This window comes from Chelmon rostratus, chromosome 14, assembly GCF_017976325.1.
Source record: "Chelmon rostratus isolate fCheRos1 chromosome 14, fCheRos1.pri, whole genome shotgun sequence".
NCBI classification, from domain to species: domain Eukaryota; kingdom Metazoa; phylum Chordata; class Actinopteri; order Chaetodontiformes; family Chaetodontidae; genus Chelmon; species Chelmon rostratus.
The window spans coordinates 16024802-16096890 of NC_055671.1; the positions used below are offsets into that span (position 1 = coordinate 16024802).

General features: G+C 41.9%; 1 protein-coding gene across 1 annotated transcript; it reads left to right on the forward strand.

Annotated features, from left to right (window-relative positions):
• The first annotated feature begins 1806 nt into the window (after positions 1 to 1806).
• On the forward strand, positions 1807 to 38465 carry nsg2 (neuronal vesicle trafficking associated 2). Its single transcript, XM_041952965.1, has 5 exons — positions 1807 to 1932; positions 2331 to 2504; positions 13147 to 13257; positions 35811 to 35921; positions 38268 to 38465. The coding sequence occupies exons 2-5, from the start codon at positions 2376 to 2378 to the stop codon at positions 38463 to 38465; spliced, it is 549 nt and encodes a 182-aa protein (XP_041808899.1). The 5' UTR covers positions 1807 to 1932; positions 2331 to 2375.
• Positions 38466 to 72089: the final 33624 nt, after the last annotated feature.

Below are 72089 nucleotides of genomic sequence, written 5' to 3' on the forward strand. Positions count from 1 at the left end.
ATGTGAAATGCAGGCTACATGACACAATGTTGAGATATTAATAAAGCACTAAAATAATAAAGAACTGAGAGTACCCAGAGTTTCCTTTAAATGAAGCACAGGAATGAATGGGTATTTCTCAGGGATATGGATGCTAGATTAACAGGATATAGATCCTCTCCTCGTTAACCACCAGCGCAGATTGGGCTGCCAGGAGGAAGTTGTTTGGCTTACTTGTGCTTGTGTTTCCTGCTTTCAGACAGATCAAAGGAAGAGGTGGATGGCCATCATGCTGTGATCTGGAAGGATGCTATGGCGGACTGTAGTCTGTCAGTCTTGCAGAGACTAACCTGCATGGGCTGCATCATCTTTACAAACCATAACTGACCAACTCAAGGAGAGTCAGGATGGCCTTCTCTGGGACCACCATTCTGTAGTCTCTGTTAAAAAGCTGGTTGGTTCAGGACTTTAGAACCTCCAGGAAGTCCTGCATGGACACAGATGGAATGGGAGGCCGGGGAGGAGCATGATACCGCTCTTGTGGAACACATGCCCTCATCGTCCCTGCACGCAAATATCCTTGATGTCCAACAGGGCAGGCAGAAGCGGTGGTGGTTCAGGCACAGGGAAGAGGAGATGGGAGCTTATAAGCACATGACGCATTGCTAGCAAGCAGGTCCACCAAAGCAAGCAGGGGTTGGAAGGGCTTTGATTGTACATACCCTTCAAATATATCACAGAGCTTATGTTAAACATCTGATTAAGAAAGATCTAGTCAGACGAAGGAGGGCGTGAACACCTGGTGAGTGTAAACACATCTTGCAGAGAGCATCTTGACATTGTGCAGAGACACTTTTCAGGATGTTTCACAGAGGATCGTGGCGACCCAGTCGTCTGACCCGATGAAATTATTCATGCTTCTATTATCATCTTATTTCAATTTCCTTTTGATGCATATCTTTTATATTTTCTCTTTTTTTTGGTGGTGCAACACCAGAATCATACCATATAAACCTGTCTTTGTTTCTCATGCACACAAACACGTAAACATCTTAGCATCTCTATTTTAAGTGCTTTCACACACTGACACTCGTGTTATTGCCAGTGCTCTCAAATCCGACTGTGTGTCAGTAATTAAACCGCCAGATGGCGCTGTACGACAAAAAGCTCCAATTTGGCTGACACATTGTTTGTGCTGCTTTCAAGTACTGTAGGAAATGTTGACTTCTCACTAATATCCCAATTTTTCCTCCCCTTCAAATTTACAGGCAAAGTGTGGATATTCTGTTGGGATGTGACATTTAGGAAGCGCAAATGATTGATTTTGAATCATTGATCTAATCGTTCAGAGATAAAGTAGTTTAATGTCATTTTGTAAGAATTCTGCTGAAGTTTGCCATTACCTATTTTTATTTTGGTTGCATGCATAGTCACCCACGACAAGACAATTTATAAAAACAGAAGAAGGATAAAAAAAATGCTCTTGCAGCGGGAGCTTAGCTGTGATTTACCTTCACATAAATAATTTTAAGTAATTTTAAGTTCAGATGCACGCATGATGTGCTTCCACCTTCTCGGCTCGGATTTCGTGTTTACAAGCAGCCATGAAAGGCAACATTAATTCGGCTTCCACTTTGGCCAAACAAACGAGACTCCCAAAAGGAGAAAAAAAATCCCCCTAGTGGCAGCTCCAGCGGCTGGGTGCAGCAGAGCGCTGGAGAAGAGGCTGTGTTTGGATTAGGGGGTTGGGCTGCCTGCTGGTAGGAAAACCTGCCGCCAGACATCCAGTTCGTCTCCGGCGGTGCAGCGTCGCTTTCCCGCAGCATCAGCAGCAGCGACACCGCAGCGCAGCCTCCAGCCTCACCTGCTCCTCATCTGCGCTTCCCTCCGCCTCTGTCCGCACACAGACGCTGCCGCAGCACAGAGGGAGCGGACGGACGAGGACGATCAGCTGTAAGTAGCTGCTTCCACTGCTTTTCTCGGGCTTACATGTGTGTTGTGTGTTTTTTGTGATGGAGAGGGGATGATGCCATTGGCCGCTTTGTTTTATTCTTCTTTGGTTTCCTCTAAATAGAACCCGAATTTCGTTCATATTGCAGATAAGATGAGCTTTTTATGAGTGTTTTGCTTTGTTTAGCATTCACTAATTGATTACAAGCGGTTTTAATTCTCATATCTCTCAAGAAAAAGTCATCATATAACATGCATTTATATTTATGGTGTACTTTAAGGCTACAATCAAGTTAAAATCATCAATACTTAATCCTCCTCATCAAACGGTCTGGCAGGTTTCATTGAGCTGAAACGCTGTGAGGTAAAAACCATCCTTTTCCAACACCTCCTCTATTCAGGAGCAGTCTTCAGGGAAATAAGGGAATATATAAGGGCGGTGAAAGATGGTGAAACTAGGGAGTAATCTTCAAGACAAAGGGGCCAAACCTGTGAGCGTGGAGGACGGCTTTCAGAATGTGCCCCTCATCACTCCGCTGGATGTTGGCAGCCTCCAGAGCCAAGCACCGGACAAGGTGAGAGACTGCAGCCCGGGTGTGTGTTTGTGCCTGTGTGTGTGTGTGTGTGTGTGTGTCAAGGAGAGAGTTGTCCTGCTTGTTTGGCCGTCTATCTGCTTTCCTGAATCTCCTTCTGTTTCTGTTAACCCAATGCTGTTGACCTACGTTGTCCTCAAACCCTCATGTGCTGAATAAACCTCCCAACACACACATTTCCACACACACACACCAACACACACACATGCCCTTTCATTCATTCACACGTTCATTCGTCTCAGCTGTCTCCCAGCCATGTCCTTTGTTTTCCAGCTGAGATTAGGATACAGATTTGGTGCCAGACAGACTGTCATTTATCATCTCGACATCCCATAGTAACTGCACCGCCGCTCGTTAATCCAGTTACCATGGTGGCAGTGCAACATGGAGAGCTGATTGGTGCTTCTATGGGGTCGGGACAGAGAGCTGCACTGATTGCATATTATGAAAATTAATGGAATTAGACAATAGGCAAGCTCATAGACGCTCCTTGCACATATGAGAGCTTTGGTACGCATCGATTGAGGCACGGCAGCTACTGTGTGATGATTTCATTTTGCAGCTCTGTGAATCCAAACTTCTGTCCTGAGCTACTGATCAATGACTTATTGCAGAGCTCTGAGATGAAAGACAAACTACATCAGAAAATCATTGCACCAGTGAGTAAGCATGAAGGATTACTGTCATACAACATTATTAGAACATATACTGTGCCTGACTGGAGTCTGACAGGACAATCAGGTCTATTTTAAACAGGAATACTGTTAAACAGCTTTACCCTCGCAATTAGCCTGACCTGGTTAACAATCAGCCCTCTATCTAATATCATGGGAAAAGCTCTTCATGTCCACACAGGATCAAGTATACGGTGATAACCTGAGAGCTGACATTTGGTATCTGTAGCATGAAACAGAGACTGTTAACTTCCTGGAAAACTAATGACATCATCATCCTACACAAGGACGCATGAACAAAGCTGCAACAATAGTGATGAAATTATTAGCCAATTAATTGAATATTTGGACTATTTTCCAAGCAAAAATGCCCAAAATTCTCTGATTCCGGTTCCTGGATTGGGAGGGTATTTTTAAAAAATAATTTTGCCAATTATGTTTGCTTTCTTTTTGAGAGCCAGAAAGCCACCAATCTCACACAGTAAGGCTACAAGCAGCTGGCGGCTATGTTAGCGCACAGCAGGTTGAAATAGCTAGCACCAGCACCTCTAAACCTCAATAATTACGATTGTAATTATCACAAACCTCCAGGAAGTTACTGCCACGAAACAGCACAGAACTGCCTGTGAAACCAGAAAACTTTGTTTTCACACTTTGTAGATTAAACAAACAGATGTAACATCAGAGGTGCCGGAAAGTGGACTAGCTGTTTCTCTTGGCTTCCAGCCGTTATGCTAAGCTAACCGCTCCTTTCACTGTGCAGACATGAATGGTATCAGTCTCTTCGTCTACCTCTCAGCAAGAATAAGCGTATTTTTCCAATGAAAAATTGCATGAATTGCAACACTACTACTACATGAATTTGTGTTTAAACAAATCCCAGCCCTCTGATCCATGAAAACAGGAATACAATCACATGAAGGATGTAAAAATGCCGTTGTTTGGGGCCTATTATTGTGTCCAAGGTGCAAGAACTGATGGACTGTGTCTGGCCTTTGCAAAGTATGAATCAATTTACTGTATGCCATTTAATGATATAATCATTAATAATTAAGAGCAGGTGTCACATGACTCACATGATGGATGTCTCATTTTGGGATGAATCTTCTCAAGCTGTTTTATTGTCGATGGGTTACAAAAATGAGCGTCCATATGCGCTGCAGCAGACGGAAACGCACAACGCAGCCTGATCCCTCGCTGTGCATTCTGCTGAGTGAGGCACAATCTCTTTCCATTTCATATACCTGCTAACTGGAGAGACTTGCCATTCACAGCATCGCTCACACACAGCAGAACACACAGGGGGGCATGCGTGCACTTTCATTCACAACAGGGCTTGCGTGCGTTATGCAGGAGCGTGTGCATGTGACCGAACATGACATAGAGCTGTCAGTCATTCTGCGCCGATTCAGTCAGTCCCAGTAGGCCCGAGGACATGGCTGCACACTGTGGTCAAAGCTGCTGTTGTGTTATGATTGTAGCACGCACACACACGCGTCGGCATCACACGGTGTGATTGGTCAAGTGGGTTTGCTGATCACCTCAACAGATTAGAGGGACAGAGAGAATAACCTGGCCGGTGAGTTATTGTAGCTGACATTTGAAAGGAGAGGAGGTCAGAGAAGAAAGCTGCTGTTTGGTCGACTCTCAGTGAATTTTTACACGCCTCGGGAGATCGCTGTTGCTCGTTGCTTTCGGGTACACCGGCTGACAGCTGATGCAGATTTTGCATGCTGCTCACTTGCACGCAGCGCTGAGAAATTGTTAGTTCAGCCGCAACGTAAGATGGTTTAAGTTGTGCACACTTAGAGGCATTAAGCAAAAATATCTTTTTTTAATATATATATCATTATGCAAATGTAGATGGGTCCATTTGTTTTTACATGGGACAGTGTGGGAGTTTTAAAGGTCAATTTGCCGCTAAATCTTTGAATGTGTCTCCAGCTGTAAGTGTGAGAATTTGTCTTCCTGGCAAGTGATGCATGAACACAAGAGAGGCCACGAGAAATAATAATGAAATCTGTAATTAGATGTCAGAGCGTGGGAAGTGTTGATGATGGCTATCACAGTTCATTTAATGGAAATTCTGCACGGCGTACTTTATCCTGCGCTGTACGATCGCACGCTCCTGTCCTTTAAAAGTGCCATGGAGCTGTAGTTTTCAGTCATGCTTCATAATTCTGCTTTAAAGTTAAGCAAACTGCTGCTTATTTATAAAGAAGCAACTGTAGTGTCTTCACTATAGCTATAGATGTTAATTTTCTCTACACAACCCATAACATAAACATTTTTGTAATGCCTTAATTATTGCTTTTATTTGTTTTTTACAATTGAAATCTATACATTTACTACACTTGACATGGATGTGTGTGAAAATATATGAACATGTCAACATTGGCCAATATATTGGGTGATTAAATGGCGAATATTCTCTCTCTTTTAGCTCTGTTTTTGGTCTCTACCGGCTCCTGATTGAAATATCTGTCTCTTCAGCTGCTAAATGTCCCTCTATGTTCGCTGTCTCGTACTGTCTTTGTCCGCTGTGTGGTGCTGAGCTGTGTGGTGCTGTACAGTAGATTTTTTTTAGAGCTTTCTTGCTGAAAACGGCTGCCTGCTGTAGGTGAAAACGACGCCATGAGGGCTGTGAGAGTGAACCAGATCAGTGAGGTTGCACTCGGAGAGCCGAAAAATGAGCCAAAGCTCACTGTAAAGCTCCTTAAAGCCGAGATGGGCTGCAGAATCAGGCGATAATTGTCATTGTTGTCACATTGTTTTCACACTGTCATTTGAAAAATTGCTTTTTAAAAACTTCAGTTACTTTAGCTTTAAGGACAGGCCGTGTTGCAGGAGGCCATACCTTTGTGTGGATATCTATCTCTAAGCCTAAAAATATGGTACACCAATAATACCTTTGTGATGAAAATCTCTATAATCTCGCTCAGTTTAAGGTTGTTGTTTTTGCCACCCGCCCCGCCCAGAAGGAGTTCGCTGTTAATCAGCTTTCATCAGCCTTTCAGAATCTGATCTGAGAGCAGTTTTGCTCTCCGTGTCGTTTAAAGCTAAAAGCAAGGTTTATTGGGTCACCTGACCTGACTGGCGCCCCGGATCAGCGGCGCGGTCCTGAGCAGCTTTACAAAGCCGACCCCAGCTGTTTTCGCCCTGATCCTGCCTGATGACTGCGCGACCTCCCCGATTGCAGGGTTACCCAGGGATATTTGCAGGGGCGGGGTGCAGTCACAGTAAAGTTCATGCACGTACGAACACACGCACACACACACATACAGGCAACGCACACATAACAATGCTGCTGTGGTCAACAGAGACTGAGGCATTAGAGGGGTATTAGATTTGATTCCATCGAGGCAGGGACGCGTCACAGCCACCGCAGGGTCACCAATATCTTGATTGGATTGCTGGTAGTTTGAAAAAACAACAACCAGAGGAGGGTGAGCAGACAGTGTGACTCAGACAGAAACACAGACGGATCTTTTCTTCCCGTTTGTTGTTTCTCTGTGATCAAAGCTCAGGTACGAAGACCTGCATCAAAGGCTACGACACCTGTCCAACACGTCTCCTTACGCACCCTCATCCTTTTCTTGTTCCTCTCCTCAGCTCCTGTGGAGGAGCTTTTTAAGTCTCATTCAGTCTTTACTCGTGAATTAAGGAGGAATTCCTGGGAGCAGGAGTCCTCAGTCAGCATGTTAAAGCAGCCATGGATCGATGATTGAGTTCTTCTGTGACGACTGGGAGGCCTCACGACTACCTGTGATCTAAGTTTAATTTGACAAATGATCGCCAACTATACATAACCTGTTTTCTGATTTATCTGCCTGGCTGTGCACAGAGGCTGTGTGAGTAGCTGTGACCTCTGAAGGCGAATAAATGTGTTATAATGATGAGTCAATACCAAGTTGTTTATGAAGAAGAGCCTGCACACTGGTTACACTGAGCCTGTTAGCCCTGGGGTGTCAATTTTCAAAGGGTTATTTTTATATGCAATCCATTTTCATCTTACATTTGATATTTAATCATCAAATCTACACTTTATATCAAGGGTTGCCCAAACCTTTTCCCTTGGAGGGCCAAAAGCAAACACCTGTTGTATTGCCAATACATAAAATGGCACTAGGATCGCAAGTTCCCTTAATTGACTGACTTCCTGTGCAGTGTGTTACCCTGCCTGCCCTGCTCAGATTATGAAAAAATAAAAAATAATAATAATTAGGGATCTTACATATTTAATTTTTCCTCACACAAAATAAAACAGCATGAATGCCAATTTGTATTATAATCTTTTTTAATTGATTTTTAATGGCTTTTGCTAGAAACATCTGTTGGGCCAAATCGAACCTTATGGCAGGCCGACATTGGACATTCTTTATTTGCGGCCAGTTGTTTGGCCCTGGAAATGACAGAAAATGGTAAAAAATATACATCAAGGATCCCAAGGTGGTGTCACATAAAAGAGAGGAATGCAGCCGAGCGTCACACTGGAGTGACTAGCTGGATTCAGACAGTGTTGGAACGCTTGAATAGTGACTTAAACAAATACCAATATAGTGGCTGAATAATTTTCTGCTGATTGATTAATCGTTTCAGCTCTAATTATCATGGTTAATTAAAGTGGATTTTCAAAGTTAAAGTTTGATCAAATAAGTAATAAGTCAGTTTAAATAACAAATACTGCATCATGCATGGAAATGAGTTTCCAGCTAAATTAAGCATTCTCTCCATAAATTTGAAAGAACTACGACGGCAACATTTATACATTTTGTATTTAAATGAAATGTAATAAAAAGCTATACTGTATAATTCATACTCTTAGAGCCACTTGGAGGCCGGTTTCACAAAGTGTTCCTGAGCCCATTTAGTAACATCATTTATCCAATCATGCGTTTACAAAGTGGTGAACCTCGCTCCATCCTCGCTTGTGAACGACTGAGCCTTTCCAGGATGCTCCTTTCATACCCAATCATGATACTATCACCTGTTACCAATCAACATGTGGAATGATCCAAACAGGTGTTTTTTGGAACGTTCCACAACTTTCCCAGTCATTTGTTGCTCCTGTCCCAACTTGTTTGAAATGCTGCATCAAATTCAGAATCAATCAATCATTAAATATAAATTTCCAAGCAGTGCATATCTTGCTTCAGAATCACTTTTCATTTTGTGTCTGCAGGGTTGTCTAATTCAAATCAACCAAATGAAAATAAAGAGTTGATATTAACATTAATCACCTTTGATCGTCGCTTCATCCTGGTAGGACTCATGTAGTACAAATAGAGCTGCCACGAGGATGGATCCCCCCCGCGTTTTTATGTGGATTTCATTCACTGTTTTATTCACAAGGAAAGACTAGAATCAAACATGTCAAAAAAAATGTCTGCGACTGCCTTTGACACTGAAACTTCACCAAAGAGCGATTCTCCCGCAGCTCAGTCTTTGGGGATGAAAAATGAAACAGCAATCAGAGTGATAACAGGTCTGAGGAATAACATACTGAGAAAGGCGGCGAGAAATGAAAAGTTTTGACAGCTTTTCCACAGGGAATATCAAATCTAAAAAAATACTGAGACAGAGAGAGAGACAGCGAGGCTGGCTGAGTTGACGAACTAAAACTGTCTTTTCTGAAATGTACTTTTCTGTACTTCTGCGTGTTCCATTCAAAGTCTCGTTCGTTCACTCAAATATGAAAGCGACACCTTAAAAAGCTCTGAAGTGCTTTTAAATAAAACAGAACATATACCAAAACCTGACTGCTGACTTCAAAAACACCCAGCGCCAGTTTGTGTGGCGGCAGTCGTTTCACCACACGGAAATAAACGGCCGAGCTCGATTACGGCTCTGAGAGTGACTCTGTGTCAGTCACGGAGATATTAAAAGGTCACAGTGAATAAAGACGTTTGGATAAAACACACACGACTAATTGAATATCTGTGTATAGATTCTCACAGGAAATCGCAGCAGTGGTTGTGTTTGTGTACGCGCTGGAATCATTTAGCTTCCTGTTACTGATGTAGAAATCCCTGTCAGTCTTATTGACTGATTAAAAGGTCACAGTATAACTGAAGAGATTTAAATTAGAACAAGTCTAAAGTCATGATAGGAGGCTGTTACGCTCGTGTTAACGGAAAATAAATTGCAAGGTGGATAAGAGTTGAAATGTGTGCCAGGGGATCACCAAATTTATTACAGCTCATGGTAACACTTCATAGCAATCTACTTTTGATGTATCAATCAGGTACCAATAGAAAACTTGGTTATATGGTTTGTTGATCTGATTGGTTCATGTTAGGCTTGATGGACGGTGATAACAGATGGTTCATCCAATCACCTGCCAAGTATTTTTTGAAAGTGTCTGCCTTTTTCCAAACGGTGTCCATGTTGGACTTCCCAGATGGTTCTGTGTAACAAACCATCTGGTGCGTCGGGTTCGGGTACAGAAGCCGGAAACAAAACTGAGGTTTGGGTAAAATGGTGTTAACAACGCTGATATTCTGCAAAAGTAATAATGGTTTAACATATTTCTACTGACACCACGAAGACACAGTAAGTTCACAAAAGGGGCTTTGGGAAAACGTGTCGAAACGCTGGAGTTTTGGGGAAGCTTGAAGAAAAAAGGGTACAAATCTTGACAAAATAAGGGACTTGTCAATGGAGTACAGCTGTGTAATTATAGGATGTTTGACATATTAAACGCTATCCCACTTCTTAGGTGATCCCCCTTTCTTTGGATTGACAAGTGCAGGTGCTGTTTCTCATTGTAATAGATGAAATCACAATAAACGTTAATGCTTTTGCCCTTTGCTCATGGCATTTAAGAGATAAGCTTTCCCCAACAGCAAATCAGATAGCTGCTCGTTGTTCTAGAGGACATTTAAGCGCCATTTGGAACTGGTGGTCTAATTATGAAATCACAATCACAAATCGCCGGCTTTATTACAAAGTCTGACACAATTCATCCTGTGGGGGACATGAACGTCTGTGCCAATTTTCATGACGATCCTTCTAATAGTTGCCAAGAGTCACTCTGAGCCAACACTGTCAATCTGCTGGTGGTGCCGGAGGCAAAGTCAGGGGATCACCAACGTCACTGGGCTCTTGGTTCTGTGAGGATCTACTGGGAATTAGGAATGTCTGCGCAAAATTTCATGGTAATGCGCTTGATAGTCAGTAAGATATTCAACTTAAAACCAGAAATGTCAACCACTCACACCAAATTAGCTTGGATTTATCCCCCAGGGGACCGTGACTGTCTATACCGCATTTCAAGCGATGTGGCAAAAAAAAAAAACAACAACACATGTGCACTTAAATAAACATTAATAGATTCTCATGAGAAATCACGAGTGAAAAAAGATTGTTATTCCACCCCTGTGGAATAATAAGAAAGCAAGCTGTAATTATATTTTCATTGATTCTGTCACGTCTGTTCATGGCTGCATCATTTATAGGTTGTTTTTTTTTTTTTTTTACATCAAGCTTTTTAAACAACATTTAATTGTTCATGTATTAATGGGTTCCCAGAAATTATGTGGACCTGTCTAATCAGAGAAGGTGGCAGTTTGTTTAGTAGATTTTGTATGAGCTGCTGATAGCTAAGGGGCTGTGCAAATGAGGCAATGTTGATTGATCGCCACTTCATCGGGTAATATGAAATAAAGGAGCGGGCGGTGCAGGAGGGGTGAGAGTAATGAAGCAACATAAAGCGCTGCTGTGTTCGAACCGAGAGGCCCCTCAGCACGTTATTGTGAAATGAGTCAGAGAATGAGAAAGTTGAGGCAAAATTAAGACATTAGTTACGACTGTGACAAGCCTGACGTCGGGCGTTGCCGCGCCGCACGCCACGGGGCTCCGGAGCCTCAGGGGTCCAATCAAATGCACTGTAGTCTGTACAGCAACTGCGGCCTCCACCTCTTAGATAAGAGCTTTCTGCAGCCGAGTGACAGTGTTGTTATTCAGATAGTGGAGCCAGTTTGTGTGCACAGCGGTTTCTGGCTTTGTCTCAAAGTGTCGGAGAGCAGCTCAGAAGCGGCACAATTAGCCACAAGGACACGGAGACATTGTTCTCTTTCTGTCCGTCCTGCCGCTCCTCTGCCTTGTCATTCGTACACGTTTCTCTGCGTCTGCCCCGTCCTCTGCTGCACATTGATATACAGCGAATGCACAAAGCAGCGGGGACACTTTCTCTGCGCAGTGATGAGGTGAGACCTGGTAAAAACTATTCGTTTGTTCAGCTAAGTCAGTGCCACGAAAGAGGAGATGATGCTAAAGATGAGAAGACATGCTAATAAAGTTTTTTTAGGGTTTTTAATGTGGATTGTCAGTGAAGTCAGTGGCATATTTAATATTAGACGTGATAGCTATGGAAAAGCTCCTGGTTAGTTTATTCTCTTGTTGAAGTGAATGAGTAGTTCTGCTGTGCAACACGCTAGCTGACGTTCATCACTCTGTCATGTGCTAAACAGGACTTCGCTTTATTTTCATACAACATGTGTTTACAGACTTGCCCATTGCAGCAGAACTAGTGTGTGTAAGGAAAAAGGATAATCTCATTTATTGCGTTGCAGTTTGCAGATCCACCTCCTGGCCAACTTTGACCCAAGGAATGAACCATCGTTGTGCAAACAGGACGGATTATTATCGACATTTTTTTGTTTTTTACTTTCAAAACATTCTGTTTAGGTAATTTGGCTAAACTGCTGGCATGTTTGCAACATGTTGGCTCATCTGGAGACTTCACTGTGGTGACGTCGCTGCCACCCGGATCCACATATAGAAGCATTTTTCCATTCCTTCCAAAACCCTTAAAAACTACTGTTGGAAAAATAGATCCACTGTATGATCTGACAACATTATGGTTGAGGTTTGGTTAGGTTTTATGCACAAAAATCATATGGTGATGTTAAGGGAAAGATTATAGTTTGGGTTAGAAATACTACTTCATAAAGGTTAGGGAACAATCATTGACTATCGGCAATATTCCATCCACCTTCCCCACCTACAGCTTTTCTACCAATACACAACTGAAAGTAAACAGTAGACAACTGTAAGAGTTTGGGAGTCTCACTGTCTCTTTTCCCCGTGTTCCTCTTAGCCCTCCAAACCTGTTTGCTTGAGGAGTATTAGACTGACAGTACTGGGGCAGAGCTGCGCTGCCCTGCCTCTGTTTTTCCATCCAGCTGCCGGCACAAAGCACAGTGTTTTCCCTTCAGATTGGGGGTCTTGGATTCTGGGCACCAGACCTTATTAACTTACAGTTGAGCTCTAACAGATGCCCGGGACCGGTGTTTCCTGCAGGAAGGTTTCTAGCTGTGTTGGCTGTTGGGTGTGATTTATCTTTGTTTGATCCCATGCCAGAATAAAAGGGGAGCCCATGAATTCAGTGCTCTTATATCTGTGCATGTTATTTCAGACTCAGTATCCAATAGAAACCTGCATTTTCCTCTATCCCTCTATCCTTACTTACACCTTGGTGTATTGAGGTCTCATCTCAACCTTTCTTTTCAAAATTACTTTTTTATGGCCTTTCTGCTTTATCAGAATATAATACTGTGGAGAGATGGCTGACCTCCTCATGTGCTGTCAGTATCCCAGATGGCTCAGGATCTCATTGGCTGCGCATATCAAATTTTTAGAGGAAGCAGTAAACACATTTTTGTTCCATATTTTTAAAAAGAAATGCACAGTGGAGTATCTGCAAATATAAACCTATTGCACTAAAGAAGCCTGTGTGTCTATATTGCTGTCAGATACCTCAGAAGACATGCAGAGATTTTCTCTGAGCTCATGGTGCAGTAAAGGAGAGCATGTGTGTGTTTTATCATCGATGTGCATCAGCATCTTGTTTTCTGCATCTCTAGCATTGTTGTCTGTTGTTGTGAGGTGTGTTTTTCTTCAGCATCCCCCCAGTATATAATTGCTTTATTGGCTTCTCTGTCCTCCAGGTGGTGGTGAAAACTCGCACGGAGTACCAGACAGAGAAGAAGAGGCTGAAGGTTCCCAAGGTGGAGGAGTTCACCATCAGCTTCACTGATGGGGTGTCTGAGAGACTTAAGGTAAGAATTTGTGATGAAAACAACTGATCCAATACGCTGGATCAGCACTGATCCTGACTTTATTTCTGTTTCTTCTCTGTCATTTAAATTCATTCAGCACTAGTATCAGCTTGGAACTTGACACCTTTAGTTTCGGTACTGGGAGAGGTAAAAAGTTGCACTTTCCTAAAGAAAACATACTGTATTTGATCTGTGGTTCAAAAGTAAAACGGCAGTCCAAGTGGAGCATTTCCTGTGTGTGGGTTGAGGAAATATTTGGCTCTAATTAGAAGCAGGATATTTATTCATCTGACATTTCCCCCTCGGCTTACCAAAATGAAATCAGTGTGACCAGGTTGAACTGCCAGTTTGGCTTAGAAATACACCTGCAATTGACTCTGACAGCTTGCTATGCAAAAACATAGAGATGCAGGCAGAGTTGCAGGCAAACAAATGGAAGAATTGATAATACGATCGTATCATGCAGACATGAACATCAGGCAGTTTCTCCTCTACACCTCTCACACACATACATGCAAGCAGGTTCAGTCGAGAGCTGCACTTAAAGAAATGAAAACACATTTGTGTAGCAGAACTCTCATGACCCCTCAGATTTATCAAGTGACCCTTAGGTATGGTCTGACCCCTCGCCACACATTACAACTGATCGGACCAAGTTGTACTGGGTCTGTCCCAAATTACATAGAGAGTGATGCATAAAGATTATCATCTTAAGACTTCAGGTCTGGTTGCTGCCCCGAGTCGTGCTAGAGAAGGTGGCCCCAAGCGGCACCACATTATATGAAGGCATGATTGGTTATCTGCTCAATGAGAGGCGCCACTTTAGGTTGAACCAACTGTCTGATGAGTATTATTGAAGCCTACTTTTAGAGGTGTAATTATATTTGTATGCTGCCACTCTTCCGTGTTGTGATTGGTCCGACTATTGATACAAACACACACACAACACGTTTGATATTTACATTAGCGACTGATGATGTCACCTGTGTGTCGTCAGAGGAAGACATACCAGTAACCTGAGGTAACCTTCGCTGAACAAAACTCACTCACCTTCGGTTCCCTCTGTAGGCTGCACAGACCACGTTGCCCACGTCTCTCAATCCAGGATCTCGCCAAAACTGCACTGTTCAGCGCAAATTGCGCTGAGCATAATCATTGCAAGCCATGGTTGCTGTCTATGTTTGGTACATGTTTGGTTATGGTACATGAACACATTGTCTCGTTCACTTCTATACTTTTTCTTCAGTAGGATCTTGAATGTGGGACTTTTACTTAGAGTATTTTTATGTTGCTGCATTGCTACTTTTACTAAAGTTGTTATCATTCATTCATTTGCAATACAAGGTACCTGCTAACTATCTGCCTCTAGTGTCCTTATTGATTGCTGACCACCAGCTCCCACAGACGTATCTAGACTTCTGATTAGATCTAGCCCATAGCCACAGTCTTGGTTAATATTAACAGTGTACTGATATTCGGCTAACGAGTGTAAATACCCGTTACACGCGTCTTCCACCACTAATCTTCTCTGGTACAGATTAGGACGGGCGACTTCAGCTGTGTGTGTGAGAATCACTGTTACCTTTCCAAAAACATCGACATCACCCAGGCGCTGTCTGTTCCTTTCTTCTGTCGTTAGGGGAGACCAAAGACAAGTCACGTTGTCATGGCAGCAAAGAAAACCTCCCTCCATGGCAACCCTGACGGAGAGAGAGAGGAGAGAAAGTGCTAAAGCAGACGTGTGCAGATGTGTGTGTGTGCGTGTGTGTGTGTGTAAATGAGAGGTGTAGCTCTGGCCTGAAAGATCCTTCAAAGCGAAGGAGAACTGAATTAGATATCAGACACCAAAAAAGGCTGTGAAATCTGTCTGGATGAGGCTGGATGTGTTTACACGCACACACACACACTCTCACACACTCTCTCTCTCACACATACACACACGCACACACACACAGCCGTATATTCACACACTGCTACACTGAAGCCGTGTCAGAGCCTGTCGCCAAGGTTAAGTAGAAAACTGCATCACTTGGGCCTCTCGGCACTCCAAAGCGCCACGATGAGCTCGGTGTCTTGGAAAGGGAAACATAGTGGGCAAGCATGTTAGGAATCCTCTATGGAGAGAAACTACCTGTTTTGTCCATGCATTCCAGGAATCTCTTATTGATTTCAAATACAGCCTGATAAAGGGGAGGAAGTCCCCCAGCCTTTTATGAGCTATATTTGACATTGCACAGGTTTAAGCATTGATAGGAGTGAGTGATATTCGCAATATCGATTCGTACAGCAACCAGTGCAGCTGCACCGGGGGCCCGTTCCCTGCACGAGGACCGAGAACAGTAGATTTAAACTCCCTTCACTTTTTCCATTCATGCTCCATGATGGGTCTCATCAGTAGCACTGTAGTGTATTTTTAGCTACAAGCGGGATTTTGGTGGCGCTGTTTCCCCCTTTTGGATGAACATAAGTCAGGCTATTAAGTAGTATTCACAAGTAGTGAATTCGCCCGCTTCTCAGTCGTGTTTGAGCAAACGGTTGATGAAAGTTGTGTTGTCTTAGCATCGACCGCTTCTAGCTCTGTTTGCAATGGTGAGCCTCTCCATAGTGACATAGCAATTGTCTGACTCTGCAATTATCTGGAGTGGCTGAGCAGCTGAGTGTGTGTGTGTATGTGTGTGTGTGTGCGTGTGCACAGATATACAGTCTTGTGATAGGGTAAATGTTCTAGAAATTTAATTGAGAATTGTTTGTTTTGACCAGGTGATATGAAAGGGGCAACCATGTTAGTATAAACTGTATTATAAAATCTGTAAACTCTATCATCTCATGGTGTATTTTGTCTGTATTTCAATGCTAAGAGGACTGAGAGGGGAGATGTTCTGTGTAAGTTTTATTGATCTTAATAGGCTACATACAGTAGAAAAGGCTACATTAGCGGTTACTAGCATAACGCACCTGAACCTTTGACTGAACTTTCTGCTGGTGAGTTGCATTGTGGGTGTTGTAGGCAACAGTTGTAGAAAGAAAGAAGAATAGAATAAAAAAATAAAAAAGACGATATCTTTGGTTGTGCTGCATTTCCTTAAACAGTCCATCATGAGTAACAGTGTTAAACAGGGTTGAATGGAAAATCGGTGGCGCTCTCTTTTAGCATACGCTCGACAGGCTGACGCTTGCAGCAGGGCAAACAAATCAGGACGCAGCCTCAAAAATGCGCACAATGCCACGCGGCAACGCCGAGCCAACTTTTTAGAGAGATTGCTGCTCGTCAGAGTTGGCCCAAAATGTTGCCGCAGACTTCGCTGTCATCTCTGGCTCGCCACACAACGTCAGCTTTTGTTAGGGAGAAATACATTTCAGCCTGTGTGATTTTGTGCAGTGTCGGTTAGTTTGGGGTGCTCGACTGAAGCGCTCGCTTTGCCTGACTGACAGAGCTGATTCTGCAGGCACGCAGGCATGTCCACGTGCGCACACACACACACACACACACATACAAACACAGCGTGCAATGCAGTACAGAGCAAACATTTCTGGATGAAAAGCTTGCACATCTCCTCTCTCTTCAAAGCTTCGCAGATTGTGTTGATGGATGAAGAGCTCAGAGTGTAAAATGCTCTCTAATCTGCCCTCCCTCACCGCCTTGCTCCTGCTTATCACTCTCCATCCTTTTCTCCACTTCCCTCTCCTTCCCTGCTGCTGCTTTCTTCTTCCCTTTCCTTGCATATTTTTGCTTACTACATTGCACCCCCGCCTTTTGATTCAACCTGCTTTATTTCGAAATGCAGTGCAGCTTGTTTTACAAAAGACAGGCATTTAGTCGCGGCTTTTAATCCACAGTGACACACGTGGCCACGATAGTGTTACTGTGAGCACAGAACGATCCTTCTGCAGTGAAGAAGCAGACAAAATTAGGTGCAAATGGGGGAAAATCGCAAAATGGGTGATTTTTTTGGAGACATTTTAATATTCACACTGCGTTATTCAGAAAAAATAAAGCATAAAGAATAAAAAATGCAGTTATAATGTGGTGGAAGTAGGGCGTGAGAGCAGATATATGATGATTGTTTCTCACGAGAGCTCCCTCCTCCCTCGCTGTCTCTCCTCGCCTCTCTCATCCATTCCCTCTCTGTTTCCCAAAGATTCCTCCCTTTAGACCTGGTTCATGTGCCATCGCTTCCCGTGTCCCAGCCCCCTCCCTCTTCCCTCGCTCCTGCTCTTGTTCTGTCCCCCGCCGCCTGCCTGTTACCCCCCTCCCGCCCTCTCTTTCTCCGTCTTTCTGATTACTCCCAGCGGACCTGAGATGCAGCGTATTCCCTGTAGTTGTTTTGTTCCATGAACGAGCCGAGGAGGGCACGTTTCCCTCCTCATTAACTCGCTAAAACAAAGCCAGACTGAAGGCTCCTGAACTTCTCTGCATGTCGAGCAAACTGAAGTGAACTTGAAAGGTCTCAGTGAGGATGTTGACGTATATAGTGTTTGCAAAAGCCCTCCTGTAGCGAGCCTCACATAGAAAACAAGGTGAATTAAAGATTAATTAATGATAGTTAAGTGTATATGTTATATTTTTAAAAAGGCCCCGGATGCATTTCATTTTCGCTGAAAAAAATAATGATGAGTTTTGGTCACGTCGATGCTAAACGAGCATGTTTTGTTATGTCTGGAGATATGGTTTGTAGGCTGGGACAGGCTTCATTTATAATGGTGTGTGACGCATTTTACCTTTATTAAAAAAAAAAAAAATGGACCTCCTGCGATTTGGATATTGTATCTGGCCATATTGTGATTTCAATATTATTATATAATTATTCAGCCCTAGGTATTATGATTACGTTTAGGCAACCCAAAGGACAAAAAAATCTCCTGCTTAAATGTAAGAAAAAGTCAACTGCAAGACAGGAAATGTTTTTAAAATTAAATCAACCATTATCTTTCCCAAGTCAGTGTTTTATTTAGCACAACCCAAACCACATTTGGTTAGTAGGACCGACTTCGGTCTCTGGTGTCACAGTCCTACGCTTTGTATGGCCACCGTCCAGCCTGACTACCTCCCTGTTACCTCTGTGTGCTGGAAGATGGTACAACCCTGCCTCCTATGTTTATGTCTTACTAAACTGGTGTCCCCATTAGCATTGTGGTGGCAAACCATTACATTCAGAGGCAGTGCTTTTTTTTGTAGTGAATGAAGCATTACATGTACAGTATCTACTGCACAGGATCACAGGGAGGTATATATTACTTCTATATAAGTCATAGTACACAGAATTGGAACGTAGCACCTGTGAAACTATGCAGTGTGATACTGATATACTGTAAAGGTTTTTTTTTTAGATGTTTCCATGTTAATGTTGTGCGTTCTGTCAAAAAAAAAACAAATATGGCCATAGTGTTTTTATCATATTCAAATATCAGACTCCAATACTGGTTGGGAAAGATGAAAGGTATTTGCAGTGTTTTTGATTTAAATTCAGCTCATGACCTTTGCTGCAAAAGATCTATTCCCCATCTCTTCCATTCCTGCCACCACTCTCAACTGCAGACTTTCCTATGAAAAGAAAAAGCCACAAAGAGCATCTCTGAAAATGAAGACGTGGAAGAGAAAGGATTAGCGTGGAAAGGAATGGATTAGTCTGGTGCAGCAGGGCAGGGATTGAGAGATGCAGGTGTAGAGATTGATGAAAGGGAGATTTAATTCATGTTGTCCTGCTTGGTTTCTGGCACGCTCGCTGTCCAGAAAACATGGTGTACTTGGCCGGCCCCCCCCCCCACGCACACACTCCAAGCCCACGTGCACACACCCACTCCTGCAGGACTGACACTCTCACACACCCAGACAAATGCCAAAACAAACCTCATCATGCACACACACACACACAGACACTTACTATATGACAGCACCGTGACTGCCAAGCCGAACCCGCTCAGTGCCAGCAGAAGTTAGCAGGCCTGTGCAGGTAACGACGGGAGAGGCAGCCATCGTCCAAAACAATTATCCCATTATTACCTCCACTTCGCCTTCCGATAAAAGCTTTGCTGCAATCTGCCGCCTCCACAGAAGGCCTTCTCTGTTTGTCAGGTTGGAGGTAATTACTGCTGTGGTTCGAAACCTTGCACAGCCTCCTGTTCCACGTATTGTTCTTCCTCGTTTTGTATGGATGACTAATAGTATGCTGATTGTGGGGAGTGTTCATCGCCGTCGTCTGCACTCAAACACCCACACTGATGCACACACACACACACACACACACACACACACACACACACACACACACACACACACACACACACACACACACACACATTCAAGTGAGCAACGGGGGAACAATTGATTTACCTTCAGCACTAGTATTATACTCTGAACCATGGGTGCTGTTGAAGGCGGGAGAACTTCAGAGGGAGGGGGAGCTCATGTGGGAGCATCCAAACTGCTTTGCTGCACTTGGAGTGATGCAGGTATTATTAAAACAGAGATGGTAATGTGTTTTTGTAAGGCAGCAACAACTCTGGCTATGGTCATCTATTTCTAAAGCTCTATAAATCTTGAAACTATGGTTTATTTAATTGTTTTAGGTTATTTATCGGGCAGTATACCATATTTTGCACAGATTTTCAGCTGAATTTGATGTCTCAATGCATCCAAACCTTGATGTGTTTCCTGCTGCATGAAGACACTGTTGATGAAGGCAGGTAATGGAAAGTGAAGAGGAAAATGTGGTGGGATGAATGTGAATATGCTGCTGATGTAGCACAGGGGTCCCTCTAAAGAAGTAAAGAAACAATATACAATTAAACTACAGTACAGTATATAGAGTATTTGCACTTTAAATGGTATCTTTAAAACCTGATTTTCACTCTGATTCTTATACTATTGATTTTATCAGATTTCCACTTGTTCATTCATCATCCGATGGTAGTTAGCTAAGTGAGCATGCTAACATGTGCACAGCAACAATGCTAACATGCTGATTAATAGCACGTATAATGTTTACTGTGTTCACCATTTTAGTTTAGCATGCTATCATTTGCTTATTAGTTCGGCTGAGGCTGATGGGAATCTCATTAGTTTTGCAGGTATTTGCGACCAAACAACGCACATTTTCACCCAATAACAGTGCAAGAAGAAAAGTTAAGGGATCACTGAAGTTATAAACGTTCCTCCTGAGGGGAACATGTCTGAACCAAATTTCACGGCAGTCCGTCCAGTAGCTGTTGAGACATTTCACTCGCAACCACAAATGTCTGCCTCATGGTGGCGCTAGAGGGAAAGTCAGGGCTTCAGCAAAGTCATTAGGATTCACCCTGCGGGGACCGTGAATGCCTGTACAGATTTCATGGCAATTCATCAAACAGGTGTTGAGATGGTTTTTACTTTAGAGTGAGCACTTTCATCCAGAGTGACAGTAGATACGTATGTGCTGCATTCAAAAAAACTCAGAAAATTCAGCCAAGAAATTTTTAGCAGTAAAAAACAAACAAACAAAACTATGCCTACAAGAAACCTCTGTGTTTACCTTATGGGAGAATATGAAAAGTGTATACACCGCTATGTACTTCTTGCAGATCCTTGAGTAGCACAATGTAGAAGATGCATTACATGACTACATTTACAGACAGACAACGCCTAAGGGCTGTCTTGTTATACTTTCAGTTTTCTTTTCTCACATGCTGGAGCTCATTTTTAACAAGTCCTGAGCTGACTTGAATGTAGCAATCGTCTTGCAGTGTTATTATCTGCACCTCAGCAGCTGCAGTTTTGCCCAAAGGCACCTTGAAAGTAATTGGTAACAGAAGGGAGGGTTTCTTAACCTGTTCTTGGATTCAGCCCGGCAACCTTACCGGCTACTTATCGTCGTTTGGCACATTTTCCTTCCCTCCTGCCATCCTTCCTCCTTCACCTTCCCTCCCGCTCGTCATCTGCCCAGCTCGCACGTTTGTTCGCTGTTTTGCTTCCTTTCACCCTCTTCTTCTCTCCTTTCCTCTCTATCGTGTCATAACAAGCCAACGATCGGTGGCAGCGCGCTCACGCTCTCATCAAACTCGCTTCTGGGGAGCGTTTTACAACACTTCTAACACACACTCACAGTTCCTGTTATAACCGTGCCAGCTCCTATTGGCAGATATTCACAGGCGCCTTATTGTTCAAAACTGGCTTCAGACAAAATGAACTAGCCAGATGTGATCCCAAGATCCTAGAGCCTCGCCATGCTCACACACACACTCGATGTACACACACATTGAGTTGTCATTGTGAAATTATGACTTGGTTAAGGCTGCTCAGGATGCTCAGTATAGGCCGAGTTGAATATGATGTACCGGTAAGTAACCGGAAAATCAAACCCGGCATGCAGCTGGATGGTGCCGTACGTGTGTCTTCACGCTCCACTGGACCACAAACACAGTCCCGGTTAGGTCAGTCCCCCGTCCCAAAAGCCTCAAAGTCGACTCCAGTTTGAGTCATTTGTCACCGCGAAGAGGTCCCGCTGTGTCAGCTGCCATACGAGACGCACAGACAGGCTTCGGGCAGGCTGGGCGGACAGACAGCTCGCCATCTTCGGGCCCCGCCGGAAAGACAGACAGACATATGACGACAGAGACAGACATCGCCGCTGTGCGAGTGATATTTGGGATGATTTACAAGTCCAGATGGCTTCTGCTCTGCTCTATTTCTACTTTCAGATCCCGTATCAAGCAGCACCTCAAAGGACAGCAGACTTCAATCACTGTCTGCCTGTCAGTATCAGCAGATGTGAATACATATACATAAATCACCTCTCTCGCCCATTCACCCTATGAGTAACACTTGAATAAAATTCTGACGGCACGTTACTGTTTATCTCAAAGATCCCTTCAGACACGTTTTAAGATAAAATACTCTGCTTTGAATAATAATTCGTGTCTAATTTGTTTTTTTTTCCCCCACAAAAAATTCAATTATTTTGCTAAAATCCTTAAAATGACATCTATTCCTTCTCCCTCATTTAAAACTGTTGGACGCACACTGCCTCCGCTTTCTGCAGGATGTGAAAACTGCCTTCCAGTGTCAAACTCTGCATGTGCATCATCCTGCGCAGCGAAGCTCAAACTGCAACTGCAGGAGGAGGAAGAAGAATATTTTTTATGAGTGCACGGGGACTTTAAGGCAAAGATAAAATCCAGTTTGTGATCATGGACTGGAAGGCTGTGTTGTTTTTATACAAACTCCACTGTCGGACTTACAACCTCAGTTTTCAGGCATTGCCAAGGCTAGAAAGGATTTCTGAGTCTGATAGATGGCCAACGAGTCAATACAGTCTGACAGCATGAAATCTCTTGCCATTTTTTTTTTCAGTCTGTTTTCATGATTTTGCTCCACAGCTCTGGATAGGAATGGTAGGAATGGATGTTTAGCGAATACCTGCACTTATACATGCATCTATTTGACCAGTTAGTTAGTGAGAGGATCGAATCAAGACGCCCTTTCTTTTGGTTGGAAGCTGCCTGTGACTTTGTGTCTTCATAGCTAGCAGGACGTCTCTAAAGCTTCTAAGCTTATTTCAATACAAATATGGCGGGAAAATTAGGCCAGTGCCTGAGGAAAAAGTAATTAGTGTCTGGTGCTGATGCAGCTATATTCAAAGGATTCCATGAAATTGCAAGATAGGGATTTTTTTTTAAATGTATACATGTCTCATTAAATTAATGGATTTTTAAGATGAGAGATGAATGCAGACTGTTGCTTAGCTGAGTTGTGTAGTCTCTTTCCAGCGTGTCAAAACGTCATCAAAAGCATATGGAGCCGATCAGGTTTGTGAAAGTTCTTTTGATTAAGACGAACAGAGAAACAAGGTCGCGCTGACGATAATGCCGGCTGGGTTTGCGAGCTATAAACCACGTTTGGCTGTCTGTCATGTCTGTAGCTGTGTGGGAAGACAGCTGTTTTTGTTTACCATCTTTGAATCATGTGTCATTATTATCACCTGTGAGACTGCCCCCCCCCCCCGAGACAAAGGACAGACGTTTCAGTAAGTGCCCCAAAACGGCCGATGTGTCCCTCTAAGTGACAAAGCCCTCTAGCTGTTGTAGCAGTTATTAATTTGGTCCTTCGGGAGTGAAGGAGGACGCAGCGTGATGTTTTTCATACAGCAGCAGAGGGAGGAGGCGAGCGCGGATGGATGTTCCAACAAAACGTTGGACTTTTATTGATTATTCTTATTGCTTTTCTTGTTCTTCTAACTAAGGAGCCATCAGTTTCTCTGCTGTTACGATGCCTCAACTCAAGGTATCCTCCCAAACCTAGCACTGACCCCATACAGCTAGTTTTTTTTTTAAAAAAGAAGTGAAATCGGTGAACTGTGGCACTAAAACTGAATCAATGTTACTAATAGAAGATGCACTGAAGTTGTATAATGGCAAAGACAAAGAAACTGTATTTAAGGTGGATCTGTCACGCCTGGCTGACACCTGATCTGCTTAATGAGGTCAGCTAATCGTTGTTTGATAATGATCGGATCGGATCGGATGAGTGCATCCCAAACCACCATCTTTAATGAACCAAGTTGTTTTTGTGCTTAAACCTAACCAAACCTGAACCGTTGTCGGATCAGAAAACACTCTTAGTGTTTCCCATGAAATGTGGGACTGTAATCCTTTAATGAACGATTTTTTTTAAGGCAGATGTGTGGCCGGTCAGTATCATCACAGGACTGGAACCATGAGCCGGCTCTGAAGTGTCCACGTTGAAAATGATGAAGTGAAGGAAGGAAGGGAGCGGCCATCGCGCTCCCTGTCCTCGGCCGGAGCTCATCACTTCGCCGCTGTTCTTCTGACAGGCTGAGCCATGGGAGCAATTAGGAGACAGGCAGACTGAGGAAGACCAGTCTGACCCTCCACTTCTCTGTTGCTTCCTCTCACTTTAACATCTGTCCTCGCGATCGATCCCCTCATCTCCAGCACATATGTTACTTGCGCTGCATTCACAGTCCAAGTGTCGGCAGTGTCACTGTCTTTATTTATTATTAGTATCATTAATCATCTTCCCCAGCTGAGTGTCCTCGATTTTAACTGATTGTGATTGGTAAAAACGGTGAAGCGATCTTTCAACAAGGACGAGGGCAGCAGGCAGCGGAGAGTCTCTCCCCATCATCTGTTTTACCCCTAAAGCTCCTCTCTTCAAGACAAATCCTCACACTCCCGCCTCCCCACTGAATCGTATCTCTCTCCCAAATCTCCCCATCTACCCACTCACTCAAGTCCAAAAATCCTTTTTATCTGTCACTTCAACTTTTAGTCCTCGTATTTTTTCTGTCTGAGCAGCTTTCTCTTGTGATTGCTCTGTTGCCGCAGCAGGGCCGTCAGGGCGTCACATGGCTCTCAAGGCATTTCCATTGTTTGCTGGCTGATCCACAAGCTGAAGCTAATTTAGTTTTGAATTTGCTGTATTCACTTTGTATTCGTGGGATAAATCACCACATACATTTTTAAAATATTCAAATAATCTATGTTTAAAAATGCATAAGTAATGTACAGCCATTAGCCACAAGAATAGCACTAGCTAATAATTATCCTGCTAGTACTACTACTTTTATAGAGCAACTGAGAAATAAAACTGATAAGTTTGTAAGTGCTTTAACGGGCAACAACAAGACAAACCAGTCAAATTAAAAACAATATTAAAAATTAAATGAAAGTACCAAAGATAAGAGGTAGATATGTTAAAAACAGCATGTCGTAGAAGATTTTCTTTTATAGTTGTAAAATAAACTTGGGGTCTCTTCAAAATCAGTATTTCAGGTTGTTGCAACAGTTCTCAGGACAATTTTTGGGGATTAAATGTAGTTAAAAAAAAAAACACAGACAAAAAAGAAAAGAAAGAGTGGAGAAGAGTTGAATTTCAAGCCACCTGTCAGCGTGATTTGCAAACTGATTTGCCCATTAAGAGCGACGAAGTAGCAACCCGGCACATTTATGCATGTACACAGGCACACGCACACACACACACACTGGAGCATATGCAGAACATAAAAAATGCCCAGGAGACTGAGAGCTGGGGATACATTAGAGTAATGAACCTTGTCTTGTGATGTAAACAACTGTTTGGAGGTGTGCTCTCTGTCTCTCTGTCTGTGTGTGTGTGTGTGTGTGTGTGTGTGTGTGTGTGTGTGTGTGTGCTGAGAGGCGGGTCCCATCATAAACAATATCCCCTCTCTTGCAACGTCTTCATTTAGCAGAGTAGGAGCTGATTAGCAAATCTTATCCAGATGTTTAGTGTCTCCTCAGAGACTCATTACTGATTCGTAATGAGTGCCTGTTTGTGTGTGTGTTCGTGTGCGCAGACTCGTGTGTCCACGTCATGACACGTTCGACTCTGTTGTCATTATCGATTAGTATTGCCTGTTTCCTCGGTGCACGTGTTTCTTAGGTGCGAGGGAACGGTGGGTCCAGATCATATTTTAGGAGCAAGTGAGTGTCATGTCGAGGTTTTGCGGGGTTGCAGCACGTGTCTTGTTTATTCATGGTGCTCTTGTTTATGCATTTTCTGACCCTGTTCTGTTTCCTGCTTCTGTCATTTTAAGCCCACCTGCTATTTGAATTGGAGTCTGCACCCCAAGAGCACATTCTCCTCTGGGCGACATCTCTAACCAGTGCGACGGCGTGCTCCAACAAAACCTTTGAAGTTTTGTCTCCATAGAGACCTTGGTTAATTGGGATACATTAGCATAATTAGCATCTATCTCCTGCTGAACATGCAGTGTCTCACTCGGTGCTGCTACAGTCTGTGTGCATGTGCGAGGGAAAGACTTTTGATGTTCTTGAATGACACATCTTTCTACAAAACAGTGGAGGAAGTAAAAAGTCACAATAAGGCTATCTACACACACACACACACACACACACACACACACACACACACACACACACACACACACACAGAAGGCAGTGTTAGTATTCCAGTAGAGTCAGACCATCTCGTTGTACATTTGTAGCCACCCAGACGTTTCTAAAAAGCATTATCCCTGAGAAAAGGTTTGATCTTCACTAACGCTGGGAACACAAAACATGATATGAAGGCTGATTGTCTCATGAAAAATGTTTTTTTTTTTTTTAAGATTGTAAAGAGTCGCCCTCTGGAAAATAGGCTAAGTCAGTCGGACAGTCAGCACGTTATCTCATAGCGTGCAGGATTTAAATCTCTCGTCTCCCGGCTAATCATCAGAGCAGTCGGATCCTTCGCAATTGCGTCGGAAACGTTTGATTTTTATGAGTGGAACTGACGAACATGGATGTGATCCTGTGGTTTAAGATGATTAAAAAAAAAAAAAAACAGTAAATTTGAAATGAGAAGGCTGTAATCTGCACAAATCAGTTGTTACTGGTGTTATTTTTGGACTTTTCACGGGTGGTTGGGAGTTTAGAAGTCCTCTAATTTGCTTCTGGCTGGTATATCTCCTATTTAGTTTGAACACACTGTAGTTTAGAGGCCTCACTTTGTTCCTGCAAGTCAGTGGAATGGCCAAGCTGATCCAGTTAAAAAGAAAATTCAGCAACTCTCACTCCGCTTTTATGGAGGAGGCTGCAAGTACAAAGTTTTTGCAACCGATTCACCCCTGGATGTGCTCAGAGAGGGAGATTATGTTGTTCATACCAGGCAGAATTTAGTTTTTAACTTGTGCATTTCTGTAATTTCTTTCTGTGTGTACAGCAAAGAGGCTTTAACATGATCAAATCTGTCTTAATCCTTAAATTCTGTGATCCAAGACTGCTCTCACCGACACACACACCCTGCTGTAGCTTCACCGAATGAGTTGTTTTCTTCATTGTATCACAGTGACCTTTATATAAAATGGTAGATCTATAATAAAATCCCCTCACAGACCCAGAAAAACAGCATGGGCGCTTCATAAGACTCCACTAAGCCCATGTTGCATTCGTTGTTTTTTTGAAAATATTGAACAATGCAGCTTGATGACCTCACTAGACGAAACCTCACAAAGCCTCCTGCTAAACTCTGAGGGAGACGAGCGCCTGTGTGCAGACTCCATCTGACCTGAGATCAGAGGAAAAGCTCGCGTTTTGTCAGTCTGGCACTTTTGCGTTTCCATCCGAGACGCGGTGAATCTTTGCAGCCGAGTGTTTGTGCTTTGTTGCCACACTACTGCAGCAGCGCTCGTCTCAACCGGATAGCCAGTCCTCGAGAGCCCAAATCCCCCGTACACAGTCTCCTTGACATCCCTCTGCCCCGTCTCAGATACTCCGCTCTGAGGTAGCTGGCTCCCCAAAGATCCATGCTCTGAGAGTTGTTCTTTGTTCCACTAAAAACAAAAGGGAAACTTTCCACGGAGATGCTTCGGGAGGAAAAAGTCACCGCAGCAAAAAGTAGAACGTCAGTGGAAAAACAATGTGCTCTTCTCACATCCAGCAGAAGTGGCTCTAAAAATACCAATTTAGAAAAACATGTTTTTCTCTTGAACTGTGGCATCATGCTGGTATCTGAACATAAGTCTCAAAACCACAATGACGGAAAGTAAGTACACTCATTCAAGTACTGTACAGTGCTATTTTATTTTCATGTACTGTCACATTTTATGCTTCTTTTTACTGCTACTCCACTACATTTGGCACTTTTTACATCACTACAGCTACAGTTACTTTTCATGTTTAGGTTTTACACAAACAAAAATATCATAAATTAAAAAATGCATGGCGTTGTTAAAGATTAAACCAGCGCTTTCAGACCTTTTCGGCTTGTGCCCCCTTGACAAAACTAAACTAAACTAATAATAATGACTATACAAGACTCAAAGAGGCCAAATTATCCAATGTGTCACAATAAAAGCAAATTTTAGAGAAACATCCAGGATGGGAGTACAAAGCTATGTAGCAGAACTTCTTTCCTCTCATCTCATTAATCATCTCTTGACCCCTCAGATTTATCGTGTGAACCTTTGAATGGGGCCTTACCCCGACAGGAGGCTGTGAACCACCAACTGTAAAACAAGCTGCACCTGAAGCAGTTACAACAGTAAAATACTTTCATGCATCAGTATTTATCTTATAATGTGATTTATATAAATATATCAGTCACAGGCGGCATTTTTCTGCAGAACGACTGCTTTTACTTTAGATACTCTGTCCTAAACTGATTTTTTTCTTCATTTGAAAATTGTCCACAACCTGCACATTTATATTCCACATACAGTGATGGAGTAGGTACGAGCTACGTGTTTTGCTCAAGGACACGCAGGGGTCAAACCTGTGACATTTCAGTTATTGGTCGTAGTTTCCAACCACTTGCCCTAACAGGTTCGCCATCACCCACCCCATTGATTCCATCGCTCCGAAAGGGCCTGAGGAGGATGCGGGAATATTTCATTTACATTTTTATGTAGCTGATCCCTGACTTAAGGGCTTGTACATTTGATGAACAGGCTCAGACGCTTCAGCGGGAGACGTTTCCATCCAGACTTGAGGCTAGATGATGAGGTCCCACAGCCAATGAATGGAGAGCATTTTTCACTGCATTGTAGTTCTGAACCGAGCATGAAGAGATTCATGTCTGACGTCATATTTAAGATTACGGCTGCAACATTTGTATTCATCATCTGCTGTTTACTCTGTAAAATGTAGGAAAATAGTCAAAAGAAGAGTGCCCATCACAAGTCACAAGTTCCCAGAAGCACATGGAGATGTATTCAAATGACTTGTTTTGTCTGGTCCAGCAGTCTGAACCCTGCGGATATGCAATTTAAAATTGTATAAAAAAAAAGAAGAAGAAGGAGAAAAGCTGTTTTTCTTTTTTCTTTTTTTTTTACAGGGGACATTTTGACATGTTCCACAGTCGGATCAGCACAGCTGTAAATAACAAAATGAATGACTAATGAATTCCATTGAGCTGCTTCAGGATCAGGTCCTGGTATTGTGCATGCTGGCTCACTGTCACGGCTCACCGGGACACCTGAATATTGTTAACGTAATTAGTAACACCTGTGCGTTAACTATGACAAGACAAAATGCTGTGGAAAAGGCCTTGAAAACACTTGAATGACTAAAGAGTATATGCATGTACATACAGATAGTTTGTTTGTTGTTTTTTCACCTCCTACATTTAGATGCAAATGCATTGAGAGCCAAACACTCTTGTCCAATAAAGCTGATTCTGATTTTAATCTGCTGCCATATAACGAACAGTTAAAGGATAATTCCAGACAAATTCAACTCATGTCCTTTTTTTTGAAGTTTTTGCTGTAACCACCTCACTCGTTTCTTGCCTCTTCTGACTTCTTCTGCTTTTTAATGATGCTTTCTGAGATCTCGGCAATTAACTACAGTTGTAATAACGTGGAATTATCCTTCATGAGAGGGTTTTCCTCTCTTGTCCTATCCTTTACTGCTGGATGTCGAGTCTGGTGGACATTTTCTGACCTTTCAGCTTTTTACATTTTTTTTTTTTTAGGCGAGACTCTCTCTGCTCTGGCTCATTCTGTCACCAAGTCCATTAATTTCATTACTGGGAAACTTCCCTAAAGGCATTAGAGATTATTACAGCCAAGATAAAATGTATTTAATATTAGACCTTTTCTCGTTTGATATTAATAGCGCTTTTTAATGCATGTAGCTCGACATGTCAGCGCAAGGCTTCGCTGCCGACGGAGAAAGAAAATAATCCATAGAAACCTGGAGGATTGAGCTTCCTTTGTGCTGCTATTGAGGAGGTGGTGGAGGGGCAATGAGAAAATGAATGAAAAATAGTTGTTTATGCCACCTTCAGTGGTGTATTGATCGATGCATCAACAGAAATCCCATTGTGTTTGCTGCCTGCCTGCCTGCCTGCCTGCCTGTCTGTCTGTCTGTCTCTGCCACCTGCTACCAAGAGGGGGAACGAGATTCTCCATCTGCCCCTTGATCTCCGTCACTCGCTCTGTGGCTGCCTCTCGCTCGCTGCTTTATTGTCTCCGTCATCGCCTCCTTTATTTCTCACTTTGCTTCCTTCTGTCACTCTCTTATCTGTTTTTATCAGCATCATTTTTCTCTCCTGTCACACCCCCACCTTCCCTCTCTCCCCCGCTCAGACACACACACACACACACACACACACACGCTTACATATTCTCCTCCTTTTCCTCGAGTGAATGTGAGGAGGTGTCTGCTCCCCCATATGGCTTGTCAAGTTCCAGCAGTGAGAGTGTGGGTGGTGTGTTGCCTTCTAACATAGCGTGGCGTTAAAAAAAAAAAAGAAAGAGAGAGAGCGAGAGAGAGAAAGTCATATGTGGAATGGTGGTGAGGTGGGCCGTGAAGAAGCAGATCCATTTAGGAAACTGCCTTTGAACTTAGGATGCACTGCACAGCCGTAAATAATTAAAGGGAAGTGGATTTTGTGGAAAATATCAGACTTATAAATCAATTATTTTCTACCACACAGTCAGTGTTAGAGAAAATAAGGAGGTGTGTGTGTGTGTGTGTGTGTGTGTGTGTGTGTGTGTGTGTGTGTTATGAAAGATGTGAGTAAACATCAACAATAGGTAGACTGTGGATGCTTAATGTGCAGCCAGAGATGTGGAAGATGGAGAACAGATGAACAATCCTTCTGGATCTTTTGTAATCTGGTCTGATTGTTTGTCTTTCTCCATAATACACAACAGTCATATAGCGCTGCAGCCACCTGTTGTTTCCCTGATGGGACGCTGCGATGCAGAAAAACAAAGCGGACAGGGTAAATATGTGCATCAAAACATGCAGAATGACAAATTAAATGTAAACAAAGTAAATGTTCACCAGTTCCAGCTCCTCAGCTGTAAATATGAACTTGCTTTTGTTGTCAGTGAATGGAATTGGTTAGATATTCAATGAGGGCCACTCAAGGCTCAACACTTGGAAGTCTGCCTTTTGTGAAAATGAGCATTTTCAGCTTTTTGACTGTTGATTAGACAAAACAAGCAATTAGATAAGATCAGCTTGGGCTTCAGGAAATTGTGATAAGCATTTTTGAGATTTTAAGTCTTTGATAGCCACTTAAGGCTGTTTCTAGCACCTGATCTCTTTGTCTTCTATTATGTGAACAATTTTATTCGTCATTTCAGTCAAATCGTGCGACAAATTTGTAGTATTTTTTTATGTTGCCTGTCAGTATTATTAATCTTCAAAACGTGGATTTTCCAGCTCAGTTTGGTTTCCTTTGCTTTTAAATGAAAGAAGTACCTAAATCTTCAAATGTGATGCAGCACAAAGACCAGTGAACCCGTGTGTGATCACTTTACAGCATCAGGATGAAAGAGGTAAGAGATGAGTCTGATTTGTTTACTTTTGTGGGTGTTTAGCTTTTACTTTGCTCTTAAGCTTTCATTTGTCAGTTCCAGTTTCATGTGGGCAAACAGTGTGAGTGCACAGGAGGACCTGGATGCTGGTAAAATCATTGTTTTGCATAAAAGCTTCACTCAGTGCAGATTTGAATACAATCAGAATGTTTTTTTTGTATCTGTTTGAATAGAAACACGCGGTTTCTACTGGCCCTGGGTGGACTCAGTGAAACGATGAAAGCCCATGCAGTCGATGCAGCCTTTGCTGATGGAGCCAATACTTGTTAAGGACACGTTGCTTTTAGCCCAAATTACAGCAGCACGCTGTGCTTCCACCTGCGTCCAAGGACAACAAACGTCTGTCTGTTATCGGCGCTGCACAGCTAACAGGATGATGGTTGTGGTGGTGCTGATAGTGGCGTAGGATGGCACGTACTGGAGCGCTAATGACAAAACAGCCATATCAACTGTATTCCACAGAAAATTGGATGATGTTGATGTGGGTGGGAGAGGCTGCCATGCTGCGAGATATCATGACCTTGCATTGACCAAAAAAAAACCCAAAACCTCTCTTCTCTCTTAACTCTCATTTTGTCTACTGTATTTTGCTGTATTATGTTTATTTGCTTATGCTCAATATGACCACACCCCTGGCACAGATTCAGCCAATATCCGATAAATAAGAGCTTTGTCTCGTCATAGAGGAATATTACGTCAGGCCAGTTGACACCGGCATATAAAAGTATGAATCCACCCCACGCATTCGGGTGGGGGGGGGGGGTCTTCATCCGTGGGCTGTATGACGACCTCCTAAGGTTTACTGCGGAGTTCAGCCAGATTATGAATAATGGAGAAAGGTCAGGATAGATTTTTAATGGATTTATACGCCACATGGTCGCGGCTGCATCAACAGGGATTTTGGAGCAATCATTTCTATTAAAAGGGCGGGGTATCTTCTTACCTCCCACTGCTGCTGCTGTGTCGAATCGATAACGACAGTGTCATCGAACGCTACAGTCTCCACGCCAGGGTTAGTACCACTAATCTGTAATCGTAAGCGTCAGTAAAGAGTGGGCGGATGATGTATTTTGTTGGAGACAGCTTCATTCAATCAATAATCTGCTAAATTTCATATGTAGTATCGTAAAAATGTAATGATTGTTTCATTTAAAGTGCATTTCAGTCACAAATATTGACAGCTCAATAATGTCTTGTACTCATTTTGCATTGGATTGTGAAGCAAATTGAATATCCTACATTTCAAGCAGTCCTTGAACCTGTCATGGCCAACTTCTCTGGTGTATATTAGCGAGGTGCCAGTCTTCTGTATTAGCTAATCGTGCTGCAACCTCCTGACTTCCTGGATGGGTGGGAGGTGAGTGAGGGGACAGAATGAGGAAAATATAGACTGAGATACAAAAATCTCTGGTATAATCACAAGGGGAATTTAAATGCATGAACCACCTGTTTTATGCAGCGTCATAAATATTTCATCCTGTTATTGTTATTATATAGTAAAGCTATAAGCTAACCAAGCCGCTCTGCACCCTCAGCCAGAGTTATATGTTCTGTTGGTCGTATTGTAGACCCCTCATCAATTCACCTCCCATGCAAAACATATTTACAGTTAATGTTATGAGCCATGCCACAGCATAATGTAAAAGAAGACATGAGTGAGCGGGCTACACAGACAAATAATTCAAACCCATGCAGTTTAGTTGCACAGAAGAGCAAATCTCTTCAGTCATTAGCGATTTAAGCCTTCGTTTCATGTTTCAAAGTGTCTAAGCAAAGTTGGGTCTCCACATGCATAAAACACTCATTGCACGCTCCATGATATGAGGAGCTTTATAGTAATCCCTCTTCTTAATAAGCCGTTTCATGTGCATTACTATTCAAAAAAGGGGGTAAAAGGGGGTCAGGGTGGTTCTTAATCAGTCATTTTACGTCTGTTTCCGCTCCGAAAGGCGGGTCGCCATGACTTTAAATACGTCCTTTTAGTGTGTGATGCAGGAGATGTAATTTACTGAGAGTGTCAGCAGCGACCAAGGCTGAGAGTCGTGTCCCCCAGTTGACACCGAGTAAACAGTCACTTAGCTTGCGTGTCCCTGTCCACCCCCACAACACTGATGGAGACTAATGATCACACCCATGTGTAATTGCCCTGACATCGCTGTGACAGATCACATGGGGAGCAGTAAATCAGGAACGGCTTTAATGTCATTCTAGAAATGGAAACAGGACATGAGAAATATTCGTCCATTATGAAAGATTCTGTTGTGTTCAACGGGCTCACTGGGATAGATCGGACTTTTCAGCATTAGTTGCGAGTGTGTGGGGAAAGCAGATGTTTGCACAAATGCAGGTATGCATGCGCCACACACATACCTACGCTGGCATTCATGACTTGGCAGACAGGACCATTTTTAAACACAGCTATCCTTTGAACTTGATTTGCATAATTCTAATTAAATGCTTGCTCAGAAGCACCCAATCAGGGTGTCAAGTAGAAAGTAGAAGGAAACAAATCCTTTTATATGTTAATCTGCTTTACTACGACATTGTCTAGCCTGCCAGGGAAATGAATATTTCACACCTCAAACTGCACAGAGGCGGTCTTGTTTGCATCAGTACGCCGAAATAAATTTATTTCCATCATTTTAGATTAGCTCTGCTTTTGGCTGCTATTAAGCATTTTTCACATTTCAGTTGCATTTTGATTCTGTCCAAGCAAATCCTGATAACATTTCACAGTCCCTTGTTGTGAAAACTGACCAGAACATTTTAGTTTGTTCCAGTTGTATTTAATAATAGATGTTGGTTAGACCAGCGACTGCGAGGTTTAATTTGCACACTTGAACACCCTAGAGCTGCTCGAGATTTCAGGAAATGCATCTCGCAAATCTGTGTGTCACCTTCACAGTAAGAAGAGGAAGAGCTTATTTCTGTCGTGGGCGCCGAGCAGTGAACGGCTGGAAACATTCAGAAAGTAGATGAAGCCCTAATTGATTTCTCTTGCTTTCTTGAGTGCACCGACAATCAGCACAGGTTTGGTACCAGGAAGGATGCTGATTGATTCATGAGGCTGATTCAAAAACAAGATACCCAACAATTGAAATCCATTAAATTTTCAGATACACATCATCAGTACCAGAGTCGGTGGCGGCTGTCATTGACATCTGGGCTGAATCGACATCGCTTTATATATACTAATGTGGAAAAATGTATGCAAATCAGATAAAATAATCATACTGATGTTCAATATAATTACATTTACAGTTTGCTTGCAATCATTTGGATATAACAATACAATCATGTCCTCACTAAGTGCACTAACAGTTAAGTTTCTTTAATGGCCCAGTCCTAATGCTCCTGGTCGTTATAGAAACACAGCTTTTTGTAAGGAAGTCCTGTCTATTAAGCTCAATTTACGCTTCACCTTCTGCGTAACAGGATTTGATATCTTTGAGGACGACAAGAAGATTTTGTGCAAGCCGAGACAAGTCAGCAGCAGCTTTACTGAGCTTCGAACTTTCACTTCTGCGAGGCGTTTGTAATTTCATGTGGACGTCACGTTTGTTTGCATATTAATTCCGCCATTATTTATTGAAGAAGCCTAATTAGAAGTTCATAACGACATATTTCATTTTGACGTGTCACAATAGGGAAAGCGCAGGTGTAAATAATGGGTTTAATGACGGCTGAATTCCATTTCGCTGCCTCAGTTTCAGGGTTTTGTTCATGCTGGCTTCCTGTCACACTGTCAGGGCTTGGAATTGAGTCGTTTTTACTGTTATTAGTAGCGCCCATGCTTTTCCTGTTATGACAAATCTGCTGTGTAAAGGGTCTGCTATGCTGAAAACTGAGGGTCTTGGTGCCGAGAGAAGAGAGAAATCCTGCATCAACGCATAGAAACAGAACAGACGAAGAAGGAGAACACAGCAGGATCGTCAAACAGCTGAGAAATCACCCTCATGTGCCACTAATTTACGCCACTGACTTCATGTCTTATATTTGTCCATACATGGTGTCACAACCTGAGTCATTCATCACAAAGCTCAACAGGAACACCTTGCCTTGAGGAGGCATTGACCTCAGTCAGCAGCATCTTACTGTACCATTCATTATGACTACACACACACACACACAAGTGCACACACTCCATCTTTCTCGCTGTGTAACCCTAACCCTGTCGCACGTAACCACATACTCGCAAGCCTCCTTTATTGATCTTGCGGACACACAAACACACACACACACAGTGACCAGCGTTTGTCCTTCCTCCAGGTGACGATTCTGATCATCCTGGCCCTGGCCTTCCTCGCCTGCATCGTGTTCCTGGTGGTTTATAAAGCCTTCACCTACGACCACGCCTGCCCGGATGGATTCATTTATAAGGTGAGATCAATAATTGGCCTGTATTTCATTTTACAGCGTTACAACACGCCTACAGCATCTACAGCCCGGAAGCAGTCAGGTGGTTAACAGGGCAGCTGGAATGTGAAGTGGGTACTGGAACTGCCTTCACAGGATGTGTTTTCATTATTGACAATTTTATCATATTTTTGATTTGATAATTCAGTTGAATATCCAAAAAATAGGTAAAAATGCCCGGCACAAGGCTGCACCATCAGACCACTTGTTCTGTCCAGCCAACAGTCTAAAACCAAAAAACATTCAATTTACAATGTTAGAAAAGTGGAGAAAAGCAGCAAATTGGAGACACTAGTTGCATTTTTAAAGGGTCAATTTATTTAAATTTGTCACCTTTTTATTTTCTGTCAGTTAAAGCAAAAGCAACAATTTGGGATACACACCATCAGGTGGAGCATCAGTCCAGCATATATGATCTATATATACTAAATATGCAGTGCTAACTAGAGGTGCTGGAAGGAAGCTTTTGTTACCTTTGCAGAGAGCCAGGCTAGCTGTTTCCCCGTTTCCAGGTCTTTATGCTGTGCTAAGCTAACCGACAGATATGAGAGTGGTATTTCCCAAAATGTCCAACTATTCCTTTAGATAACTGACCAATCAGCTGTTCATACCAGAGTTATTCAGTATATTCTCCCTATAAGTTCTCGTGCAAGGTGCCTCGTCCTCTCTGCTCTTCACCGTCTGCCTCTCTACCTCCCCTCCGATCTAAATAAAGAATTAAAGGTGAGTCCGCCGCCCAGTCTCCTGTGGGAGGAGAGAAAAAAAATGAAATACTCCTGCCCTACTTTTACTAATTTCTGAGGTCATGTTACAGAAAGAGGCTAATGAGGCGTATCAGACCGGCAATCATCAATCAATGATATCAGTGATTTTTTTTTACCCGTGTAATCAAGTGTAATTTTATGCTTTCTTCAAGCCAAAGAAAGACACTGTGCGGAGGCCGCTCTCATGCTGTATGTCATTAGCTGTGTCGACTATTAAATGAAAATTAGACTTTCTGTCTATTTGACAATAATTACCACATTATGATCACTAACCAAAGATCCATATGGCTAATGTCGGCCATTCTTATCCAACAATCTGCTCTCCAGATATAGACAGTATTACCGTTGGATTTTTTGGTGTTTTGCAGTATGTGGGTGCAGACATCCTCTCCTCACTGGTACTTTCCACTGCGCTGCACTTCTAAGTTTCACAGTAGTCTGTGAGGGGTCACTTCGGAAGTCCGTGTCTCTGGACAAATCTGGTCTTTTAGGTGGAATAAATCTAGTTTCAGGCCCACAGCCTCTGCAGGGGCTCAGACTGCAGTCTGCAGGGGTATTATTAGAAGTGTCACATGCGCGTGCACCAGGTGCATAAGTGTCGATAGAGAAATGTGCACGCATGCACACACACGATACAGGAAACGCACTACACAACTGCACACAAGGTTGTTAATGTATTCACACTCAAGCACATTCCAATGCTGTACGGACTCAAGATACGCTCACATACACATGCCCTTCACGACATTATTATGAGCCCCCTTCCCCCCTATATGCTCCAACATATTATTAGCTCCAGTATTGTAAATGGATTCTCCGATCTTGTCCCTGTTCGCTTTAATGAAATTTATAATGAATGTAAGGGATGTGTAAGGAATATATAGAAATGTATAAAAATATAGGTTATTGGTTCAGGGGAAGCAAATTTGACGTTGATGTTTCTGGTTTGCCATCAGTTTTTCATAAACGTTAAAAACAAATTATTATATTTTCTTTCTCTGCTGCTGGAGAACGTTATTTTTATATTGATCAATAGCGTTTTTGTTTTTTTTTTTAACACAAGAAGCAACACAATCTGTGTTGCTTCTCCCCTTGGTGAATGAAGCTAATTTTAACTTTGACATGCCACTAACGTGTCACATTTGAATGTATTTGACTATTATTGAGTAATTTCAAGTATATAAAACAATATCATAATAATGAAAGCTCAACAGGTCAGTTTTCTACAGAAGAGAACACAATTTTACTTAAGAGTTTGGCTTTTTTCTGACCTCGGCACCAAGCATCTGCATTATTTTATTTGTCCTAATCATGTTGAAACAAGCAAACATGTCTCATTTAAAACTTTGTCCACCACAACAACAGACTTGTAATTTAAATTACATTAAATTCGAAAAAAATTGCATTAGATATTTTTCTCAAATCTTTCAAACCTCAGAAAGAAACCTCAAAATGGCTCAGTGAATTTTATTTTATCCCACCTTGGCAAGGTAATGAATTAACTGCTAAATGTTCTGAACCTCTCTGTTCTCTTTCTCCCTCACAGCACAAGCGGTGCATCCCGGCCTCTCTGGAGGCCTACTACGCCGCCCAGGATGCCAACTCGAGGGGCCGTTTCTACACAGTGATCAGCCACTACAGCATGGCCAAGCAGACCACCTCGCACTCCGTCTCCCCCTGGCTGCCCGGAGGGGCGGGGGGACAGCAGCACGACGCCAAACCCCCGAGTGGCGAGGGCCACTGAGTCGGCTGAGCGGTCAAAGGGTGTTTTGAACACACACAGACACGTGCAGACATGAAGAAACACAGACACGGGCAGATAAAGACACAGACACACACAAACATGTAGGCGAGTATTTAGAAATCTAGACATAAAGAGACGCACATAAACACGACAGCTACATATATAAAGCCAATATAGAGTAAAAACATGCATGCAGACATAAATCCACACATGCTAGGTCTTATTCTGATTTACCTTGACCGCCCATTTGTGTGCTCTCTCTCTAATGAGGGGCATCCCCCATTGAACCCTTGCTCTCTTGGGATTATCATCGTCTGCTGATACACACTCACATACACACGAACACACACAGTCTGCTCTCTCGCTACCACGTTTACTCCCCTCCTCTAATTTATTATTTATTGACGGTCATGATATGTTCGTTTTTTACTGTAACGTGTGGATGGTTTGTATGTGATTACCAGGCCACTCTTTGTACAAAGGCACGAGTCGGTGCTGAATTTCAAGCTTCCTGTTTGTGAGAGTCTTTTTTTTTTTTTCTTCGAGTGTGTATACTGTATTTTCATTCAAAGCCCCTTTTCTTTCCTGCCTTTCTTGTCCAAACTGTGTAACCTCAGGCACGTCCGTCAAACACTACACTACACACACACACACACACAGATCACTTCATATTCCAATCCAAAAAATGTCAGTATGGTCTTGTATTGCTGTAACACACTTCCAAACACAGAATTTCAGATGTACTGTCTGAGGAAGGTTTGGCACCATTGTCCACATCCACGACACGTCCTGAATTGAATGAATGAATTTTTCCATCATGGCTGTTTGATAGCTCATATACAGTGACATTTCAATGTGCTGTGCTTTACATTTTAAATCCTGAACCCTCCCCAGTGACCTAAGCTGTACATACAACTGTGCGTTCAGGCTAGTTTTTTGTGTGTGTATGCATTGTAGTAGCTTTTATTCAGAGATTTCTTCTATTTTTCTTTGTATTACAGACTTTCAATTTCTTCTTGCAAGTTAGTTACATATTGCTTCAGCGGCCAGTCTTGTAGCTCCATTAAACACGATGTTGCAGATGGGAAAGGAAATACCGTGCATATCACCGTCTCTTGCCAAAACTCTTTATTTTCCGCTGTGTTTTTGTTATCGATGGGCTTTAACCGCAGCCAAGTTTTGTTTCTCTACTGTTATTTTTTCATTTTGTAATGTTGGATCTGTTGTCAAGAGCGCTTTTATGAGATATTGTGATGTTGTTAGTTGATATGTAGCGATACTTGATGTAATTTATCAGTGTGCATCCTTGTCCCTCTTCTCTTGGTTTGAATTCAAAATAAAACAAGCTGTGACCTGTGCTGAGTGTGTCTGTCAGTGCCGCTTACCGCTGTGTCTCTTTAGCGCTCACACAGCGTATAATGCAGCCCCGAGGCAGAGCAGCGGGAATGACAGTGACGGCTTTTCATTCAGCACGTTATATTATTCAGATGTTCATGCTCCTACCCAAATTCATGCTGCAGTGGATATGTATTCTGCTGTCTGTGTGTAGAACTTTCCAGAGCTGCAGAGAGCAGATTTGTTGCCTGTAATGATGAGAACCTGTGATTGACAGCAAAAAAAAAACGGACCAGAACAATACCTGTATCTGTAATGGCTACTGGATATATTATTTATCTCCAGAGTCCTTTGTGAATGGCAGATAAGGCCCCTGTTTTTCTTATGTGAAGCACTAATAACCGTGTCTTCAGTGAGTGACAAGAATAGCTGGCTTTTCTAATTAGAGGCTTGTATTCTAATGAATCTGTCAGCTACCGAGGAGTGAAACACCTGCTGAATGCAGCAGCTTTCATAGAAAGAGGAAAGAAAGCACAGCACGAAGAAAATCAACCGGGTGTATATAAACATAGAAATTCCTAATTAAATTCAGCAATTAAAATGTCCATAAAGTTGAGGTTTCGACCTTGTCTTGATGCATTTCAGTCCCGTCGGAAAATAGAAATACATTACCAGCGTCTGCCACGCAAATAAAAGGCAAGTGTGTCTGATTTAGAAGTGGCGTAGTAGCAGCAATAAAAGAAAGCTTTGGTTCCTGTTTTATTACTTTTATTGTAGTCCTCCTATTTCAGTAATAGATAATGCTTTATATCTCTATGGTTCCACCCCAACCAGTATTTTCCATAATAGACAACTACACCTATTGAGGTTTATGAGATATTTATGGACGACACATTTATGTTGTTTATATTGTCTCATCAGGGAGTCCTATGTTGCTTATTCAAAGGTATTCAAAAAGGATAACACACTGGTAAAATAGTTAAATTTACAGGAAAGTATTAAAGTAGAACTAGCCATTCATTTTATATGTGTTACTTCAAACAACTTGACTTCACACAATCAGCACATGTGTTGGTGTTGTATGATTCTGGAAAATAATCAAAGCACCGAGTTCAAGAACAGTTTCTTTCTGACTGACATAAATACAGTCAATGCGATCTTTTGCACGTATGGTTGCTTTTCACTCCAAGTGGTATGCATAACAGCCTGCATGTCTACAACCTCACTAGCAGCTCTATTAGCACGCTAACAATCCCAATGACATTGCTTACATGCTGATGTTTAACAGGTACAGTTTTTCCAATGTTTGCCATCTTAGTTTAGCGCAATATGCTAACATTTGCTAATTAGCACTAAAATTAGCACTAGAAGTACAGCTGAGGCTGATGGGAAAGTCAACCAAATGTAACCCAAAGCTGTGGATATTAAAGTTATGACTTGATAATGGCACTAGATGTACAGTTAATCGTTACGTGTGCACCAGATTTCATAGCATACCATCGAATAGTCACTGAGACATTTTATTAAGGACCAAAGTAGTGGACTGGCTGACAGACTGTCATTGCCATCCCTATTGCCAAGCCACTAACATGGCTAAAACTTGCCATTAATGTCAAACTCACACAATGTCATTGTCAGAAGCAGCTTTATATGGACATTTAGACCTTAAGAGGAAATGAGCAGGATTGTTAAAGCTTCTTTTGAGTACTAAACAGGTGCTGAAAAGTTGCAAAAAGACAGAACCATTACTGTCAAGTTGCTCAGTTACAACGGATACTTAAATGTTGACAACTGATCATAAAAGACAGTTTTCTTGATGTTTGCCATTTTCTGTATACCCACGTGGATACAACATAACAGAACTGACTTAAAGTCTGTACATATTGGACAGATGGTTGCTTATGCAGCGCTTACACAATGCTAACACAATGCTGACATGTTATGAATTGAGGGGTCAGGTGCAGAGAAGCAGCTGGTTGCTTCATATGGGAAAGAGAAGGCACATGGTTGTCAATTTCCTTCAAAGGTCGGCAACAGAAAGACCAAGGTATGTACCTCTGACATCAGCGATGGCTCAACCAAGAAGAAATTAGTTAAAAGTATATGTAAAGAAACAGAAAAAGGACAGAAACTCACTTGCAAACGCTCAAGGACGATGTAGCCTGCCTGATTTTTGAAGCTTACTGATTTTAGCAGAACTGCTTAATGTAAAGATCTCGTCACACTGCGGAAGCGCTCAATCCTCACCAAGCTTATTAGACCATTCATTCAGAAGACCTTATGGCCCTGATTACTTACTAGGGACAATTGGCAATCAGATATGGGATGAACTGTGGCTTAATCCTCTCTCTGGCTCTCTAATTATAACAGCAAATAGCTTCCAGTGGTATAATTCATGCTAAATTCTTGCCAGTGCAGGATATTAGATATTGATGTGGAGAAGGACTGATTGTTGCAGACAGGTCATTGGTGTTTTCCCAAAGTAGAAAAGGATGTTGGAGGACGGCGAGGGAAAAGTAGCAGAAGAGAGGGAGAGAGAGAAGAAAGGCTCTTTGTTGATTGGCACAGAGGGAAATTAGGCCTGACATGTGGAAATGAACAGCAATATATGTCCATCCTGTTGTCTCCCAACACAGGAAAAGATGCGATGGCCTTGAAACTTGCCTGATGATCTGGAGGTGCTGTATTTGTATCCACAAGCAAATGATAACAGCTGCCTCTCTGGCTCAAATTTTTGGTTTTGTTTTGTATTCAGAGCCTCTCTCTCTCTCTCTCTCTCTCCCAGGCCTCATGTAAGTTTTTCTCTTCACTCACATTTTGTCTTCTTTGTTTCATATTCAAGCTCTCTGTATCTGCCTGCCTCTCTCTTTCTTTCTTCCACACTTTCGATTTCAACACGCACTTCATCGCTGTCATCTCGCATCTCCCTCGGCTCTCAGGATGGGCAGCGCTGTTTTGATTTTTCTGAATTGGTGGAAACAATACTTAATACCAAGGGTAGCAAACGCTTCTGCTACTGTTATTGATTAACAACTGTTAGCTGTTTTATTGCTCTCAACAAACAGCTGAAACCAGTGGATTGAAATATTTGTTCTGCGGTGAAGGCTTTTAACAGCTGCTTTCATGACAAATTGTTGGAGTCAAAGAATGTGTTTAACTGTGTAGTCCTTTTTTTTAGGATTTGTCTTTTTCTTTACGAGCAAGATAGCATGCTGATATTTAAGGAGAGAGAACTTTACAATCCCAGCACACATATTTATATATAATATATTTATATATCTATACTTGGCAAGTTCCAGCCTTTTAAATTTAAGTCGCTCATTTGTCCAGCAATTCAAAGGGGTCTGGTGTTATACTCTACTGATGGTTAGTTCCCCTTGATGGAGAAACGGGTGAAAAATCATTGCAATGTAGGCCGGATTAAGACTGGGGACATCATATTCCTACGTAGCTAGTTAGCCGCCTGGCTACATCCTTGAAAAAAGTGACAGAAAAATGGAAACAGGAATGGCAGCAAGTGTGGTTGAGATCAACATCTCCCTATAAGCTGCGGTAGAAGCTCTTACGCTTCTGTTAAATGTTAAGTGCTCCAGCAACTGCTAGCTTATGTGTCAACTAAAAGTCCCATTACTGATCACTTATGGCAAAACAGAACTAAATAACTCTAATATCCAAACAGAAATTAAAAAACATGAACACAATGTGAGGGTAAGGGTCTTGTGGCACCCCATGACCCCATTTTAGGCCCTATTTTATTTGGAATATTGGCTCTGCTTGCCATGGGATCTGTTTTGTGACAACACGACATCACTTATGATTTCTATGCTGACGACTCCCAGCTGTATTTCCCTTTAAAACTGGGTATAACAGTAATTTAGGCCTGTAGGCTGCTTTAGCTTAGCCTCACTGTTGCTGTGTTTGCCTACAGTACAATTTAAAAGTGGTGCATTTAAAGGACTGCAAATAAACATGGGTGTGCAATTATATTGTCCAGTTACTTAAAGTTAATCTACACCTTCCAACCAATCAGAACTGAGAATCCTCAGTGTACACGGTATAACCAATGAGTCCTTAGTCAATTCTACAATTCCAGTCAGTTAAACTTATTTACTTTTTTGTTAAAATTATAACTGCATTTGTGTATGCTGTATAAAAACTGATAAAATAACCGAACTGAAAGTGAAATGAAATTACTCAGTTTTCAAGGCCAAAGGGACCATGTGGCTTTCTGTCTTTCAACTGACTCCCCTGTCCTCCATACTCTCTGTTTCCAGTACACCCACATACAGACATGCACATATTGAAATTCACATGCACTCAAATATATACACACATGCAGTATGGCCATCTGTGTAATTTCTGCTCTACACCTCCAACTCACCCCTGAGCCATCTCCCCTGCTGTTAGAGAAAGGCTGCTTCTCAGCAGTTGGCCCTGGGAGGTGTGGAGGAGGAAAACAGAAGGAAGAGAAGGAGGGAAACAGCAGAGGAGGGGGAGATACCCTGTGGGAATGAAAACAACAGGAGAGGAGTCAGGTAAGCGGTACGGAGGCAGCGATGGGGAAGCTGCGCTAGCAGACCTGCACATTGGCACACTGTCTCTTCTTGTGTTCACTTTCCCTGTCCCTGTACATGCATTGGTAAAATAAAATAATTTGTTGTGAGCGGAAAGGGCAGTTGAAACTTCATTTCAACTCGCTAAACTTTGACACACGAGCTGCGATGCTGCAACAGGAAGACGTCTTGACAGTGCTGACCTTTGAGGGAATGGAGAGCCAGAGAGTCCAAAAATGGAGGAAGCCTTTATAGCTCATTAGCTGCTTTGCACCATCTACTTTTATTGAACCATCTTTTGTTGGGGTATAAATTGCTCCACTAAAGAAGAACGACTTGGTTTACGGGACGAGACATACAAATATTGAAAACACTGTATAAACTTATTGTCCCGATAGTGACCGAGTTAACAAGCTTGTGAGCCGACAGTTAGCATGGGAACTAGTTGTGTGAGATATTGAATAATAGGAAAAAACTGACCTCACATTTTAATAATAACGGTGTTAAGGTCACTTTGATGATGGACAGTCTGGCTCTTGGTCACAAGTGATGGTAACGATGACATATCGGCTACAGCTGGTCCAACACACCTCAATGCCCTCCACCCCTCATCCCACCGGTGTGCCGGCCTGCCCGCTGGACTACTGATGATGTTGGCGAGCAGCATGTTTTGAACATCCAGCCACAATATACTCAAGAAAAAATATACAGTACTTAAGAGGAGCATAAAATATTTAACACAATCCACACTTTGCATTAAAAATGTAGGGCTCCTCTACACTAACATTACAGGTGATGTACTGTTGTAGGTGTGTTAATAATGCTTCTTAACGGACTTTCGAATCTCGAAGGAACTATTTAGCTTGGCCTTGTAAAATGGTGCTTTGTTTCAATTCATTACAAGACTCACTGGGCTTTCTGAATGGACTCTCTCTCTCTCTCCTTGTGTGTGTGTGTGTGTGCTGATTTCAAACAATCTACAGTGCAACAACAAACTACAGTAGTGACCCTGATGATGGTACTGGTACATCCATCATGCTTAATGCACTCTGGCATAATGACAGTGTTGTGTTTTTAAACTAAATCAGCATATAAATGTTCAAATGTTAATGCGTCAGAGTGTGTGTGTGTGTGTGTGTGTGTGTCCCTGTGAGTGTGTACTTTGTTCTGGCCCAGTTCCTCCCGCCCATTTAGGAGGTTGTCAGTTAAGTCCGTGAACCCTTACTGTTGCTGGGCTGCTCCCGCTGAGTTTGCTACATATAATATTCAAAATACTCGGCACAGCTGAATTATTTAGAAAAAAATGTCTGGGTTACAGGATGTAAGTCTTGTCTCTCTCTCAGCGAACAGCTACAGAGCATAATAATCGGGCTGTCTGCTGTGTTGTAGTTGCACAAAACAGAAAATGTGTTGTGCTGACTCTGAGTTTTTATTATTTCTGAAAGGAAAACTCATTAGGTCAAGGCCGGCAAATAAATTTGTCATGCCTGCTTTGTGTTTTTTAATCTATTAACTACCTTAAACGTGCAGACACACACAGACACACACTCGCTGACTGAAAGCAGACACTGGGGTATGCTTCTAAGCAGATAAACATATGCTCACACAGACTGACATGAACATGGCGCACACACACAGCAGTCTGTGTAGCTTATTTGCGACACAGCGCTCCCTGCTTGCCAGTCCCAGTGAAACTGGGGCATTGGGATAATCCCTGGTCAGATGTCAGTCATATTTAGGAATGGATGCCAAGACACCGTGTGCTGCAGAGAGCAAACTGTGCTCCACGAGAGCAGGGATTACTAAGATATGATGCTGAAAACCAGCCTGGATTCATTTCATGTGCATTTGCTGAGTACAAGTGTGTTAATTCTGTGACTCATTCATTTTCTTCTAAAGAGGCTGGACCTGCCAACATGGGCAGGATATAGTTTAATTGTGGTCATGAGACTGAAGCACATTGCTCCAGTGATTGGTCCACAGCAATCCTGCAAATGATGAATTTAGGAAACTAGCTCAGACAGTAGCCGTTCCTGTTCACTGAATCCAATTAGCATTTTGAGGTTATTAAAAACCTTTAGCTAAAACAGAAGGAGTACTCAGAACTGGATCCTCAATGCTACGGCTGAAACAAAATTTTTGAACCCGGGGTTCAAGCAAGTCCTAACAGGATTTTGTCGAACAATGTAACAGAATGAAACTACAGCATGATGCAAGCCAATGCAATTACATCACCAACCTCACATTTCAGATGCCAGACACAGTCTCAATAACTTTAAAGGTTTTGCATAATTTAAACACAAATTCAGACAGGTAGTATTTATTATGTGGCCATTGACATGGACTCTTTTGCATTAGTTTTGATTGAGTAGGTGTTTTTAAGACGATAGAAGTTGTGCAGTTGAAGGTTAGATCTCACACATTAGAGCAGTTTTTCTTACAAGAGGAACATAACGTCTTACAGTTCAATAAACAGCAGATGTAATCCCCAGAAAATTGGCAACTCCATTTGAGAAAGGAGCACACATAGAACTAAAACATTAAAAGACAGAGATTCGATTTTTCATGATACACAGCAGAGAAAGGCAGGAAATGTTCACATTTGAGAGGCTGGAAGCAGCAATTTTTTTTTCTGTCAATCAGCGGTGCTGGCTTAAACTCACTAGAACTACGATGATGTGATTTATTGGTTCACTCTAACCATAATACATCCAAATACATCCAAATTACAATCATCATCAGGTCATGTGTCTATGTTGATCGGTCTCAACAAAGCTGTTTTCATGGGACTTTAATAGCGCCACGCCTTCAAGTGACTAAATCATCACTCTTGCTCTGTTCTTGGCCTGGTGCTCATTAAAAGTCAGACAGAGCAGTTTTCATTCTGAGTTAATATTCACAACTTTCCTCACCTGTCCTCTGTTCTCCTCTTTTCCCTTCACTTCCCTCTCTAATTATCCTGTAATTGGGCCTTCATTCACCATCATATCTGTCTCATCACACCGTCATCTGGCACTGAAACCTAATCAGAGAGCAAGAGAGACAGAGAGAAATAGCCAGGTGTAGGTCCTCCTCCCTATTTGCTGCTGAACTTCAATAACAACCTTATGGCTTCTACTAGTCTGTTTAAAAAGAAACTCCCTTCCTTCATACATACTGTGGATTCTGCATTAGAAAACAGGGGTGACTGCATTTTCTCCGACCACTGCAGGTAACAGGAATGAATTCAGTGGGAAGAAGACGCCAGAAGGAATTCAGGTGAGTGGGGGGGGGCTCATAGAAATACAAAGAGAGACAATTAGAGTGAGAGGGCTCTCCAGTTTTATCCAAAGAAAAGGGGAAAGGCGAGGGCAACCTGATCACTTATAGATGAGGAAAAGTTTCCTCCTGCACACAAAGCTGATGTGTGTTTTTTTTTCAACCTGAGAAGAAAAAGACTGCAGAGGAAGAAGTGTGAAAGTGAACGTCTGTCTCAACACTGGATTGCATAGACGTGTAGATATGCGTTTGGTAATATGCTATATATTTGTGCAGGCATTTAGCATTGCATTCCTATGACATTGTCAGTCTCACAGTGTCGAAACTGTTGGAGGCCAATGTAGCCTCGAGCTGCTAGGCTGCTAGCCTCAAGCAGAGACGAATAAAGGTCTGCTAACTTCACTGCTTCCTAACGCCACACCACCAGATTTTTCCCCTTCTCAGACTTGTAGTCTTCTGACCCAACAGACACAAGAGTGACATCACTTGAGGCAGTTTATCAGACTTCACGCAACTCTCTCTGAGACACAAAAGGCTTTGCACAACTTTTTTTTTTTTTTTTTTTTTTTAACAGTTGTACTCCCCAAGACCTGTAAACAGACTTTGAAGTGTAAAATCAGTGGATTAAGCCCCGAAAGCAACGACATGCAGACAACATTGAGTCTGAGGGTATGTTTTCATAGTCAGACTCATTTTTCAAAACAGGCATTAAACCTGTTTCACAAGGATGTGACCAATGAGTTCAAAGGTGAAAAATCTTGATTCATGTATAATTTTTAACTGTATTTTCTTTACAGAATAAAAGCTAAGAGCCTTCCAGTGCTATTGTTCATCTAAGGATTGGAAAAAAAGGTAAATAAATGGCTAGTTGAGGTAACTAAGAGCCTGAGGGGAGACCACAGAACTCCCCCTGAAGTCTGCAGTTGCTATTTCAGATGTAAAAAGTTGTGGATACCCTCCTCATTTTCGCACATCCAGCCGAGACTTGACATAGTGACTGCAGTGCCACAGGAGCAGAATGGGATTAAAAACACAAGCCAGGCTGCAGATATTCTGACCACTGCCTCAACCCACACCGCCAGCATGTGCAGTAACAAATTTGCATATATCTTATTCCAGTAGTGTCTGAGGGGCAAGGCTGAAAAGAAGAACCAGAGCACCGGCTGGCACATTTATGGTGAAACAGCTCCAAACCCTGGTTCATATTTAAATTGTTTTATTATGTGACTCATATTTAAAGTATATCTATTGAATACTCTATGGCTGCCTGTAGGTTGCTGCATTGAGATTTCTCCATTTTAAGGGCACCCATTAATGCACTGCATCACGTTTTCTCCACTGGAAGGACGCCCTAGACGGCACTTTGCCATGTTTTATCCAGCACAGGGGCATCCCAGAGGGCACTTTTTTTTTTTTTTAAGCCAAGCATTAGGGAGCTGGAGCTGGAGCTGCATAACAAACAACAATGACATCAAACTGCAGCTCAACCTCCTTCTTTATTTGCATGCTACCAGCTCATACTGTTAAGTCATGTGCCCTCCTATAAGAGACTTTAAGCTCCAGACACTTGAACCTAACAGCTGTGCAAAGACATGGAAATTACTTTTTGACCATATTAATGTTTTTTTACATATGAGGAACTCAGATCATAAGCAATATTTATCCTTTAAATATTATATTCACTGTTGCTGAATTGCTGCCACATTTTTAAAGTTTCTGTCCTTTATTATTTATTTATTTGTTTTCATTTCGCATTATTATGTCTTTTGTGGCACTATTATACAAGTACTTCTGGTATACTTTTGCAGAGTGTGTGTACAACTGGGTATAAATATCAATCAGTATATCCATCGTTGGCAATGCTTAATTGATTAACAATTTGCCAATCACGAAAAAGACATTTTGTGCAGAGAATAAGGACAAAATATGCACCTGACATCTAATGATCATTCTTATAAATTTCCCATGTTGAAACAGTTATCCTCTCCTGACTGTCACTAAGGGTACATCTCTTGCTACAGCTAGTAACCAAGTGTGTTCACACCTAAAATACAGACATCATTTACATTTACTAAATACTAATGTAGAGCACATAGATGATAAGTATCACTTCCAGCATGACTTTCCCCATCACACTCCAGGCTTCAGCAGATGTGGTGATGTTTTTCTTGTTGTGAAAAATGTTCAGACTGCTTGCATTCACACTGAATCTCTCAGATATTAAACAGCAGTTGAATGCAGCCTCACTGGCTAAACTGCACTTTGAACAGAGCTGACATTTCTGATACTGCTGCTGTTTGAGCGCTACTAAAAATACATCAAATAATGTGTGGCATCACATCTGACCTGAGGCACACTGTACCTTCTTTTCTTTTTTGGTCCACTTGCTTAATTTGTAAAGAAATCTAGAAAAAAAACACAGTACACACAAACACTTCAGTGTCACATTAACAGGAAGAGCTGGAATTCATCAGTGTAAATGATTAATTACTAAGTGTGCAGAAATACTGTGTGTCATGTCCCATATGGTGACGCTACGATCAAGGAAAGTCTTGCTGACATGCATTGGCAGTTATTATCACATTATGTTCATGTTGTGCATATGGCGTAACAGCCTACGTTGAATCATAAACCATATGTGATGGCACTGTAAGATCTACTGTATGTCTTTACCAGCCATGCAGTGAGGTTTGTGAATCAACCGGCAGGTGATATACATTCTGTGCGGAGCGTCTCTCTCTCTCTTCTCTCTTGGCCTCTCAATCTGATTTCATACTACTGCATGACGGCTTTGCTCCATCGAATCAAGATCTCTCTCTGTCAGCCACAGTAACATGCAGTGGATACAGATATGTTCTGATTTGCACACAAAACACACACGGAGAGCACGGTAAGCTCTCTGTGTGGCTGCCTCCGTCTCTATCTCTAACACACACACGCACACATAAAACACACACAAAACACACTGTTGTCTGTCTAATAGTCCCCGGGCTGACGTGATTGGCTGGATGGATGCATTCAAGGGAAAACTTAAACAAACGCAATCCTCAGCTGAAGCGTCTGACGCCTCAGGAAGGAGACGACAAAAATCAATGTCCACGCTCTTGTCGCTCTTCCAATTACTTTCAAACCCGTTTTCAATCAAACAGTTATTTGGATTCATGTTGCTTCGTTGCTGTACTTAAATATGGTATTTATTTATTTTTACTCATGACTGTTTTCTTGCATAGTTATTTATGCATCTTCTATTATACAGTATATTATTCATCTCTTTGCTTATTCCTTAGCCAATAATTATCCAGAAGGGGGCAGCACCTCTGATCTGGCTGCAGTGGCTGAGGGGGGTTTGAGGGGAGTGGACAGGTATGGCACCGCATGGTGAAAGAGGGCCTGATCCCGGAATGGGCCTTTAACCTCCTGAGCGTCCAGGGGCCACTTAAAGCAAGGAGACGCAAAAACAGCAGAAACAAAAAAGGCAATGGATGTGGGCAGTGGCTAAGCAGTAGCTGTCCTGACCCCCCTCTTCCTTCCCCCAATATCCTTATATATGCACCTACTCACATGCATATAGTACAATAAGAAAATCTAGATAGGAAATCCCAAATTTTCTCAGGTACCTCCTGTTAATTACTGAAGCTCACCTGTCATGTTATTGTCATGTTGTGTTCCTGCCACCATGTTTCTTTGTTTCTTTGAGACAGAAAAAAAAGAAAAACAACAAAACAAACTGTAAACTCCACTGTCCTGATGTTTCTTCTATTTTGGAACAAACCAAACATAGACAGATAAGCACGGCAGGCAGCAGACCACATGCCTGCAGTGCTCTGTACAGTCCGACTGTGATACAGAAGTTCACCATGTTAGCTCTTTCACAAATGCTGGGTCTTGTCACCTTACTTGAAATGTCACAAAATCGAGAACAGCCAATCCCACGGAGATTGAGACATTTTTAGAAGACAATACTTCATATCACTTCTCCTGTCACATGAGTAAATCTCTTCTCATTCCCCTGAAAATGTCAAGAGGGTAGAGGATATGAAGTGTTTATGCTGCTCTGTTAAAAGGATGTGAAGGAGTTTGTGCATGTTTGCATCTTTACATAATCTTTCTTTATATATATATATATATATATATATACATATATATGCTTGTTTTTTTTGTTTTTTTGGCATGACTGCAGACATGCATCGAAAAACCCGGGTGCTTGGGGTATGTCCTGATTCGACACATACCCAGACGCACACAGAGGACTCCGGTGTCTGCCTGACATCCTGAGGCTGACATAGTTGGCAGATTCTGAGCTGGATGGGTGCATCCAAGGGGAAACTGCTCAGCAAACAGTCCTCTGCTGACATGTCGGACGTCGAGGGAGGGATACCAGAGAAATCCCTGTCCATACATTCATTCGCTCGTTGCATTATTTATTCTGGTGATATTTTCCACTACTGGAGTCAATTCATGGTTTCCATCCAAGCATGCATTTATTAGTTAAATGATCAGCCTCACGTCAATGTGAAAGGAGATATATGAGGCTCACTTTGCTTTGAATTACGCAACTGCTATAAAAATCAACAGTATAATAGCTCTCTTAGACACAGTAAACGAGCATGAATAAATAAAACCCCTTGTTATGACTGTGCCCATCTGCTGCAGATAAAAGCAATAATGGCTCAGAATGGAATGACTCATCTGGTCACTGTGCATTGCGCCCAACTCTTACACCTTTTTCACTCAATTTAGCGTGTAACTTACATCTAATGTTAATGGCACACTTAGCCTCATATATACGCCGCAGTAATTTTACATGTTAGAAATGCTGTGTCTTCACACTTGTCTTGGCACAGAATCGCCAGAGAGGTCAAATACCCAGCAGCAGCGCTCATGACACAGCGGTTAATCCCTGCCAAGCCTCAGTGAACCCACAGAAATATCAACAAATCATTATCAATGATAATCCATTATTATTTACATTCTCAATTAAATGGAGTGTGGAGTTTGCAGAATTAAGCTCATTTACACACTTTATGACCTTCCATTGACTCGAGCACAAATTCAAAATATAAAGTAAATGACCTACCTCCAGGACTGTCAGCATGTGTTTGTAAAAAGATAAAACAACCCTCCTATGTATCAGTGTAAAGGTGTCTGCTACTAAACAGCTGCCACTGTTCCTCTGTTTGAGTTTTTTTTTTTAAATCCAGTTGTGCTTATACCCAGGAGTTACTTCAACACTTTTACCCTAAGTGTGTCTTCAGAAGAAAGTCTAGACAGGTCCTTGAAGTGTAAAATTCTGAACCACAGGCGGCGATGACGAAGGAATACAAAGAAGTTCAACCTCAAAGTTCAGCCGAAGTGAAAAAAACACAAGGGATAAGAAGAAAGGAGGTAGCGTTACAGCATCTGCCTTACAAGTTCAAACGAGGTACATCTCTGGACAGCTTGACCTTGCTGTACGGCATGAACAGATGGGGAATCCACTTTCAAAGGTGCTCTATTGCACATTATTTGCAGAAGTACATTTCCCCTTAAATGCTTTGTACACTGTCGACCTGACATGGTTGATGCCATTCTTCAGTGTTGCAGAGATGTCAGTAATAGAGCACATTAAACTGACAAGGAGGGGCCCCATTGTGTTAAAAAGGGAGACTGACTAAGCTGTATTGACCTGAGTATGGGGCATGGTGAGCCATCATTCATTTCCTTTACATGCTCTGCATTACACCACAATTAGAGTGGGCTTTGGCCTCCAACAAGGGTACTCGGTGTCACCTCTTCTTGTTAATTGGGCGATCACCCAAGCATTGAGTTCGCTGATACGGACTGGATGAGATTCGGTTTCTCTGCAGGGGAGTTGGTTTCTGTATATGCGATGGAGGTGTTATTATGGACCCTGATAATCTTAGCAATCCCACTCCTCATTCCTAAACCTAGTCAACCCATCCAACAAAGGCAACCAATCAGAAGGAGAGTAGGGCGGGTCTTGAAAAGAAAAGCAGCATCTGGTATCTGCTCAGGTCATTGAATATAAACTACACAAACAAAACATGACTAAAACGTGAATAAAACTGTCTGAGTCACATCAGATAGATTTTCGGTAACAGTGGTTGTTTAACAACTAAGACAACAACACCCATGATCCTACTTCATGGTGCCATCAAACTACATCTTCAGACTGCTTTCATGCCACCTCGTGCTGTCCACCTATTCAAACATACTGGACAAACATTACACACTCACTGTCCTCCCGCGTAGGTCGCAACATTTCCCATCTGTACGTCTGCTAGGAGGTCTTTCCTAAATTGAACCACCACTGAAATATGAAAGGCCCACACAGGTTGCCTTAACAATCTCTGAAAAGACAATCTCACCCAGCTGGAAAGATAGAAATAACCTCTTGACAGCGCAGTGGCACCTTCTGCTACATGAGTTGTTTCAGCATAAATAGCATTAAAAAACAACCAAGCAAATTCATCTCATAGAGGTTGAGCCCCATTCATCAATATCACCTGCCTACCTGTGTAATGCAAACCAGGTGACAACCTACCCTGACTGCCAGTGACTTCCACATACTTCACCTGTGGAGTAGACAGCTCTCAAGCCCCGCCAGGATCCTCATACAATAGTAGATGACATTTCAAAATATCAATGACAAACTAATTATTTATTTCTAATATTCTTCTCTTATTACTACATAATTTATTTAATCCTGATTGTTTTCGTTCATCATTATTTTTCCATCTCTTCAATACACACATGAACATGAATGCCATACATTTACCCCCTCAACGTTCTTTTCTTACACCAACTTAAATCACAGTAACTACATCATGTTATTGTCATTATGAGTTTTAGTTCCTCCTGGTTTGGTTTACTTTATATATGTATCATGTCAAGTTCTGCACGTTGCCATTTTTTCCTCTGTCTGTCCATTGCATCCCCACTTCTATCATTGTTGTATCTGCATCAGTAAAACAAAACCACAACTGCTCCTTTGCATTAGAAAAAGTCAGCAGAGGAATGTTTAGGAACGGATGCCTCGTGGTCTCACTCTCTTTGGAGGCACACTGGGTCCAAATGGCTGGGAGGAGACCTTGGCTTTTTGATCTGGGACACATTTGGCCTAGGAGCATGGACCCCTTTACTTAGCTGGAGGACCTTGTTGCCACAGTAACGCTGATGGATGGATGGATGGATGAGTACAAGGTAAATTACTGTATTATCTTCTGTGTTGAGTAATGCATTATGTTGCAAAAAAACGGAAGAGGGTACACTAACAGAATAGTGAACGGTTACACAACTGCAATGCTATTTTTGCAGCATGTTATTTCACTGCCACAAGGACACACATTGACATAGAAAATAATATTCCTTCTATACATTGCAAACTTTTCTCCCATTTCCTTTTTTATATCTAATACACCCTCATTGTTCCCGACCATTCACCATCCACTATAGCTGCAGCACTGCAGTCACACGTTGTGCCTTTCAGGAATTCACAGTTAATCACCACAAAAATGAACGACACATTCAGGCACATTTCCAGACAATACATTAGACGATGATTATTATGTCAGTGTGCGTATGTGCACCGAGGAGCGAAGGAGAGCTTTTTAAAATCCCCCTAATCTGTTTACCGCTCTATTGGAGTTAAATTCACAGAAGGAAATGTGGTATCAGAAGAATTCTCCCTCACTTCATCCTTATGTTTAAAGACGACCACAGGCTCCTTTTAGAAATGGTAATTGCTCTGCTGATAAACCTAATCTCCCTTGAACAACCCAACTAAATGTGGGAATGAAATATCTGAGGAACTGGGTTTGAGGCGATGGGATGTGGTGTATAGTTAGCAAATGAAAGTACAGCCTTTGTTATTTTGGCTATGAGACACATTTAACTGTTGTCTGGTGCTTATGATAATGGCTGTCAGGGTTTATTAACTCAGTTTTTCTGCCTTTACTTATTTCAGATTTTAGAGCTGCACACATTCATGCAGTGACAGAGTAATGTAAACACACATGACATCCATGCCTACATTAAATTAAAAGGCTGTTGTGTGGGATTTAGTGGCATCTAGTGGTGAGGTTGCAGATTGCAACAAACAGAATGCCGCTGTCCAAGCGTGTAGGAGAACCTGTGGTGGTCATCAGGTAACATAAAAAGAGGAAAGCTGCTCTCTAGAGTCAGCTTTTGGGCTACCATAGAAACATGGTGGTGCAACACAGCTGCTCTGTTGAAGAGGACACACTCCCTCTGTAGATATGCTGATATTGGCTCATAAAAATAACATTAATTTTATAAGAAAGTGAAAATATTAAACAATAGTTAGGCCTAAATGTATTTTTTGTGATGTTGAATGCACAGTGTAGCTGGACATCATTCACAGTGATCCTATCCCAGATGAATGTGGTTTTTAATGTGGCTTATTTCCCTGTCGTTGGCATCGTTGTCATGGCAACTGCTGGAGACAGTGTTGTGTAGTGTTGCTGTTAACGTTACGTCGGGGAATTTGCTATCAGCTCCTAAATCGCAGATACAGAAGATGCCTCCTTTCCTTTAGGACACAATTTCTATAACTAGTGTAAATGTAGTAATAAGAATGTAACTGAGTCAGCACAAAACACAGGCTGACTGTTTCATGCTGGTCCAATCACAAGACATGTATCGTTAATTAATTGATAAAATATTATTTTGTTATTGCCAATCACTCCAGACCTCTGAGCTTGAACAAAACATTCCATCTCTGCCAATAAAGCCCCCTAAATCTGGCACACTGGACCTGTAAACTAGAAGTTGACGCAAATATTTCCACTGCTTACACATGAAATTGAACATAACATTAACATTACATTATTTTAATGACTTAATAAATTACATGAGAATCTAACACATCTACAGAAAATAATAATAAAAAATCTGGAGAGGGAGGTATTTTGCCTTTTGAATATCTTTTTAGCCTCCCTTGAGTCACAGAGATGTGATGTTTCAATGTGAAAAATATGGAATTTTGATGATTTATTTGTAATTCCACAAGAGAAAAATTAAATAGAACTGAGTGCTGTATTAGCAGATGTTGTTATGAGATAGCGTACTGTACCTCCACTGAGTCAGCACTGCAATCATAAGCACCAGCTATGAAATTGGAGTGTGGATAGTGTAGAACCGGCTGTTCAGGAGACGTCTGTCTCTTTAAGATACAATGAAATGCATTTTGCCCATCTCCATGTATGTGCCTATTATTTAGATTTCCTGTCACTGCATGTTTAGTTCGGATCTCTCCTTTTCATGTTTCATCCTCACTGTCATATCTGCTCTGAATGCCTCTTTCCATACATCACAACACCTTGAACAGCAGTACTGAATAATGCCCTGTGAATTATCATATGAAAGCCGGCTTCTGAAAGATGAGTGGTATCACAGAAACTCTGCTGAAAGCCATACACAGAGGCTAATACAAACACACATATACTCACACACAGAAAGAGAGAAAATAGAGTCTCAGGAAGAAGTGGTGAATGGCAGACAGAGAGGTATTTTGAGAACTGTTCAATTTGGGAAAAGTACTGGAGGTGCAGGTAACATGAATGCTGGAAGAGATGGGAGAAAGATAAATGCATTATGAAGGACCAGTAATACTACTTGGCTGTAGGATCTCTCCTCTGGTGTTTGTCAAGTGTCTGGCTCATCTGCAAAGCGCCAGAAAACCTCTGGGAGAAGCCATATAAGCCGATACCGGGCACTAAGGGAGAAGATCATTGCACTGCATCACTCACTTCCTGCATGCAGAAAACTGTGCATGTGGGAGCCATGATTCCGGTCGGAGACTAAACATCTCAGGTTGCATTAAGAATCGGTTTGCCTTGGACACCTCAGCTGAACAATTTTCACCTCTAGCTCGCGTCATTCATCTTGATAAGCAGCCCACCTTCAGCAGCTTGCAGCTTGAGGTGGAGCTGACCGGTTTGCTGTTGCTATGACCTCCCTGAAATCTGCCGTTGACGCCACTGCGATGGACACGACTAAGCTCGCAGCTGATCACTCAACAAAACATGATAATTACAGGAAAAAAAATCACAATTTGGTAAATACATGGTCACACACAGACCCCAAAATCATAATGTAGTGCAAATTTGTGAGGTTAGTCTTTAAAAAAAATGTTTTGGCAACAAAGAGAGGTCAGAATATGCTTTTGGTAATGGAACGGGAAGAGAATAATGGTGAGGGAAGGCAGCCATTGATTAAGTGCCAGAGTCTCCTAAAGTAAATTAGAACAGCCAATAAATTGAGGGTAAACAGTATATTTCATTTTTGTTTGATTTTCACCCATTTTATTTTGAAATATAAAAAACAGAAAATGAGCCATAAATATTTATGATTGGTTTTTCAATGATGGAAAATGTTATATATACAGAGTCAAATGACCATTTAATGCAGGCATGTCAAACCAATTCCATTAAGGGCCATGTGGCTGCAGGCTGGAATCAATTAATCAGCTGATCTCAGTCTTCAGCTGATAACTAAGTGATCCCTTGATATTGATTGATTGGTCTGGTGTGCTCCTCCTTGGTTGGAACGAAAACCTGCAGCCACAAGACTTTTTTTTTTTATGGAATCGGTTTGACGTGCCTGATTTAATGGAAACCTTATCATCAATTCAATAGACATTATTTGCATGACTAATACATAGAAACTATAACTAACTTTTTTATTGACTCAATGTTGTGTAAAAATGCATTAGACCAATGCGAAGGCAGGGATCAAACACCATCCAGAAAACCAGCCCTAAAGAAGATTAGTGAAATGCCTGACATTGCAGAAGTTATTACCAAAGCTGTATTACCAGAAATATTGGAATTTATGTCTCAGGCTAGAATGAGATGCCAGTTTTTAGAGTCCATCTAACAGCGAGAGACCCTGTTTATCAGTTCACACCACACTCACATCCATCTGGTAACAAACATAAGCATGTGCAGAATGCAAGTATGTGCAGAAAATTGTTTTTCTGTGCATGCATCAGAACTTGATGCCATGTCTTGTGCGGACCAACTTGAGCTGCTCAAGGACACTGAATCAGAGAGATTCAGTGAAAGTTTAGAACCCCAGACTCTCGGATTCTGCAGAAATAACTTTAGGAAGTACACTGGTTCAGTGCATCAGATATGCTCACTGTAGCATCAGATCTTTTACGGACAATTGACAGTTTGCTATAAAATTCTACCTCAAACAGCAGGTCTGCAAAGCTCTGGATATCTCCACATGCCAAAGCGGAGCTGTAGGAAGTGCAATAACTTTAACTTATTTTGTCAAACAAACACAAATACGAGTGCAGAAGTTTAAGGAATGGATTAAACAGTGTGTTTATTTGCTTTAAAGTAAGCTGCAATGGTTAGCATGTCAGGCTAACTAACTTGCTACCTGCAGTTGTAATGCAGCATTAAGCCCAGAGAACACCACCAACAACAACAAACCAACCACTTCTATGATTAGGGCTGCAGGAATAAGGAATAAGTTCATATATCCAGTAATACGTTTTACGCATTCCTTTTGCATTTCCTCAGACCTGACTGGACTTCTATAAATCACTGTCAAGCTTTGGCAACTCTGACAAACTGGATCACTTCCACCTGATGGAAAACAGGCCGTCATTTTCAATATTATTTCCACGCATACACATCTGCTTTCCTACATAGCATGATTAAGCGTTGATGCCATCTGTGCGATCTACAGTTTACAGACTGTAGCGGCCCTGTGTTCTTTTTGGTTTGATTTACTGTGGATGCTACTTGGAGGCTCTTATTTGGATATTTTATGTCAGATAAGCAGCCAAAGAGGGACATGTTAGCATGGAATTACAGTAATCTTACTTATTTCTTCATCATACTTATTTATAATACTTAGAAATATGGGACTAAGTAGCCAAACACTGCAATGCAAGAAGTGCATATTTCCCTTTTAGCCAAGGGATTTAGCGAGCAGTCAGTTGGGCCCCAAAGCATTACTGCACTCCTCATTTGGGCACATTGCACCTACTGCATAGTGTGCTCTTCACTTTGCTTTTAGAGTCTACCACCTCCCCCATCCTGCAAGGTATATTTGTTTTTGTCACAATACTCTGTGGTCTTCTATAAATTTAATTTGATCTCTAATCTATTTGTGCTGGAGAATAACCTTGTCAAGGTCTTTGGCATCAGAGCCAAAGCCAGATGTAGCCGACTGCAGGCCGTTCTCATATCGATTTTAAAGAAATGAATAAATAAAATTATTAGCGAAACTTTTTTTTTGTTGCAATTTGAAATGCCATATGAAATTAGAGCAGTCTCCACCTGTCATCTGTATTTTATTTCACTCTGTGCCAAGAAAGTCTGTTTTATAAGTGCCTCAGTGGGAGACATGCAACCTCATATTTCTACCATCCCAGCCTGCAAGTACTGACTTCTGCTTTTCTTTTGCCAATCTCCACCTCTATGATGATGTGGCACACTCACATTATGCCAAGGTAAACCCTTTGTTCTAGGTGCTGCTTGTACAGAGTTCAGTTTCTGACAACCTACGGTCACTCTAACCGGATTAATTACTTTCATGCCAATCATCCTTCTGGCTTGGAGCTTCAGCTCTTACATTCCCGCCTGAAACTGAGGGAGTTGTGCCATAAAGGGGAATTATAAGATACACTTTGGGAGGTATTAAAAACTGCTTTCTATAAACAGATTGAATCCTGTCAGTTTTTCTATGTAAGGTATGTTTGGGAGGATTATTTCACCTTCCCACATTACTGCCATAGACCAAGATACTACTCATAGCCTTAAACATCTTCAGGGACTGTGAGGGGAAAATGTTAATAATTACCTTGAAGTCACTATAATAAATAAAATTCATAATGTAACACCTTTAAATATGTGATTAACAATAGCCTACAAAATCTCATGATTTCCACTAGAGTCAGAGGCTGAGACGACAGTTAGCTGCTTTTCCGCTAACATGGACTGGTCGCCTTAACTTAACAGGGCGCCATCTATTCTTCCTCATTACTGGATTTAGCTACTGTCTTACAGCAGGCTAACAATGAAACACAATTGTTAAGATGTCTATTTATCAGAATTGACAGGCCAATTGGTCAATAGCAGCTGAGGAAAAACAAAATGCAGCTTTAGCTCAGGGTAGCAGTGGCTAGCTCATAAGCTAGCTTAACTTGTCATAGCTCTTGAGCTTTAGCTGTCTAGTTGACTGCTTTTCTGGGACAGCAATGTTCATTAATGTGCACATATTCTGTTTAATGTACCTCTTTAGATGGTCTCATTTTTACCGTATATGTTGCTGCATTTTGCCATTTTACTGCATCTCTGGCAGCTACCAATAAGAGCAAGCAAAATAAAGGGAATAGCAGAAAATATATTCAAGCAAATTGACAGCAAGACTGAGAGAAACATGGATAAAAATACACTTAAATTCTCGGGTAGCTGAGCCCACATGCTAGAATTTATACTAGACAAAGTATATTAAGACTAGAGTGTCAATGGAGACAAACAGGAAGATAGACAAGGCAACTGACAGGTTCTTGATGTGTTCGACTAAAACTAACTCAAACTATGTATAACAAGCAGAGAAAACAGTAAAGCAGACAGAGGCAGCTGGCTATAAAGTCTGCCACACAAAGCCCACCCAACTGTTCCCACTGAACACTGAGCCTATGGAGACCAGCGGAGTCTGCTTCCATGCCAGCGATGCAGTGCATGACATGCACGTAGAGAACTTCCCGAAATTGAGCCTGACAGCATTTCAGCAGCGAGTCATTGATGTCAGTACTATTTGAAGCTTGGACCCTGAATGTTAGGCAATTGGCAGTTCAGATGTCACTGTTCAGTACGTGCTGTAAAACATAACCAAGTACCGCTCAGCCGCGTTCGCGTCAAGATCGTTCCCCTTTCTTTTCCGCATTCCTTAGATTTGTTTTCAGCACGGCTCCACGGATGGCAGTGGACGGATCGCCATTGAAATTGGACTGCATTTTTATAGCATTTTTCTAGTCTATTTTGACCACCTGCTTTAAAACACATACCACATTCACCCATTCACACACACACACACACCAATGACACAGCATCGGGAGACCTCTGAGGTTCAGTGTTTTGCCCGAGGACTCGTCGACATGCTGACAGGTGGAGCTGAGGAAGGAGCCGCCACCGGTCCATTGGTGGACGATCCGCTCTACCTCCTGAGCCACAGCCAACCCAAACACAACAAGAACACAGTGCCTTATTAATGCACTGTGTTAACATTTTGTACAGGATAGTCTTGTTTTACATTATGAATAATTTGGCTGTTTTGCCAAATTAAGTTGATCAAATCTAATTACACAAACATAAAACAAGTAAACAATATGTTCAATGAGCACACTAACAAAAATCAGCTGCTGATTCTATTACAAATTGTTGGCACACTGAAAGTTGAACATTTCTTTTCAACGGCTTCAGTACAGCGTCTGGTTCAATGAGTTACCTCTAATCTGATGAGGACATCCAAGGACGTTAAAGGAAGAAATCAGAGGTTCTTTTTCAATGGATGAAATCAGCCTCATTATCTAAAGCTGCAGTTGTAAATGGCGTAATTAGGGTGAAGTGATGAAAACCTTCTGGCCTCTAGTCGGAGACTGATAATAAGATCTCTCTGTCTCTCGCTCTCAAACGCACGCACACACACACACACACGCACACACACACACACACACACACACACACACACACACACACAGGAGCAGTGAAAATGTCTGATAATTATTGGCTCTGGCAATCACACCCTCTCTAGCGCTTAGCAGTTTGCATTTTTTCTGTTCAGTTCTTTGTGAAATCTTTGTTCACAGGCACCAACACATCATCATGTGCTCCAAAAAAAATTAAAAAAAACCCTCCAGGACAAGTAAGGAGAGCTTTAACTGTGACAGTCAGCAGTCTCTCTTAAGTATTATAACGTAGTAGTAATGCAGAGTGTCCAAATAATGACTTTGTATTATTACGTTTCACTTACAAAAATAAGCAAATTCCTATTCGCTGTTGCTTTCTGAAAACAAATGATCAAAGTTAATTAATATCCAGAGAGAGAGCGAGTGATCGGTGGAGGGAGGGCTGAAAAAAAAACAGCTTGACGAAATAAAATTCGCTGTGACTGTGATTGAGAGCATTGTCCACATAATGGATTTAATTAACTGAGGCAGATTTCCAGTTCGGATGTTAATAAACCTCTTGAACAACACACTCTGGACTAATCCCTGCAGTGTGAGTCATCTTGCTGTCACTGTTGAGGACTCGCCCAAGATTTTGAATGAACGCCCCCAGCCCACAGCTGCATGCAGGCATATGTATATATTTACACTTCAGACAAAAATATTCCACAACCCCCTGTTTTATGGCCCGCTGAGGAACGTCATTAATCAAGATTCTGATTCTTTTCCTTATTTCAGGTATTTTAACAGCGACAGGTCAACAGCTCACGCGGCTTTTGTTTGTTTTTGAGCGTGCACGTGTGCGAGCTAACTTGTGTTTTACTAGGCTGCCTACGGTAAAAGCAATTTGTGCATTAGACAATTTGAAGCCAATTATAATCCCTGAACCATGCAGTGCCCCTGACTCAGCTGCTACCTGCCCAAATTATGTACCAGCTTTAACTCAGGCTGCGCCTCCAAACCACAGAGCCGCAGTGCAAAAACTCCCTCCTCTTATTATCATCATAGCTTCATGGTCATGGTGCTGGCAATAAGTTTTGAATTATATATAATACATCCTGAACAATCAGTTGCCAGTTTATTAGGTATCTTGTATAAATGTGTAGGAACAAGTGTGAGAGTCATGACTTTAGACACGAGCTGTAGTCAATGAATGCATCGACAGAGTCTCGACATGTTGGACTCTGTGCATTGAGACTTGTGACTGAATGAATTAGTCACGTCTCTGCAAACTTATTTCACTGAGTTCATCTCGTCCTCATTATCTCTGATATCTGCTGTCTGTCTCTCATGTCCAGACGGAAACAGGAAAGAAACCTTTCATGTTTGCATTGGTCATTTCTGTTCTTAGTTGTTTTTGTCTTGTTTTGCATGCAGCTTTTGGTGCTGCAGACTTGGACACATCTCAGAGTTTCCAACCTCAATAGGACACCTTATCGAATAAAGGTTAAACAAATAAATAAATTGTCAAAAATCCTACCTGTAGGAAGGTTATCATCTACGTTATGGCCATTTCGAAGGTTGTAATTTGTGGTGCTGTTAAATTGTACTGCGTTATATTGCAGGTACAATAATAGTGCATCCTTAAAAGCCAAGAGAAAAAGAACAACATTAAAGACAGCAAGGCTACAATAACCATAAATAATGAATAAGTACGTAACTGGGTAGTGAACACTAACATTTATGATGATAGGATGTGTTGCAGGGCTGTTGTACTAGCCCCCATTAGTGCTTGCTAGATGTACCTAATAAACTGGCAACTAATAACACGGACATACATATAACATACCTAAAAACATGTTCTGATATCTGTTTTTGTATATGGGCTTAACCTAACTCCCTGATGTTGCATTAAATGTATGACTTGTGAGCTTGCAGCCCATCAGAGCACATTTAGCCCATTTGAAATCATTCTAATTAAGGAAAGGCTGAAAGGCCTCAGAACTTTACACTGTTGAATTCCAGCAATTATTTTCCATAGGAGGACATTATCGTGTGTGTGTGTGTGTGTGTGTGTGTGTGTGTGTGTGTGTGTGTGTGTGTGTGTGTCCAGTGTCCCTGGACAACAGGAACAAACCTGTACAACCTTAAATTAGCTAAAATCTTTTTCTTGAAGGTAGCTTTTTCTTGTGCACCTTTTGGCCATAGGCTGCAGAGAGACATGGTAGTAACATATGTGACTCATCCGAAGGGACGTACTGAAAACCTGCCACCATGTTTGTCAGTGGAGTCAGAAAGTACAAGGGCGGGAGACACCTGCACTAGCCTTGTGTCATGTTTGTTTAGTTCAGGCAACAAAAGGGTGAGGAAAAGATCATGGTTTGGGTTAAAATAAGTATGTTATTGTGTGACAAGTCAACGGACTTAACGCTGACTTTCACATGGGACACGAACAGTGGTCTTGTAGGTGACAGTCCTGTGTTTGTTGGACCCCACCTTCTTCCAAATGCAGACTCTCTTGCTCTTTATACTATGTCACCTGACTTCCCACTTCGCTCCCGTCATAACAAGCACGGCCACCAGAGGTCGCTGCCTAACAACCAGCATAAACATTGCCTATTATAGCTTCCTCGCAAAGACGACCTACGCAGTGATTTTTCTGGTGAGGACATGCTCATATGTGCAGCGTTTCACTAGATCTCGAAGTCCCCTCAGAGACTCCTGATCTCGTTTGTAGAAAGCGTGGGTGTGATAATTACAAGCTGCCAAACAAAGGCTGCTATCGAACATGGACAACGGAATTGCCTGTTACGTTCCTGCTGTTTCATTCTGCAGCCACATAATAAACACCTTCCAGGACACCCACCCTCTTTCTTTCACTCCCAGTGCTTTCCTCACTTTCCCCTTCCTCTTCATGTCTTCCGAGTCCGTCTGCGTCTCTGTCTCTTCTTGCTCAGTAATTACCACATACTGGAGCCAGATGTTTAAAACAGCAGAGCTTATCTTCACCTCTCCATGCTGTAGGGGCAGCCAGCCAAACTATAAACAAACATGAATGAATTCAGAAGATTTACAAAGGACGGACACTCTTCTCATGTCCTCGTGCTTCCCTGTGGTCTGGTTTTGTGCAGAGCGAAACATCCAGATCTAAGATTGATTTAGTCTTGTTCTTTGATTCCTATCAGCTGATTCTGGACTGAATTTACCCTTTGCTTGCATTTAATCCTAATCAGAAACACTAGATTAGATAAAGTGGATGAAACTTTAATGACTCTTGGGGAGTCTGTTTGGGAACAAAATATTGATAGCACAGCAAAAAAGCAAAAAAGATTAAGGACATGCTGAGAATAATACAACAAATATCTGGTATCCACTGACAGATTTTGTACAGCATGTGCATTCTCGCTCTCAGTACTTGCATCTTTAGATTTTCTGTAAACTGAAGACCATTCACATTATTGTTAAATGACAAAGGATAGAAAGACTTGACCCTTTCAGATTCAGCCAGATTGATTTTCAAGTAGGGTAGGCAAGCTTGTGCAGATGTGCACAGGCAATGATTAATACTGACAGATGTCCATTTGAAGGCAAGATACTGTAAACTGTAAATAGAAACAGAGGAAGAGGCTGTCTGAGGAGCTGATGCAAAAAAAATAAAAGGGCACTATGCATGTGGTGGGCCTTTTTCTAGCATGTAGGGCAGCCTATATGACACTTCATATCGTTCTCTCCAGTTTAAGAGACCCCATTAGTGCACTGCATCATATTGTCTGAACTGGAAGGGCACCCTAGAGGAAGTTTTAACACGTTTTATGCACACTGGGCTACCGTAGAGGGTACTTTATCACGTTTTATCTACCACAGGGGCATCCAACAGGCCATTTTTGCAGCAATATTTTTTTAACATGGGGTCACCAGTGGTGGCCATCGCCTAAAATATACCTAAAAATACACTACAACATACAGATTTAATGTCACTAAAGTAAGAATAGAGAAAGCCAGTGAAGGAGTATATAGAAATATTGACTGTGGCAGAAAGCTTTGTGCAGCCGGATGGCACTTGGTACAAATGAACACTTGAAGCACTCCTTTGTACACGTAGCTGCATCAGCTCTATCGAAAAGAGAAGGTGGTAGGCTTTATCCGAGATAAATGAATCATCCGCCCCCCTGCTGAAGCCTCCAGGGTGTCCACGCTCAGCCCTGTGACTCTGCCAGCCTGGAGAGGACAGGGTCAGTGATCAGAATTCTTCATAGCCTGCGCTGTCGGTGGGGGTGTTGGGGAACGCGAGGCATTTTGGATTCAGGTGCGCTGCTGCACAATGTCAGATATCTGAAGGGGCTGATGTACTATGGCCCCCTGTCGTCTCGCTCCTAAATGATATATCATCTGTGGATCCATCTCAGTCCCGGAAAATATTTCCAGCTACTGGGCCCAACTGCAAGCAGGACGCGTCTTAAAAACATAATCAACATGGAGCTGCGATACATGCTGTAGCAGTACAGGATAAAACCACATACATGGGTGCACATGCTCACACAAAGACATCGCAGCCATGTCTCAGACTGCAAAGTGACACATACAATAAGGGGGTCATTGTTTGCGTGATATCACCAGTTTTTTCCAATTGAGTTACAGTTTGTAGTATGGAAGTTTAGGCAAGTTAAATTCAGAATAATTGCAGCTTCCATGCCGCTTAGCCATCTGATATAATAGCGAGAGGCTTCTGCTGAGATAACCGACTCCCGGGGAATTCAAATGAGTCGACCTGCTTTGTTCCTGAGCCAGATACACACACACACCTGCACATGCAGCATATTTAAATATTTCACTTTCAGGAGTGTTAAACCCTATGCATTGAAGGTGAAGACTTCCCTTCAGTGTTTCAGATGGAGAAGTGACCTCTATTTCACATGTGTCATCCACTCTATCACAGTCCCGGCCAGCACACGCGCGCTCGAGCAAGCAACAATATGTTCACCTGCAGCCGCACATACACAACAGGTTTCGTTTCCACACTGTTTTGCTGTGTGTTTGATACCTCCCTCCTGCCTATCACATCAGGGCAGATTGAGTCTGACCCAGAGACTCAGAGATAATGACTGTGCTCTCACATTCAAAAAAAAAGAAAGAAGAGAATTTCATAAGTGTTAAGTTTTCAATATATATTCATAGAGAAGACTGGATGTCGTCCTGAACGAGCGAAATGAAAAACATATTCGAATCACTTGCAGTTGATGCAGATTCCTATTATTTTCTCAGATGTGGATGCACCCATTATGTAAGCGATCCAGGAGTGATGACATGCTTTAGCTTGGCATACATATGAGCTCCAGCTTAAAGTGGTGAAGAAATGAACAGACGTCTGTGAATCAAACATGAGCTGAGATGTTTGCACGTCAAGACCTGTGTGCGCACACCTTGCCTCTTCAAACAGTAACTAACTGATTCAGCGTGCTTATGACCACCTCTGTTGCCTCTAGTCATTATTTTGCATGCGTCTGGAGAAAAAAAAAAAGAAAGATAATTGATCTGTGAATTATCGGTAATGAGAACTGTGAGCGAGGGATGTAATTCACAATAATGCAGTCAAGTGTGGCTGAGTTTCAGAGGCTCCAGGGTTCACAGCAGAAATATGCAGTAAATTTTACAGCATGAAGTTGATTGTGGTTTTGACTTCCATCAGTGTTGAATGTGTGCTCGTGCAGAGTAAGACAGACAGACAGACAGACAGACAGATAGATAGATAGACAGATAGACAGATAGATAGACAGATAGACAGATAGATAGATAGAGCCTACACTGATCGATGATTTTGATTACTCCATCTAAATATAAAGTCTATAAAGTCTAGGAGGAAAGAGATTGACATTGACACCAAGTAGCAGAAAGTCCAAAATAAGAATCTCTTGAACACTCACAGGAGCACAGGAAACAATATTGATTTCCTTAATTAAAGAAAGATGTGAGGAGAATTGGAAATGAGGCGGGCTGTATCCCTCGTTCTCTCTGAGGGGCGGTGTTGGTGTCTCACTGACGTCTTCTTTACACGACTCTCTGATGAAAGTGAGAGCCAGAGCCTGCATTCAGAGACACGATTACTAGGTTGAGTTGGCATACTTTTCTTTTTTTTTTTTTTTTTGGTTTGCCCTCATCCTGCACTGTCACTAAATTAGTTATTCATCCATTGTTTTAACTTCTGTTCCTTTTTTTAAAAAGTGGCTGTAATCAATAATTTTATAATGATGCTGAAAACTCCCCTCGGCTTTAGGCCACTTTATAATGCAGAAGTACAACATCTCCGTCTTGGTTCACCCTCAAAGCTTCTCATCCTAGGTCAAAAAGTACTTCAGTATTTTAGAACTTCAGTATGCTAGAAATATAATTTATATAAACTTGAAAAATATTTACAAGTACACTTTCATTTAAAGTATTTATGCCATATACTTTTAAAAAGTGTACTTCTACAAAGATGTCATGTAGTTCTACTTAAATGTATTATGAATATACTAATCCTGCAATAATTAAACCGGTATTTCAAAGTATTTATAGAAACTGTGCTTATTTGTATGTGTATTATAAATTGTACCTATGTGTAGTTCTTGTAACATTAGTAATAGTAATGGTATAAGTAAGACTTATAGTATATAGTAATAAAGTGTACTTTTGAAAAGTATATATTTTAAAATATTAATAGCTTAATTAAAGCGTATAACATTTGTTATATCAATTTAAAAGGTGATGATATGTGAATGTTATCTGAACATAGTAGCTTTATTATTATTTTGCGAATGCAGAATTGCACTTGTGAATTGAGACATTTTAGTTTATATGACTGAGTATGTCTCTCAGTCAAGGGACTTTAAGAGAAAATAGGTCACTGAATTTCTTGTTATACTCATTGCAGTTTTACTTTATTTTAATGAATTAGACCTGAAGGTTTCCTGAGATTGCACTATGTTTTGGCAAAAATCAGGTCACATCACTGAAAATGAGACACACCACAGAAAACAGGATAAACAAACAGGAAGTGTCTTCCCCAGGAGAGTGCCAGTTTAGTATTTGCGGAAGACTCTTGAAACGCTCTCACTAATTTGATATTTGCCATTTACTCAATCAACAGACACGGCACAAAGAAAACACAACTCTTGTTGTGACTAACCACAGACTTACTCCGTATTCGGCTGAAAAACTGTGTTTGAAAAGTTGAAACAATGAGAAAATATGAAATGAGCAGCTAAGATGGAGCTGATTGAGGGAAGCGGTGCTCATTACTTGCCAGAATAGAAAGATTAAGAAGGGCATGCAGGTTCAGAAAGATGAACATGGAACTGAAATTTGTCCTTCACTGAAACAAAGATTGACTTCAGCTTTATACGCCTTTGGAAAAACCCAAGAATGATCCATAAAATGTTTATTCCTCCCTGCAGCATTGTCCAAAGGATTTTTCACGGTACATTGACTTTCTGTATACTACATCATAGCAAACTATCCTCTGCATCAGCCTTTGGAGCTTCTTTCACATTTGAATGCACAGAGACTCCGCCATCAACAGTTTCCTGTGCCTGAAGATGAATGTGCATTAAAATGTACCACACAGTTTTTTGTTCTTTCCACTTTTACAAGTGACATGACGAGAATTAAGTTCAATTCCTAAGCACACACACATGCACGTACACACTGATACTTGCAGTGCTATCCTTATGAGGACCCTCAGTGACAAAATGCATTCACTAGCCCCTTCATCATCATCATCATTTCTCAATATATTTCTTTACTGTGTGAACATATTGTAATAGCACCAATGGTAACAGTATTACTACAACAAAATACTAACTTGTCATCACTTTTGATGAATATGAGGAATAAAATGCAACCAAAATGGCCGTTAAGACATTCTACAGACTTACAGTGTTCTCTATTAATTTAATTAAAGAACACAATGAGTTTAAGGAGTTTTGGTGCATAATGGCTGTTTATGATCGTGACTTATGATAGAATTGCTGGCAAAAGATCAGGATTTCATCATCCGAAATTTTACATATTGCCTGACAAGCTGGGTCCAAGCTAACAAACCCACATCAAAACCACTGGAAACGTTGTGTAAACACGCTATGTAAGCTTTGGACCCGAAGCCAAACAACTTTCATCGCTGTCAGACTTTAAATAACCACACACTACCGAGGTGGAAAAGATAAACACGTTCATCTTTGCAGGGCGTTTCGGATGGATGACAACTTGATGCCGTGCAGTTCTATGTGGATGTTATGGCGTGTGAGGGAGTGAGTCTGGGTGGGTGCCCGGGTATACTGTGCGTCGCAGAGGTGTTTCAGCACCATGGAGAGAAAACAACATCATCCAATAGCAGTAATGGCAGGAGCAATGGACCTGATATGAGAACCACTCAGAGAGCCAGAACAGATTTGTTACGTACGAGCGATTTTAGAGAAATTGTCTTATTAACAGTTTTCTTTGAATTTTCCATTAGGTAGGAAGGAAGTGGGGGTCTGCATTTCTCCACAGGGGGAAGCAAATCTTAAGAATTATATTGTCTTAATCTCTATTAATTGGTGCAATAAACAACAACAAAGTTGATCATAATGTGAATTAAGAGGTCTGTTATGCTTGTCATATCATCGCCATGGATTACCAGTTTACTGACAGAATGGAGAACAACTAATGAAGAGGCAGCGTGCATGAGATTCAAATTAGTAACTTGGAACACACAGAAAAATCTGAGAATTGTTCACAAGAACACTAAAATATTCTCGCGTGAAGCCCTTTCACAGACGAAAGCAATCATATTTACTCCAAACTCCCTGAGCTTGATTATTCCTGTAACATGCATCAGACCAAAGAGGAAGAGATGAGAAAAGAGGCTTGTAGCTGCAGGTGGATGAGCCGGCGAGGGGAGGAGGAGGAGGAGGAGGTGGAGGGAAGAGGAAGGGTCCAGGGAGCAAAGTGGCCGTGGTCATAACTCAAGGTCAGCGCACTGAAGCCATCTGTCTGCGCCACACAGGAGTGCGGAGAACAGCACAGGGGAGGTGCAGCTTCCCCGAGTGCCAGGCTGCCTCTTCCCTTACAGTATGATGAGGGGAAATGCAGGAGAGGGGCAGCGTGGCGGTGTCTGCAGAGGAGGAAGGGGGCGGTGGCGTTCATAAGCAGGCTGCTGGAGGCAGCAATTATCAAAGCCCCGTCGGTCAACTTGTCAATGTGCAAAGCAGCACTTTCCTTAAATAACTGTAACAAACAGCAGGCTATGAGAATTGTTACACTGATGAATTAGAAGCACTGCATGCATACACTCACAAGCAATCGCTAAGTATGTGGTTCAAAGATATTTCCAACATTTCCAAACAAATGTCTGCAATTAAAGAACATTTCTCGTATGTCCACGTTTCTCTAAGTTCAACTAATACACCAATTATGGAGTCGTAGCAGCAATGAAAGTTAAAACATATTACACCATGTCGCAATCTGTGAAATGCATTCGCCTCGCTTCAAACACGACTTTCAGAATATTGCGCTCTCTGTGTAAGCTAAAACCTCTCAATCCGCCAATAATGAGAAGTCTCTCCACTCTGGGTGTGGAGTTGCTGACACAAAGCTTCAGAGTGATACATGGCTTATGAGTGTGTGACTAATAGAAATAGAGGGATAATCCCCCTCACTGCTTGGGTCTGCAACTGACTGGCTTTGGAAAAGAGGAGAGGGGCTGATACCCTGCCTTTAATCCCAAAAGATAGATGGAAAGAGGGAACAGTAAGAAAAGGAGGAGAGGGCAAAGGAACGATGAGTTAAAAAAAAAAAAAAAAAAAAAGACAG

Bases quoted from the DNA above. Each gene is read 5' to 3' on its own strand.
- nsg2 (XM_041952965.1), top strand. From the start codon at position 2,376: ATGGTGAAACTAGGGAGTAATCTTCAAGACAAAGGGGCCAAACCTGTG. The intron at 2,505-13,146 runs GTGAGAGACTGC...TCTGTCCTCCAG, and splicing joins AGAGCCAAGCACCGGACAAG to GTGGTGGTGAAAACTCGCAC. The intron at 35,922-38,267 runs GTGAGATCAATA...TCTCCCTCACAG, and splicing joins CGGATGGATTCATTTATAAG to CACAAGCGGTGCATCCCGGC.